Here is a 72,089-nt window from a genome sequence, read left to right as displayed (position 1 = left end):
GTAGTAGAATTTGGACTATTGTTGATGGCCCACTGAATACCATTAATCTTTTCATCCCATTTTCGGTCGTCTGGTTCGACCAAAGCTCGAAGCGAATTCAGAATGGTCCGATTAGAGCGCTCTACTTGACCGTTACCTCTAGGAGCACCAACAGCGACTTTTATGTGTTGGATGCCCATTTCAGAGCACACTGCGGCAAACGCGCGGCTTATCCTTCCCAGTGAGCCAAAAACTGCCACCACGTCCCTCAGCATGCAAATAACCGGCACTGATTTCGTTGATTTGACCGGTTTCACCAAGATGAACTTCGTAAATCCACATATCAGTACTAATAAGTGCACATTGCCTTTGGAGGAGCGCGGAAAAGGCCCCAGATGATCCAAATGGATGGTTTGGAATGGTACAGGATGCTTAGGGCTTGGATGTAATAAGCCCTCCGGACGTCCTCCTTTCTCTTTCGCAAACGCACATCTAGGACAGGATTTGATGTAGCTCTGCGTATACTTGCGCATCCGGGGAAACCAAAACTTCTGCACAAGCAGATGTAGAACTTTCTCCTCTCCGAAGTGGCCAAAATTGTCATGATAATGTTTAAGCAACCTCCAACGAATATTGGCTGGCACCACCCAACATTTTCTGCCATCGACTTTTCGGTACAGCCGATGGTTCTCCAACAAGTAGTTCTCCTGGATCTGCCTCTGTTCATCGTTCTCCGGAACACCCTCCATATGTGCGATGATATTGACTAGCTTTGGATCTCGACGCTGCATGGACACCAGCGCGTCACCATTGCTGATTTCGAGGATCAGTATGCTCTCACCCACCGATTGAACTTCTCCTGGGGGTTCCACCGGATTTCGGCTCAGTGAATCGACATAGGCCATGGCTGCACCCGGCCGGTATTCGATATCAAAATCGTATTCCAATAGCTTGAGAAAATATCGGGCAATACGATGATTGATATCCTCCTTTTTATGCGCATCTCTCACCGCACTGCAATCCGTCTTGATGACAAACCTCCTTCCCAGCAAATAATACCGAAAACGTTCCACCCCAGCTACGACGGCCAACATTTCCAGCTCGTAGCTATGGTAGCGACATTCGTTGTCGTTTGTTTTTCTGCTAAAATAGCTCAACAGTTTCAGTCCTCCGTCCACCTTCATCAACAATACTGCAGCCAGCCCGATTGACGACGCATCGGTATGCAATTCCAGGTGCACTTTGGATCGAATAACGCTAAAAGTGGTCTGCTGCACAGTATAGATTGGATCGTTTCAAACGCTTGTTGCTGCTCAAGCTTCCACTCGAATACTGCGTCCTTCTTCACAAGCTTGAAAATTGGCGCTGCAATTATGCTGTAGTCCTTTACAAACCTCCGAAAGAATCCTGAAAGACCGATGAACTGCTGGACTTGTCCAACCGAGGTGGGGGTTGGGAATCTTCGAACGGCATCCGTCTTCAGATGACCCGGTTTGACCCCCTCTTGATTGACCTCGAAGCCCAGAAAGAGTACAGTTTCTTCGAAAAATTGACTCTTCTTCAGGTTGATCGTTAATCCAAACTTCTTCAGCACTTCCAATAGTCTTCGAAATTTCTCCAGCACCTCCGCTTACGACGATCCGGCGATAATCCGGTCGTCCATGTAACCAACAACACCATCGTCCTTCACTAAGCTTAACACCTTGTTTATCGTTCGTTGAAATACGGCACACCCGTTAACAAGACCAAAAGGCATCCGGAGAAAACGAAAATGTCCATCTTTTGTGGAAAACGCTGTATAATCTTGGGAATCTGAGATGAAGATCTTCCCGCCTGCCAGCTTGTTGAGACAGCTTTCTATGTCCGGCATGGGGAACCGATCTTTTACGGTTTTAGCATTCAGTTGTCTATAATCCACCGCCATCCGGAATTGATTGTCCTTCTTCGGCACCAACACCACTGGACTGTTGTATGGTGACTCAGTCTCTTCAATGATTCCAGCCTCAACGAGATCAGCCACGATTTCACTCAATGCAGCCTCCCGAGTATATTCCAGCTTTCTCGGTTTTACGTACACTGGTTCCGTGTCTTTAAGCACTATCTTCATTTCGGCATCATTCGCTACCCCTAGCTCTTTCATCGTCTTAGAAAAACACTGGCGATAATTGTTCATCACTTCCAGGAATTGGCTTTGGGCAGTCAACGAGCCACCACACTTAATATCATTTGCCACAATGACACCCTTTTCTTCTGATACATCGATTTTGAATACCGTCATTGGTTTTTCATTTACGAAATCTTCGACGCTTCCGTTGGTCCTTTCTTCGGATTCCAACTTAAATTTCACTTCAGATCCTCGCTTTATCATCACCAAATTATCCTGATCGATGATATCTTCACCAATAATTATTGGCATCTCTTGTACGTAATCCGGTACCACATGAAATTTCGCAGACAGTTTCACCTGATCCATTGTAATGTTAGCTACACACAACGATCTTACAGCCACCTGCTTCAAACCGAATCCTTGCAGTACTTTTCCACAAGGCTGCAATTCGCCACATCGCGAAGCATAGTGCTGTTGTATGGTAGACACTTTCGCCCCTGTATCTACCAACGCCGTTAAGTTCAGATCACCGATCACCACTGGCTTCACGAAGGCGCTTTTCCGCTGTATCATCTTTATCGAACTGTTATCCGCTCTTTGCCCGACTAACGGATATTTTTGGTTAGCTAGTGGGCAATCACGCTTCCAGTGGCCCTCTTGATGGCAACGAAAACACTTTTTCATCTTTCCTCGTGTATCTGTTATACCAGAAGTACCAGCCACATCTGAAACAGCAGGCTTCGATGTACCAACTCTTTGCGATTCTACGTTTGCATTGCCTAAACCTTGCATTTGTTCAATCCACTTCAGCTGCGTCAATAGATCTTGTACTGTATTGGTGTTAGTTACACTGACCTTAGATCGAGATAAAAATGCTGTCAGACCATTTATTATGTACGTTACGATGGTCTGCTCATCGAAACCCCCACGTTTTCCCATCGCGTTCATACAGTACACGAACTCTTCTATGGTTTCAGTCGGTAGCCGACGTCGGCTTTGCATGAGATTGTGGTAGTGGATGGAACTCTTGGACGACGGGAAACCTCCTTTGATCGCCGTAGTAAACGTACTCCAATCCGCCACTTCTTCTCTTACCCCTTCAAACCACAGTCGCGCCGCACCCTGTAGTTGAAGCCGAGCACAATACAGCTTCGCATCATCAGTCCAATTGTACGACCGAGCGACACTATTGATCGATTTGACCCATTCTTCTGCGGTTAAACTGGTTGGGTCTTTCGGATCAAATTTGCTCACAAGGCTCTCCATCTCCCTTGGCTCTGGCATTTTAGATCGTGTCTGTAGCTGGGTGAGCGCCTCTTGAAGCTGCCGTTGTGTTTGCAACAGTTCGATCTGCTGCCGCAGTCGCTCATTTTCCTGTTGCAATTTCTCGGTGTCACTCATTTTTTCGACCCTACTTTTGCTCCGTTGGGTAACGTTCGATATACTGTCCTTATCTTCCGAATCACTCATTACACAGAGGTAATTGACCAAACTAAAAGGTTTAGTAGTGAATATACACGGTCAGATGAGTGGTCTATTGTTCCCTCAACAAGAACAAATAATCTCTTCTCGAACTGATCCGAACTTTTCAGTGTACGCGCTCTTCCAAGCCACCATCCGGTCACTATCGATCTCTGGCCACGCGGTCACTTGCCGTACCTTCTCGTTTTCAATTTTACCCGGTAACGTATTCCCGAAACTCGGTGAATTCCACGTAAAATCCGTTATACCATGAAAACTGCGGTTCCCCGTCCGCGATATCCTGTCTACAGAGATGTAACCTCGATAGGATAGATTTAGCGTAACGAATAAATAAAAGACGTGTATTCTCTTGAATCGCTCTTTATCCACTAACTACTATCATATATAAGCTTGAGTATCTATAAAAGGGATCAAAATGAAAATGAACCAGGAATTCAAATAGGGTTCTTTAATTATTCTTTACAAACGTTTCTTATGTAATCTGCAAATTAGCTCAGTGAGTAGAAATTATTGAGGCGAAATCTAAATATCAGTTGTGCGATATAATTAGCCTGGGCATCACATGACAATGTCTGCAACCTTTCCCTTTTGTGACTTTTTGTGACTAATAATGTTAAAGGGTAAAACTTCTTTTCAGGATGCTGCCTGAGATCTATGTCGATGTAAATTCCATCATACATCAGCACGCAATCGAACTTTGTCAGCATTGTCGTGTACAGCTTCCAGATCGTGGTTCGGCCGACTTGTTTTGTTCTCTTCAAACTTCTCTTACGTGAGCTCCTCTTGTTTGGACGCCATTTTGATAACTTAAGAGCAAATGTCAAAATTAAAATAGAGGCATAATCCCTCACGCACACATCTACAGACTCAGGGGTGTTCAGGTTTCTTAAATGCACGATGAAAAGAAAAGGGTCATTATCCTATGCGCCAGCTGTTTTCCCACTTTTTTGGCAACCAAATTCCGTTTTCGCTTGCTCCACTCTTCTTCAGTTTGCCCTTCACTATCAACCATGATTCCACAATCCGCCTTCATTCTAGCATATTGGCTTGGTTGCACTTCTTTTTAACGATCTCGATCTCGGGTTAACGCACTGGATGATGGTTCCAGAAGAGTAACTTTTCAGCCAAACGAAGAAGTATTCCGGAAAAAAAGATAATAAAATTCTTATCTTGAAATTTTGCACGAAAACGTCCTTGTAGTAAAACTCCTGCCACTTTTGACGCATCTTTTGACGACAACTTCGGGTTCCATTTGAAAAAAGCTACCACTTAACGAGAACGAGTTGAAAGATTTGGGATAATTGAACGACTAGGTTCACAAGCGAATCGTGCGGAATTGTCATTTTTATTTATTTATTTTTAATTTATTTATTCATTTCGTCAAACAAATGTAGACTACACACTTATACACTAATGTTACAATGTTTTCTTAGGTTAAATATTATTTTTGCGGTACATGTTTCTTTTTAGCTGTTTTTTATTCATTGTTGTGTCAATTATTTCGCAGTGCTGATTGTATATACGCATCATGCGATTGATAGGGGCGTTATTTGCATAATTTGTTCTGGATGTTTTGGTTAGAAACAAATTTCGCGTTCTTAGTTGACGCCCAGGTACATAGAAATTTAGTTTTTCTAGTAATTCAGCTGACTGTACTCGTTGCGAAATTAGGTCATTAACAAAAGAAAGCATTGCAAATTCACGGCGTTCTTTTAGTGTTTGGATGTTTATGAGCATGCAACGTGCTTCATATGAAGGAAGTGGAAATGAGGTCCAGTTGAGTTTACGAAGTGCAAATAGAAGAAACTGTTTCTGGACTGACTCAATGCGTTCTTCATGTACGACCATATACGGGTTCCAAACGATGTTACAGTATTCCAGAATAGGCCTTACATATGTAATATATAAAAGCTTTATTGTGTATGGGTCCTGGAAGTTATGTGAGAAGCGTTTGACAAAACTTAACACACTATTCGCCTTATTTATTACAGAGTTGTAGTGTTCTATGAATGTGAGTTTACAGTCCAGGACGACGCCTAGATCTCTAACTATTTCACATTTTTCTACATTTTGATTTCCAAGACATATTACAATATTTGGTACATGTTTTTTTCTGCTAAATGTTATAGAGTTGCACTTTTTCACATTCAGTGTTAGTAGATTTTTATCACACCAAGTATGGAATACATGTATTTCGTTTCGAAATGCTTCGATGTCGTTTTCATTTCCAATTTCCGCGAAAAGCTTCATGTCGTCGGCATACACAAGTACATTGATATGCTTGAGAACGAAGGAGATGTCATTAACGTACAGAATGAAAAGAAGAGGACCAAGATGAGAGCTTTGTGGGACTCCCGATGTGACTTTTACTGGATTTGAAAGAGAATTTTGAAAATGAACAATTTGTTCACGGTTTGTTAGATAAGAATTGAGCCAGTTTAGGAGTCTTTGTTTCATTCCTATTTTCTGCAATTTGAAGAGTAGTAATGGAATGTCGATGCGGTCAAATGCTTTACTGAAGTCAGTGTAAAGAGTTTCTACGTGTTTGCCATTTTCCATTGCATTCAAAATAAAAGTCACAAAAGCCAACAGATTAGTTGCAGTTGAACGGCCTTTGAAGAAGCCATGTTGCATACACGTAATTCTATTCTTTACTTGTTGGAAGACTTTTTCGTTGACTATTGCTTCGAATAGTTTAGGAATGCAAGAGATAATGGCAATTCCACGATAATTACGTACGTCAGATTTAGCGCCTGATTTAAAGATAGGTACCAAAAAAGATTGTTTCCATTTTTCTGGGAATATTCCAGTTTGTAGTGACATATTGAAAATGCAATGTAAGGGAAGGGTGAGTTCCTCAGCCAGGTTCTTTAGGAATATAGGTGCTATTCCGTCAGGTCCTGGTCCTTTTGTTCCGTCTAATTTTTTTAGTGCATGGCATATTTCCTGTTGTGAAAGATAGTTCACCGATATGTCATTTGGATAATCCGGTAAAAATGAAAAGTAGTTCCGATCGCGATTTTCTTCGGAAAATGTGGTATATACTTCCTGAAAGAAATTTGCAACGAGATTACAAATTTCGTTCGAAGAATTCCTCACATCCTCATCGAGATGCATCTGCGATGGGAAGTTATTGCTTTTGAGCTTAGACTTTACGTAATTAAAGAATTTCTTCGGGCATGATTTGACTTCAGTTTCGACCTTTCTATTGTACTCTTCGTGTGCACTTTTAATTGCAAAATTTAATTTTTGGGAAATATTTTGATATTCAAGCAAATTTTGATGACTTTTGTCTATTTTGTATTTTTTATGTGCTTTTTGTTTTTTATTCTTTAGATTTCTTATTTGAACGTTAAACCAAATAGGATATTTGCTGGTTGAATATCTTCGTCTTCTTTTCTTCGGCACAAATTATGATATTATGTTATTCAGAATTTCGTGAAGAATATGTACAGTTAAGTTGACATCTCGTTCGCTGTTTAATAAAGTTTGCCATTCTATGGCTTGTAGGCTACATTTGATTGCTTCAAAGTTCGTCTTGTTATATTCCGGTACTTCTTCATACTCCCAGTCGATGGGCAATTGTCTATTATGTATAAAGATTGAGTATTCAATTGCTGTGTGAAATTTTTCATTTTTCCAAAGAGGAGTCATGGACTCATTCACACAAAAGTCGTCGGTGATGTTAGTGAATAATAGGTCTAGATAATATTTTTGGAAATTTTTTACATGATTTATTTGGTTAAGACCGAGATGTGCAATTTCGTCAAATATATATTGTAGGGTTTCATTTTCCCCGACGACTGGGAGTAGAATGCATTCATTATCATTATCGGGAATGAAGTCTACTTTATTTTGATTGAAGTCGCCATAGATATGCAATTTCACTTCTGGTTCTAGTGTTTCTGCAATTCGATTTGCCGTCTGAAAAAATAATTCATACGACTTTTTATTTGCATGTTCGGGTGGGAAATACACAGAAGCAAATATGTGTTCTTCGCCAGCTATAGATAATTTTGCCCATACATGCTCAAATTCTTTATGTTTTTCGGTTATAAGTTCCTCAGAAGTGAAATTTGCATTAATGGCAATGAGGACCCCTCCTCCAGACTTCTTCTGAGATAACGATAAGTTGCGGTCGTGCCGGAATACGTTAAAATTATTTCCAAAAACTTCTTCGCTTCTTACGCTTTCGTCCCAGCTAGTGTCATTGCGTCATTGCGAGTGTGCAGGATCGATTCACGAAGCACTAGCTCCGAGGACACCTTGATTTCAACAAATGAACGTGTGCTGACAATTACCTATTGTGATTGTATACACTCTTAACATAATTCAGTGAAATTCTGAAAATAGAAATTTTTCATTTGTAAAATATCAATTTCATCCTTTGGTAATTATGATATAAAACACATGGAGGCCTGTGACCTGTGAAGTGATCACAAAAACGGTGAATTGGGAAACGTAAAGTTGTAATGATGAATGATGAAAACAACTAAAAATAAGTCTGAACGAACGATTCTCTGAAAAAAATAGAACAAAGGAATCAGCTTCTGGGAATGGTCCATCTTAACCAGTCCCAGGGACCAGGAAGGCAATTATTCCGCGCATTAATTATTTATCGTCACCCTTATTCCCAAATATACCCACGCCAAAACATCAATAATCTGGTCAACTTAATGAAAGAAATTCTCTGGGGGCCATTATATCGTTATACGGTACCATAATAATTTATTCATCCAAATTAAAGACGATGGCAGTCATCGAGAACAGGGATGAATGGCGAATCGAGAGTAGACAGAAAATGAAAATTCCTTCCTTATTTTGCTTCGTTTTCGCTTTCAGTCGTCTGAGATTGAATCTCCACCAGATTCAAATGGAAAAAAAGCACTCCATAGCATCTTTGCACACAAAATGAAAAAGTCAATGACCGACAAAATAATTGCTTACACATGAATGGAACGCAGTTTTGCTTTTCTCCCCCAAAATTGAGATGCATACCAACACGAGTCATCACAGAGCGAGAAGAAAGAGATGCATTCCAAGAATCACGCGCAATCAAAGCGGCAATCGATCTGTGCATGTGGAAATGCATTTACATTGACTTCGGCAGGTTAATTGATACGGAATATAAAACTGTTTCCCACCCACTCAAGAGTCACAGTTAGCGGACAGTTCTAGCACGGATGACATCGGTCAGAATATTGACTCCGTATTGCTTCGATGTGGGGAAGGATGGGTTATCGTTTTTCAATGAATATATTTGTAAGTTTACTTTGAAGCTGATCCGGAAGAAAATAACATTAACCCCATCTACTACTATCCAGACGATTGTTCCCGCGTTGCTGTTGGTCTCCAGCTGTGCCGCCCAGTATTTGGGACACGCAGTGTCCTACCAATACCACTCCCACGGTGGCACTCGTGGCTTTTCCTATAGCTTCGCCCATCCATTCCCGCAGCATCAGGAATCCAGCGACCATCAGCACCAGGAAAGCACCCCAGAACCAATCCCGGAGGTCGAACACAATCCTCACCATGCCGCATTATCGGAACTCAAGAAATTCTTCCTAGTCAACGGGATAGACAGTATCCCGTACTACGAACCTGCTCCAGTTCAAAATACACAAGTGGAATCGACAACGTGGCATCCCGGATCCCAGCAGATCGATCCACCGGTGGAAAAGCTAGCACCGTTGCAGCACACGGATGACCGGTACGCCAGCTCCAACAATGCACCCGAGCCGGATCACCGAGACCAACAATACACAACCTCTCTGAGCGAGCACTCGATCCCGGTAAGCGAGCAGCAGCAGGACACAGGCTGGTACAACACCGAAGCTCCAACGTACGCTCCCCAAAGCGAGGATCCCACGACTACCCAATCCCCGGGACCACCAGATGACCAGGACCGCGCTGTTGTCGGGTACGATGGAACGCGTCGTTACGTTCCCGTGTACGAATCATCCCTAGGCTGGCGTCGTCCCCAGTATGTACCGGAGCCCCCGAATCAGCTTCTCCCGCCGCCGAAGCCCCATCGTAGCAGCAGCAGCAGCAGTAAATCCGGCAAAGGATCCCGGCATCATTCCCGCGGTAAACGACGACACAAGTCACGCAAGAGTCGGAAAAACAAGCATCGTGGCTCGAACGGGGCCGCGCTTGTATATGAAGCTGTACAAGGGCGCGAACTGGAAGATGACGAAGACTACGGCGAGGAGGATTATACTGACGAATCGGATGAAAAACGTTGAGTCGGATGTATGGTGTTGTCTTTTGTTCTCTAGGATAGATGCCGTTGTTATTTGTTGTTGATTGTTTTTGAATGCTTCTATGAAGTTTGTTGTTTCTGCTATCTGAGGTCTAACCTCAAAACCGACCTGTTTTAGTGAAAATAAATGCTTTATTGCAATATATTATTGGGAGAACATTTTATTCAAAATATGGCCATTTCATTTCTCTTCTTTTTCCCGCCATTCGAACTAGCGATTCCCTGTCAATTCTAGATCGTGTGATCATGTGCTGAAATGAAGCGTATTCCAGTGGCAGAAAGGCATATCGCGGGACGCAGACTGCAACGATCGACGGACACAACGACTAAGCGTCTGCTGGACTGTTTCCATCGGTCGGAACTGGGGGACATTGGGAAGGTTGGCAGTTGTTGGTACAACGTTTATCTTCAGCCAGTCCATCTCCTCCAGTGATCTTTTCACTTAAAAGACCACATTCTCCTTCGCGTGATACTTCGTGGTGAAGACGTTATCGCTTACCTCCTTGGTACAGGAAATACAATAATAAGCATAAAAAAGCCCATCTTGGATGTTTGGAAACTTTTTTCAATTTCAGGTCAATTTTACTCTTGCAATTAATTAACAAGTTTTGCCATTTTTGTTAGATTTTGTTTACTCCACTACATAACTTCTTTAATGTGTGCAAATTAGCATTGACAAAAATAAAAAAAAATTAAAATAGTATTAAAATCACTCAAACCCTTTGGGTAACTCCTCTTTTCTTCATTTTATGACAGTTAGAGCTGTGCGGTATTGTTAGCAATCGATATTGAGCCGATATAAACAAAGTGTTGTTTACATTGTATTAAGAAAGCATTAGATAACGATTTTCTCAATTTTGCTTGAATAAAAAAAAACAATCTATTCAAGTAAAAATAGCAACTTCATGATTCTTTATGAAAAAAACAATATTTTTCATTGCATTTTCATCATATTTAGCTGGATTCAATTCATTAAACTTAAACCAAACATTTTATTTCAATGACACGCGAACTAAAAATAGAAAACAAGTATAAAAGCCCGAGTTCGTGAAATAAAAAATCACACAATAAAAGCAAAAAAATTAAAAACATCATAGTGTGGCCTCCTGATATGAAAACAGTACGGAAGAATGCAGAAGGGGAATTATTCGCTTGAAGCGTAGAAGAGACAGACTGATCAGGAACGAGCTTCGGCATTAGCGTATTGTGTTTTGTTTACAATAAAAACACAGTAGACTTCCAAGATGGCTGAAGAGTGCTTTTATCAAGTTGGCCCACCTTAGGATATACTTCTAGACACCTTGGTCGAGAACGACCCACAGGTTCTCAATCGGGTTGAAATCAGGACTTCGTGGTGGCCATTCAAGGGGTTTTATTTTGCGTTAACGGAAATAGGCTTTGGTCTTCTTAGCAGCATGCTTCGGGTCGTTATCCTGTTGGGTAACGAATCTCTTTCGTAGGCCAATTTTTTGAAGCGATTTCTACAGATTGTCCTTAAGGATGTCAACGTAGATATTTGCTGTTATGATTCCGTGAATTCACACCAGATTTCCATTATCAGCCCAGGAAAAGCATCCTCATACCATTACATTGCCTCCTCCGTGCCTGACTGTAGCCTGCAAATGGTGTTCCTGCAATCCTTCTGCCACACACTTTCGCGCCGCTTCTCGTTGAAAAGCTCAAATTTTGATTCGTCAGTCCAAAGTATTTTTTTCCAAAAGTCTTTGGGTTCATTAACATGTTTCCGGGCAAATTCCAACCGTTTCAGGTCATTTTTAATGGACTTTTGACGTAAGACTACGTCTTACATTAAGGGTGCCAAATCAGAAACAGGTCACGTTTTTATGAAATAAAGTTAACGTTAATAACTATTTTTGCTGCGAACAGATTTTAACGATTTGCATACCAATCGAATCGGAAATTTTTGTAAGATTTATTTAATATGCTATACATTACAATCCCATAGTCTGTATATGGTTTAAATTGATGAAAATCGGAAGCATTCCCATTTGCCTATACATTTGTTCTGTCCATTTGTGTGCCTTCCCGAATAGAACTGTCAATAACGGGCAACTTAGCAGCCGCTAGAATAGAAACAACGAAGGGGTATAGCGAAAAGAGAATATTTGTGAAGTAAACTCCACCCTTGCATAGTAAGTAAGCTGTCGATAGCGTATAAGTATTGCATCTCCTCTGAGGAAAATTCTCAAAATCTTTCTGTGCCCGAAACAACAAAGGTTCCCCTCGAGCTGTGAACGCTAGCGAATATTTCACTTCGATACTTTTAATTGCCATTTGTATTTTCTCTCGTGCTCATCGGCTCTGTTCTGATGCAACAAACTCCTAGCTTTGTTGACGGTTTTGACTGAGAAACGATTTTTCATAAACGTTCACTCTCGCGATGTTTCATTTTTATCGCTGCAACTGTGTGCATCTGTAAGACGCGTGTTTGATGCTTGTTGAATGGCGATGCACGGATCATGCCTCTCGTTAAATACTCAGTGTAATGCGTGCATTGATATAAAGAAACAGATTGCGACATATGACCAATTAGTGTATTGTTCTTGCAAAAGCAAGAAAAAATCATTGCTTCTCTAAATGATTCTACAAAACCACGCAAGCTATTAAACCTTTTCAGGCTCCTCGGAACTTTTTATTAAAGAGTTATTTCAGAAATTTCGATGTATTCGCAAATAATATCCGAAATGATAGACCAACAAATTTAAAAAACAGGAAGTGGGTTATATCTATGGTATAACCGCAAGGGTGACGTAGGACTATCGTTGATTTAGAGATCATTTGTATGAAGTTGAATCTGAATTCATTCTGAATGAATGAATATTTGGAGAACTTCGAAAACGAGAGCGTTACGTTGGAGGCACAAGGTTTTATGCATCCAATATTGGATACGGAAATATCCTACTGATGGGGAAGAATAATCTTCAGAAGCTATCCTGTTGATTGCGATTGATTGAAAAATCACAAAACCTAATGTATTTGGTCACAGTGTTACATGGATAGAAAACATTAAAATAAACTCTTTCATATGAATGTAATTTTAAATTCCCAGAGGAACTGGCAGATTATTTTCAGTAACGATTAGATATTTCCACATTTTCCTCGATACTGGAAGCCCACCAGTGGTTAATGCTAACTCGATAACCATCTGTTAATAGCACTTGATTGAAACATATTTGGTCACAGTGTTACATGGATAGAAAACATTCAAATAAACTCTTTCACATGAATGTATTTTTAAATTCCTAGAGGAACTGGCAGATTATTTTCCGGATCTTTCTCGATCCAAACGGAAAGAATTCCGTGCGTGTATGTGTGTGTGTGTGTGTGGCGGCTGCTTCGAGATCTTCCCGGGGAACCGTTTGTAGCATCACTCTCCTCCTGATGGATTCCCTTCTGGCCTAAGGTGCACAAACAGGCTCTTGGTGACACCGTTCATCCGCGCTTTCATGATAAATGAAGAGCTTCACCACAACAGCGAAAACATGCTCCAATCGCTGTTCAATTAGAACTGAGTGGATTTCCAGGCGGCGCTCGCTTGTATACCGATTGGTGATTTCAATAGCCTATTTTGAAAGCAAATTTAAGACTATTGAAACAAGTTTTTGGATCAGAAAGTAACAAGTATAGAACGCGTAGACATTTTATCTTTGAAGTGTTTATCATACCATTTCGTTCAGTTGTTTAGGAGCTATTAACACTCAAAATCTCGGTCTTCGGCGTAATGCTTTCGTTTTCGAAACTTTGTTTTTACACCCCGGTATAGAAATGAAAGACGTAGTCCTACGTCAAAAAGATTGCGTAATCCTACGTCCTAAGCTGTCGTGTCTCGGATACAATCCCACGATTTTTTTTTTGTGAATCTGCTCTTGAGTCCAGGCTCAGCTAGGGATACTATCTGTCCTGATTTAGCAAGACATGTCCTGAGATCCTTTGGAGTGTCCTGATTTATTTTTCATGTTCTACAAAATCAGGACAAATTTTCATAAGAAATTCAATTTTGTTGACGAATCATATTTTTTTTCACTGTATTTTGTTCTTAAGTAAAACCTTTTTATTGGTGACTAACATTTTACGAGTGTTTAAGGAGTGAAAGTTGCATTTTCCACGAGATCTTCCATCGCTTTTATTACAGAGTTTTCGTTCCACTGGCCACGGCTTTGTTTTTGTGTTTTGTTGTCTCAAGTAATATTTTTAAAAATATCTTAACGGAAGTACCATTTTACCGAATTGCGCCGGAATTACAATCGTTTCCCAGATTTCGTTGAAGCAGAAGTTTGAAATCAACAATGAACCGTTACAGGTAAATATAATTTGGAAAAACATATCCAATAGAGGCGAAAAAAGTCACAGAAGGGTTGTGTCCGAGACACGACCGCATAGTTGACGTAAAATTCCGTTAGGCTATCTGTTGATTTCGGATATCTTTTACGAATTATATCGTTAAAGTCTTTGATAATGATTTGGTTTTAATGTCTCTGTTAGGGAACACATTTCGGTAGGAACAAAAGTTCCCCCCCCCCCTGCTTTCATGTATTTGCAATACCGATTTCCTCAGGCAGTTTGGTTTTGATGTCTCTGTTAGGGAACACATTTCGGTGGGAACAAAAGCTCCCTCTACTTTCATGTATTTGCAATGCCTATTCCCCCCGGCAGCTTGGTTTTGATGTCTCTGTTAGAGAACAGATTTCGGTGGGAAAAAAAGCTCCCCCTACTTTCATGTATTTGCAATGCCGATTTCCCCCAGGCAGCTTGGTTTTGATATCTCTGTTAGGGACTCGCCGCATATGTCGTCAATTTCGACCAATCAGAAGTGGGTATTCCCGTTAGGATAGGGGTTGAGTTTTTTCAATTGTTCGATAGTTAGTTTCATGAAATATATTATTTTCCTTAATATAAGAAATCTTATGGAGTGCCGAAATCGATTGACGCAAAAATTTCATCAATCCATCATGAAATGACTGAGCAATAAGCGTTTGAAATTGGACAATTTTCACGATGTGCTCGAATTTCGATTTTCAATTTGTACCCCAATATGTTCCCGAAAGACGTAATCCTACGTCAAAAAAAGTAAAGTTTAAACTCTCTTAAAGCCAAAAAGAAGAAGAAGAACACCAAGAACAGCAAACAGAAAGAAAATTCTATTTGCATCCACTTACAAATCCATGCTGAACTATATGGTGAAAAAATCAAATACAGATGCTCAGGATATTTGGGTTGCAGAAGGAGCTTCCGTGGCCGAGTGGTTCGCGTCAAACCTAACACGCCGGTGGTTCGGGTTCAATTCCCGTTCTAGTCGGGGAAATTTTTCGTCAAAGAAATTTCCTCTACTTGCACTGTTCTCACGCGGCTTATTACGAACTTCTCTACAGTCTTCCGCTGTGAAATCTGCTACGAATGATCCTGAACAACAATATTCCGGATCTGCATGCTGATTTTCTTTCCGCTTATTTTGATTTTGTTGAGCATTCTTTGTGTAGACAACAACAATCGACTTTTATGTGACAACGTAAACAAAACATTATTTATATCGCGTCCACTGAATCACTGAAAGGTTGTAAATAATATCCTTAGCTCAATTTTATTTTTGTGATTAAATTGGAATGTTTATTTAACTTCCAAACAACAATCTTTCATTCAGATAAATGTTGGAGGACATCTCATGCACATCTCAATAATTATTATAAAGTAAAGCTAATTTTTATAAGCTTGAAATAAAATACATTAAACTTTTCTTCACAAAATGGAAAATCCAAGAAATTCAAAAACCAATGACACGTAAACACACTGAACACGGAACAGACAACACCGGTCTGCTTTGATTGAATTTCACGAAACGGGAGACGACATTAATTTGAAGGTGAAAGAAATTATTCGCTCGGAGCCATTTACACGCACACATACACACACACACCCACACCCACAACAAAGCTTCCGGCAGGCGTCGTACGGCCGCCGCAAAATAATATCACCGAGTCCCATTATCCCATAGAAATTTGAACACAATACCTTTATGTTTGTCCCTCCATTTGCTTCGACATTATTCGGGCTACCTACTTACCTTCGGGTGTGCCTCTTAATTAACCCTAGCGTATAACAAGAAACCATCGAGTAATCCGCCCCTGAGGGGGAGCGAGGAGTGTTGGTAGAAGGGGCGAGAGTGCAAGCGAAGATCCTCATTATGTGGGACTTTGTTGCTTTTCCGACCTCAATTCTCCACTGCCACCCCTCTCCATCGTCGTCGTCGTCGCCGTCCCGCACGCACTCCGAGGGGAAGGAAAAAGGAAGTTCAAGGTCAAGTGAACAAAAAAGTTTGATTAAGATAATCACGTTCCTGGAAGCATGGATGCTTACACTTACCCACTCTGGCAGTTCCGTCGGTCGTCGGGTATTGTTTGCAGCTTTGGTCGAAGGCTCATCGCTGCTGACGTTAGCACCGGTTTCTGTTTTCGGTTTCGCGGGATAAATGTAGCAGCCTACTGTGCTGCGGCCTCAGTGCCTTTGGCGAAGTAATTACATATTTTCGGCAAAATCAACGGATAATGGCGAATGCGCTTGAGGCGAAGGCGAATTAGACCGAATTCGCCGAATGGCTCCACTCCGATCGGTGGGTGATAAGACCTTTCCCGGAGGTACAACATTAAGTGTCATATTTCGAGGAAATTATTCATCCCCCACAGAATCCTAGCTTTTCGCGGCCACGATTCTACTGGCTTTTAAATAATTAATGAAAAATTCGCCATTGTGACAGGTGCAAAAATGTCCGCCCGTGATTAATGGGTTGATTGCTTTTGTAATAGTTGTGGCAAACATGGAGGGCGCGCGCGTATGCAAATCTCTAGCCGTGAATGGCACTTAGCTTAAATTTATTCGTCAATCAATTCGCTACTAGGCGCAAATGACCATGATTTATGAATCCCTTGCCGCTGTAAGTCATAATTGGGGCAATTAGAGAACACTTGTGTTTTTATTTTCTCTGCTGGAACCGGACAAATGCCGAAGCCCGAATGAACCACGAGAACTTGGGGACTTGGGTATTTGAATAATCAATTACATGTAGATACAATTTACATAACCTCAAAATTATACTGCTACATTTCGCCGGCTGTTACCTGTCCTTCCACCACACCGTTCTTCCAATTTGCTTGCCAGTTTAATATTCAAACGTAGGCATTTAGAAGGACTCGTAAAATTATCACCCACGGATTGTAATTCCCCCATGTTCAAATGATACCCCCAATTAGCATAATTTAACGATTTATCCGATTCCGTATGTGTATGCACATACAGACAGACAAGAAAATTCTAGTCAATGCAGTCAAGGCATGAGTTGATACGTATGTTAGAACATTAATCAACTTGTGACACGTATTGTGCGAGCTGTGTTCGGTCTAGCATCAAAGACGCAGTTATCCGGAAAACGCGGACAGTCCATTTTTTGCTACCATACGCGAGTGGCAATAGCGTCCGCCAGCACAGCAGAATCTGTACCTCAGAGAGGCTGATTCTTCATCAATCTGATCGCTTTCGAATATTAATTGAATCCCAGTTCGAATCCCAATCAGTCTTGAAGGGCGTTTCGAAGAAACGAAGAAGTCTCTATTATTTATTGAATTACAATTTAGATTAGAGTGTATTCGAACATCTATCGAATAAGTATATTGTAAAGAAACTTCAGATAACTTCAGATATTCGTGTATTCAGCATTCGGCGGGATAAACATACTGCTGTCAAAGTAGTTGTTGAAATAAAGTTCTTTTTCTTTCCGACTTCGACTCCCAAACAAGTCACACGTCTTTTTATTATACTCCTAAGAGTTTGATTAAGTTTTTTTTTTCCTTTATTGATTTAATTAGGCTCAAGTGGATAAAGAGCCACCATTAAGCAATACATTTTAAAACTATTTGAATATATTATAACTACATAATTATTAACTTAAGTCTAATTAGCTAAAACTACAGTGCAATATATAAAAAAAATATAATTTATTCCTTCGTTGCCTCGTCGGTATTATCCTTGTCTTGAACAGTGCCTGTGGTAGGTCGTAACAACTACATCGCCAGTTGATGTAGCAACGGTATCCTTTGGTAGTGAGTGCCTCCTTGTTATGTTAATAGCTCCTGTAATGATCTTATCTCAACGGGTACTAAGTTCTGCTTGTGTAATAGGAAAGGAAGGGAGAATGGACAGTGGGAGTAGGAGATGTGACCTGAATACTAACATTAGCGCTTCTTAGGAAGACATATATGGGGAACATAAAATTAGGGTCGCGAGTAGCTAAGATATTGCGAACTGTCATGCGTGAGTGTACTCCTTGAGCCTCTAAATCGTTTAATTCTTTCATTGCAAAATTCATGACATGACCAAACAACGTGCTCGATGTCATGATATCCTTGACCACAATTGCATAAATTGTTAGTAACAAGACCTATGCGGAAGAGATGCGCATTTAGCGCGGAATGATTGGACATCAATCTGGACGTAGTTCAAATAAAATTTCTGTCAAGATCTAACCCTTTAAACCAGGCCTTCGTTGAAACTTTGGGGATAATAGAGTATAGCCATCTCCCAAGGTCATCTCTGTTCCATTGGTTTTTCCAACTGGTGAGTGACTGCTGTCGGGAAATGGAGAAGAATTCCCGATACGCTATTTGTCTTTCAAAAACTGTGCCCTGCATACTACCCATCTTTGCGAGTGTATCCGCTTTCTCATTAAAGGGTGTGTCACATCAAATTGCATCACGGAAAAAACGCTGTAGAAATTCGCCCAGTGTACCGATCCTTTTGAAAATTTTAGACAGTAAAATAAAAACTATTAAACAACTTTTGGCATTTTCTTTTTATTCATACTTCGAGCCCAAGCCCGTATGCTCGCACCTTCCTCTTTACCCCGTCCATAAGGTTCTGTACAACGTCAGGTTGTAGTTTTTTTTAACAGAAATCCATTTTCTCTTGAAGTCCGCCTCCGATTTGACAACTTTTGGGTTCTTCCGGAGGGCCTGCTTCATAATCTCCAATATTTCTCTATTGGGCGAAGCTCCGGCGCGTTGGGCGGGTTCATTTTCTTTGGCACGAAGGTGACCCCGTTGGCTTCGTACCACTCCAACACGTCCTTTGAATAGTGGCACGAAGCGAGATCCGGCCAGAAGATGGTCGGGCCCTCGTGCTGCTTCAATAGTGGTAGTAAGCGCTTCTGTAGGCACTCCTTAAGGTAAACCAGCCCGTTTACCGTGCCGGTCATCACGAAGGGGGCGCTCCGCTTTCCGCAAGAGCAGATCGCTTGCCACACCATGTACTTTTTGGCAAACTTGGATAGTTTCTGCTTGCGAATCTCCTCCGGAACGCTTAATTTGTCCTCTGCGGAGAAGAACAACAGGCCCGGCAGCTGACGAAAGTCCGCTTTGACGTAGGTTTCGTCGTCCATTACCAGGCAATGCGGCTGCGTCAGCATTTCGGTGTACAGCTTCCGGGCTCGTGTCTTCCCCACCATGTTTTGCCTTTCGTCGCGGTTAAGAGTCTTCTGAACCTTGTATGTACGCAGGCCCTCTCGCTGCTTGGTCCGCTGGACGAATGAACTTGACAAATTCAGCTTATTGGCGACATCCCGGACCGAACTTCTCGGATCACGTCTAAACTGCTTAACTACGCGCTTGTGATCTTTTTCACTGACGGAGCATCCATTTTTGCCGTTCTTCACCTTCCGGTCGATGATTAGGTTCTCGAAGTATCGTTTTAGTACTCTGCTGGCCGTGGATTGGACGATTCCCAGCATCTTACCGATGTCCCGATGTGACAACTCCGGATTCTCGAAATGAGTGCGCAGGATTAATTCACGACGCTCTTTTTCGTTCGACGACATTTTTCCAAATTTACGAAAAATTGAAAGTGAAGCATGGCCAACGTGATCTACACACTCTTATATGATTATAAGCGAAAGCTGAAGATATAATTCCTAAAAATTAAATTTCTACAGCGTTTTTCCCGTGATGCAATTTGATGTGACACACCCTTTATGCGTTGTTATCAAGTGCGCGTTGTTAAGACCATTAGGACTCTGGGAACAGCATTTTCATAACTGTGAATAGGAAGACCTCTTAAATAGGTGAACGTTTTTGATAATTTTCCATAATCAACGGACTGCTCTGGAAGCTGTAGATTTTCTACGGTGCGGACATCCGTAGCTGTATATATTTTATTGCTTTTCAACCCGGATATTGATATATTTACACGTTGCGATCTCTCAATGAATTTGGTCACTCCTGACGTCCATTGCATGCACAATGGTGAACTTTCGCCTCTCGTACCGAGTTGTTCTGCAATTGCCTGGTCTACCATCGTTATTGAAGAGCCGTTATCAAGAAAGGCGAACGTATCTATGGAACCCATTTTACCATGAAGTGTAACTGGTAGTATACGGAAAAGAATGAGCTCGGATGGTTGTCGATGTAACGAAACAATTCCACTTTCCATAGATGGAGGAGCTGAATTATCGGGTTTCCCAGGATGCAATAATCGGGAATGACGAGAAGGGCACCCTCCGATTCCGCAAACCCCTACTTTGCATGGCCAACGTTTATGAGAAATTAAACATCGTCTACATAGACGAAGCTTTTCGACTCTCTTCCAACGATCTTGTAAACTCATTGTTTTAAATTCAATGCAATCGCGTACCAAATGACCTCTTACATCGCATATTGGACATCGTTCAGAGTGCGTTTTTATTCTGTAATCGTCGTTGTGAAATTGGTTTGTATTTTCTTCTTGTGTGTGGAGATTTACATATCCTTTTTCTTTGCCAGTCGCTATCGTCACATTACTCACGGCTGCTACTATTGTTGTCATATAATCACCAAATGTGCCCAAATCCGCACCAGGATTCCGCTGTTGGTGAAGAGCCCAGTCAAGTTTTATATTGGGAGGAAGCTTATCAACTAATTCCTGAAGAAGAGTAGGATTATTCAGATGTGCCTCCATTCCAACCGCACGCAAATGACCGCATAAATTTTGAACTGTTAGACCATAATTTATCAGCGTATCCAGTTTATCTGGTCTAGGTGCAGCTGTTGCACGTACTTTATTCAGGAGACTATGCACTATTTTCTCAGGATTTCCATACAACATTTGTAACGTGGTTATCGCTTTAGGGACTGATGACGGATGTAATAGCAAACTGCTAACAGCTTCTTTGGCTCGTCCTCTCAGGCACTCCTGGAGACGAGGTAAATTCTGTTCGTTACTATAGCCACACATGTTCGTTGAATGTATGTAGCTACTGTAGAAAATAGACCAATCGCTGCAGTTGCCATCAAATGTAGGTAAACTTCGAGGAACAACTTGACGTGCTGCAAGTTGTTGCGGAGAAGGAATTTGGAATTCACCAGTAATGGGTAATGTACCCGATGAAATACAGTTCCCTGAATTTAATATCGCTGTAGAATTACCGCCGTTAGGGAGAACCGGAGGTACGTATGGTGGGAAACGAGAGTCTACAGTACGTCCTCCATAGGGTGTCTGATTCAATCCCGAATATTGTGCTTTATTTTCGTAAACATTCTGAAGTGTCGACATAGGCAAAGCATTGAATACTTGCATTTGTTTATTTACTAATGAAGTGTCAACTAAATCAGGAGCGTTTAAGACAGTAGAATGCATCTGCCTTGTCAACTGTTCATTTGACACATGTTGGTTACTCTGTCGAGGATGTAAATATTGTTTTTGTGAATTCTCTGGAAACTGCTTTCTTTCGCGTAACTCTTCGTGGTACTGCATCTGCTGCTTACTGCCAACCGGTTGAATCGATTCTTCGGAACGATCGAAATTTCGCACCGCCGTAGTTGTAGTTTGAGTCGGCTGGATAGACGAAATTGGAAATGCGTTTGAAGGCGTCGTGATGGTTGGAGAAATGAGATCAATCAGATGGACCCTATCGTTATCTAAAGGCGTTGACTGTTCATTGTGGTCTCCGATGAGGTTTCGTTGTTCATTGACGTTGTTTGATGGGGTGTTTTTCACACCGACATCGTTAATTTGCAAAATACTGACATCTCCTTTGGGATCAGAAGACTGTTGATCTTTAATCCATAACTGCGTTCTTCTGGATCCTGGATGATTCTGAGTGCGGGTAGTACTACGTGCCTCACTATCCGCGGTCAAATGCTGTCGCATAATTTCGTATTTTCGATTGATGAAGTCTTGTTCGAGAAGAAGCTTTTCATTCCTAGCCTTCTCCTGTTGTTCCTTCTCTTCCTTTTGCTGATCGTTCAGTAATCGTTTTACGAGGGCTTTTTCTTCTTCTAGAAGCTCAAGCTCCATGCTTGCTTCTACAGCACCTGAAAAGGTATTTCTGCTGGATCTAGAACCGTTCCCATTTCGTGATTTACGTGGTATACAGTTCGAACAAAGGAAGGTTTTATTTGCGATACTGTGATCAACTCTGGCACAACGGAAATGGTACCAATACTCGCATTGATCACACATAACCATCCATTCGTCTGCCCAATCAGGTTCATTACATTCCTTACACTGATTTTCGGGCCCTTCGTGGGTTGCATTCTGCTCAACTGGTGCTAACATTTCGCTATTTGCTGCGTCACCGACAAAGTTACTGTTTCCACCAGTCAAAGTGAGGTTGACTCCTGGCTTAGATCGGCTTCTTCTCACATGCAACATAATTAATCGTTGATATATGTACTCGAATCACACTCGCTATATAGTGCGTTAATCCCGAAAAAGGGTCCGAGAAAAGTTATGGGCCAAAATGTATACATGTCGGAAAAAAGTGAATTGAGCTCCTCTAGTGGATCCCTTTGACAATCTAACATACATGTTGTTGGAGAGAAATGAATAAATTTAACGAAAATGGAAATGGAACTTTTTCACACTCGAAAAAAAATAAAGGAACAGAGTGCGAAGTCGAATTTTTTAGGCGATTTTTGAAATACTATAAAAACGAAAAATATCAACGCATAAAAATGGGATATACATCACTTAAAAGCATGATTTACATGGATTTATACGGCATATCTTACAGAGAAATTTGTATCTCGATGTATGTAGATGTAGTGGATAAAAATAACGATAAGAAACGAGAAATCGATTTCTTTCTGTTTTTTCAAAGATAGCAAATCCAATTAACGTTATCAACTATCTTTCATTTGATTTCTATAAGATAGGACCATTCAGTTCAGAAATATTACTGTTTGAACGAAAAATTTCGAATTCGTGGTCACTCAATTTCAATTTTTGAATTCCCGTATTTGTCCCGACTTTTTTTCGCATGATTTCACGAATTTCTCGACTCTCAAAAATGAAAATTTAATAATTTTTTTTTTATTAATTGAAAAATGATTCCTGGAACCCGAATTGCGAGAATATTTTTACAAATTGGACGGTGTGAATCGGAGCAACAGATTTTGGGTTGAATGTAGAGTTCAGAAGATATGGATGGGTTTGTTTCTGGAATATACCTGAAGCACTTTAAAACTTGTCAGATTCACTCCACATCTACTTACTCAGAATTCAAAAAGATTCATTTATTAGAATAACTAACCAGAACATCATTGATCACATTCAAACATGTTTCGAGCATGTTCCTGATACCCTCTATGATCAGTTCCTGAGTTGAACAAAAATCCATAATGCGACTTTTCTATGCAATCGAAATTCTACAATCAATTTAATTGCACGCGAGCCCAAATAAATTAATAACTTAATAAAACTTATTGAATAACTTGGTATTCCCCAAATAATTTTTTGGTGCACAACCTTAACACCTGCTTCACCATAGCGTCGGTTCAATGCATTGATGACAGAAAACAAACAATATTAACTGCTTAGAAGAAGGCTGGATATTTGCCTCAGCAGAGAATCATTACTAATACGAGGGTCACTATTTATATTTCGGGAATAGTAACAAAAACAAATAGTTAAGCTGCGAATATATTTTTATTGTTTTTCAAAGTACTCGCCACGATGATCGATACACATACAGGATGCAATAATCGGGAATGACGAGAAGGGCACCCACCGATTCCGCAAACCCCTACTTTGCATGGCCAACGTTTATGAGAAATTAAACATCGTCTACATAGACGAAGCTTTTCGACTCTCTTCCAACGATCTTGTAAACTCATTGTTTTAAATTCAATGCAATCGCGTACCAAATGACCTCTTACATCGCATATTGGACATCGTTCAGAGTGCGTTTTTATTCTGTAATCGTCGTTGTGAAATTGGTTTGTATTTTCTTCTTGTGTGTGGAGATTTACATATCCTTTTTCTTTGCCAGTCGCTATCGTCACATTACTCACGGCTGCTACTATTGTTGTCATATAATCACCAAATGTGCCCAAATCCGCACCAGGATTCCGCTGTTGGTGAAGAGTCCAGTCAAGTTTTATATTGGGAGGAAGCTTATCAACTAATTCCTGAAGAAGAGTAGGATTATTCAGATGTGCCTCCATTCCAACCGCACGCAAATGACCGCATAAATTTTGAACTGTTAGACCATAATTTATCAGCGTATCCAGTTTATCTGGTCTAGGTGCAGCTGTTGCACGTACTTTATTCAGGAGACTATGCACTATTTTCTCAGGATTTCCATACAACATTTGTAACGTGGTTATCGCTTTAGGGACTGATGACGGATGTAATAGCAAACTGCTAACAGCTTCTTTGGCTCGTCCTCTCAGGCACTCCTGGAGACGAGGTAAATTCTGTTCGTTACTATAGCCACACATGTTCGTTGAATGTATGTAGCTACTGTAGAAAATAGACCAATCGCTGCAGTTGCCATCAAATGTAGGTAAACTTCGAGGAACAACTTGACGTGCTGCAAGTTGTTGCGGAGAAGGAATTTGGAATTCACCAGTAATGGGTAATGTACCCGATGAAATACAGTTCCCTGAATTTAATATCGCTGTAGAATTACCGCCGTTAGGGAGAACCGGAGGTACGTATGGTGGGAAACGAGAGTCTACAGTACGTCCTCCATAGGGTGTCTGATTCAATCCCGAATATTGTGCTTTATTTTCGTAAACATTCTGAAGTGTCGACATAGGCAAAGCATTGAATACTTGCATTTGTTTATTTACTAATGAAGTGTCAACTAAATCAGGAGCGTTTAAGACAGTAGAATGCATCTGCCTTGTCAACTGTTCATTTGACACATGTTGGTTACTCTGTCGAGGATGTAAATATTGTTTTTGTGAATTCTCTGGAAACTGCTTTCTTTCGCGTAACTCTTCGTGGTACTGCATCTGCTGCTTACTGCCAACCGGTTGAATCGATTCTTCGGAACGATCGAAATTTCGCACCGCCGTAGTTGTAGTTTGAGTCGGCTGGATAGACGAAATTGGAAATGCGTTTGAAGGCGTCGTGATGGTTGGAGAAATGAGATCAATCAGATGGACCCTATCGTTATCTAAAGGCGTTGACTGTTCATTGTGGTCTCCGATGAGGTTTCGTTGTTCATTGACGTTGTTTGATGGGGTGTTTTTCACACCGACATCGTTAATTTGCAAAATACTGACATCTCCTTTGGGATCAGAAGACTGTTGATCTTTAATCCATAACTGCGTTCTTCTGGATCCTGGATGATTCTGAGTGCGGGTAGTACTACGTGCCTCACTATCCGCGGTCAAATGCTGTCGCATAATTTCGTATTTTCGATTGATGAAGTCTTGTTCGAGAAGAAGCTTTTCATTCCTAGCCTTCTCCTGTTGTTCCTTCTCTTCCTTTTGCTGATCGTTCAGTAATCGTTTTACGAGGGCTTTTTCTTCTTCTAGAAGCTCAAGCTCCATGCTTGCTTCTACAGCACCTGAAAAGGTATTTCTGCTGGATCTAGAACCGTTCCCATTTCGTGATTTACGTGGTATACAGTTCGAACAAAGGAAGGTTTTATTTGCGATACTGTGATCAACTCTGGCACAACGGAAATGGTACCAATACTCGCATTGATCACACATAACCATCCATTCGTCTGCCCAATCAGGTTCATTACATTCCTTACACTGATTTTCGGGCCCTTCGTGGGTTGCATTCTGCTCAACTGGTGCTAACATTTCGCTATTTGCTGCGTCACCGACAAAGTTACTGTTTCCACCAGTCAAAGTGAGGTTGACTCCTGGCTTAGATCGGCTTCTTCTCACATGCAACATAATTAATCGTTGATATATGTACTCGAATCACACTCGCTATATAGTGCGTTAATCCCGAAAAAGGGTCCGAGAAAAGTTATGGGCCAAAATGTATACATGTCGGAAAAAAGTGAATTGAGCTCCTCTAGTGGATCCCTTTGACAATCTAACATACATGTTGTTGGAGAGAAATGAATAAATTTAACGAAAATGGAAATGGAACTTTTTCACACTCGAAAAAAAATAAAGGAACAGAGTGCGAAGTCGAATTTTTTAGGCGATTTTTGAAATACTATAAAAACGAAAAATATCAACGCATAAAAATGGGATATACATCACTTAAAAGCATGATTTACATGGATTTATACGGCATATCTTACAGAGAAATTTGTATCTCGATGTATGTAGATGTAGTGGATAAAAATAACGATAAGAAACGAGAAATCGATTTCTTTCTGTTTTTTCAAAGATAGCAAATCCAATTAACGTTATCAACTATCTTTCATTTGATTTCTATAAGATAGGACCATTCAGTTCAGAAATATTACTGTTTGAACGAAAAATTTCGAATTCGTGGTCACTCAATTTCAATTTTTGAATTCCCGTATTTGTCCCGACTTTTTTTCGCATGATTTCACGAATTTCTCGACTCTCAAAAATGAAAATTTAATAATTTTTTTTTATTAATTGAAAAATGATTCCTGGAACCCGAATTGCGAGAATATTTTTACAAATTGGACGGTGTGAATCGGAGCAACAGATTTTGGGTTGAATGTAGAGTTCAGAAGATATGGATGGGTTTGTTTCTGGAATATACCTGAAGCACTTTAAAACTTGTCAGATTCACTCCACATCTACTTACTCAGAATTCAAAAAGATTCATTTATTAGAATAACTAACCAGAACATCATTGATCACATTCAAACATGTTTCGAGCATGTTCCTGATACCCTCTATGATCAGTTCCTGAGTTGAACAAAAATCCATAATGCGACTTTTCTATGCAATCGAAATTCTACAATCAATTTAATTGCACGCGAGCCCAAATAAATTAATAACTTAATAAAACTTATTGAATAACTTGGTATTCCCCAAATAATTTTTTGGTGCACAACCTTAACACCTGCTTCACCATAGCGTCGGTTCAATGCATTGATGACAGAAAACAAACAATATTAACTGCTTAGAAGAAGGCTGGATATTTGCCTCAGCAGAGAATCATTACTAATACGAGGGTCACTATTTATATTTCGGGAATAGTAACAAAAACAAATAGTTAAGCTGCGAATATATTTTTATTGTTTTTCAAAGTACTCGCCACGATGATCGATACACTTTTGCATGCGCTTAAACCAATTTTCAAAGCATTTATTCCAATCGACACGAGCCTTTTTTTTTTTTTTGAGCGATTGTCAAATTATGTGGGATCCAACGTGAACATAATTTTCGCACAACTAAGTGTTCATGTAAAATCGCATATATGCTGGTGGAACTAATGCTTAGGGATGCCTCAATCTCACAATAGGTTACATGACGATCTTGCTTAATCATTTCGTGCACAGCATCGATGTTTTCTGGCACTACAGTCGATTTTGGACGACCTTCACGAAACTCGTCGGACAGCGAACTACGACCACAATTGAATTCACTATACCAGCGATACACCAGCGATACACAGTGATGGAGCTTCATCGCCAAAAGTCAAATTAAGTTGATTGACGCACTCTTGTTGTGATAATCCACGTCGAAAGTCGTAAAAAATCATCGCACGAAAATGTTCACGATTCAGTTCCATTTTTTTTGCCGAGACCAAACTTTCAACTAAATATAAAATAAACAAATAGCGTCCGTATGACAAAATGTTCTGAGTACGTATATCGTCAAAAATGTCAAACTTTACGATGGAACCGTCAGATGGACTCACATGACATCAGTGTTGCCAATTCCCGAAATATAAATAGTGACCCTCGTACTCTAGCGTGAACATTTCCCTCCCGCTATTTTCCATCCTTGTTTATATTTATCATTATGACTGCATAATTTACAAAACAAAACAATCAGCAATCATAGCATAAAAAATAGGCGATTGTTGCATTGTTACAGGGCCAATGCACACGAGAGCAGATACAAACGGGGTTTCAACGTAGCTAAGATGCACTATTTTTACGTACGCATTATGAAGCCCACGCGTACGCATAAAAATCGACGGGTTGTATCAACTAAATATACACACCCTTATCTCCTTTCTGCGCTCTGCTCAACAGAAGCCCTTTCCGTTAATACATTAGCTTAGCTATCATCCTTTATGGAGAGTTTTCCTACTGTCATGCGGAACCAAATCACTGACAAAATTCCAGAACATTTATTTTCTTGGTTAGCTGTAGATAGCCTAGCTTGATGATTCCCCACACAATTTTGTAGCTCAGAACCTTGATGCAATGACGTCAGTTTGATGCAAGGATAGCAATGCCAGAGACAACAGCGAGAGAGTAAATTGGTCGCGCCCACAGCTCAATCCGAAACGAACACATGTGATGACGCAAAACAAGGAAGAACAAGCGATTTTCATTGCTTTGAATACAGAACGATACTGAAAGTTTGCCTTCCTTCCTCGCTTGAGACTTTAAACTTCTCTAGTTCATTCGTCTCTTATCTTCAAAAAGGCCCTTAGAAAACTTCACTTTATCCATCATATTACTCCTCCACCCCCATTGCCTTGAGAAAGGCATTTGATCCCTCGCCGTCCAGCTCGCCCAGTAACAATGTTGTTCAGTCGATTTCCTCACGAAGAATGAAAGTTTGCCTCAGCGAGATCCACTGTTTATACTCTAGACAAATATTCCCCATCGTTCTTCTTCTTTTACTTTGTTCACAGAGACTTTACATCTTACGATTTCCACTTCGTTGCTCGTCGATAAGTTGCTCGTTATTGACAGCTCTGTTCGGGAAAGCACACAAATGGACAGAACAATAGTATGAGGAAATGGGAACGCTTCCTATTTTCATCAAATCCGCTGAACTTTCATCCGCTAACTTCACACAAGTCAAACCGTGCGGTCGCAGGCGTATGTCATACAGATTTCTTTCCGGTCCTTAATGTGTTAAAAACAAAGATTGGGATGGAACGTTTCAGCCTGATAATTCATTGAAGAATAACAACAGAGACTCTCGGCTTTCGGATAACTACACTAGAAATTCATCGAAGACAAAAGTACAGGTATGATTTTGTGCAGCGCGTTTACACGCTGACTTGTAATCATCATTTATTTTCAATGTTATTCAACGTCTCAATGCTTCCTTCTCTTAGGAAACGGCTGAATGTTTTGTTTTGTTTCTTTTTTCTCTAAAAATAGAAACTGGAGTTTGGTATGAGTGGTAATGCTTTTCATTTTGGTTGAATGTATCGTAGTAGAGCGCAAATATCAACGTTTTCTTAAAATGTTTTCTGTGTGTAATGTTTTGATTTTGTGTTACTTGTTTTTTTTTTCAATAAAAACCTTGTCTGTTTGATATGAATGTTTAAAAGTCAACTTTAAAACGATAAAAAAACCTATCAAAAAAACAAATTAAAAAAAATTAAAATCACTTATAAATTTAATCCTGCGACATTCCCGTAATGAAACAAAACTTCATGCAAATCAAATGAAAAAACAAACGGAACAAAAGCGATTGGAGATGACCAAGTATTAAAATATTAAATGAGGAGGCGATCTGGCGTAGTGGTAACATCCATGCCTCTCACGCTAAAGGTCACGAGTTCAATTCTCACTCCCGACATTCTTCCAAAAATGGAAGTAAAAGTGACGAACCAGCCAAATGAGTTGAAAGTCACTATAATACAGTAAAAAAATAAAAAAAAAATAAAATGTTAAATCGATACCACGGAATCAAAGATAAAGCCAATTTTCTGCCCGCAAAAATGCTTGGCTACCGTCGTCTGAGAACAAATAATTTACTGATTTTGGTTTGTGATCGCGTATCATTTCTGGATCGAATAAGTAGTAATTTTCGTAGCTAATGTAGTAATAAGGATAGCGATAATTATAATAACTGCGATAGTGGGAGTAAGCATCATATTCGATTAAAGAGATTAGCAAATTCAATAATGCAATTATGCTTTGTTGTTGTTGTTCTTATTTAGTATGTTTCTTTACCTGATGATTCTAATAATTAATTAAAAACGGAACTTAATATCTAACGTCTCGTAGTCGAAAGCCGTCGATGTGTAAGACGTTTGTAGACTAGAACAAATCGATCTTTTGTTGGATACTAATTGTTTTAAAAGCACTTGTAAGCTTTTCTTATTTATATTTTTTTGACATTGTGTGTTTGCATAATCCAATCAAAAAGAGATCTACGGCTCTCCTCACATTTCCTCTCGCGAAGTCTTTTTTTCTCACCTTCGGGTATAGCTTTATTTTATCATATTACAATCCTGAATTCAATCGGCTTCAGAAATGGGGGAAATGTACTCTTCTTCAATGTCTGTTTTCCATGTTAATTGTTAAAAACTACTAATGAAATATACACTTGAAGTGTTTCGCTACGATCTAAATAACGAACATGGTTGGATTTTGTGTGTTGTGTGTTTGGAGTAAATTACCAAAGCTAAATGCTGTCTATCCTGCAGTGGCGGTTACTCAGAATTTTATGAACTATCAGAAAGTTAGGAAGCCCTTTCTTCTGAGCAAAAAAAAATCTTGAAATCAAAATATTAAACTATATAAATAAAATCATTGTCTGGAGGTTTCCATCGCAATTCTGCAATCTGCAAAGGTGTGGAAAAATTCAAAATTCTACCTACTCAAAAAATTTGCGCAATGATTCGCCGATCATTGTATCCGAAACCTAAAAAAATGTGACACCGTGATGATTTGAACGAATTGCACTAAAATGTCGTTGAAATCTGTAACGAGAGAAAAAGCAACAAGAGTTGTTATACCAGTGATGTATTAAAGTGCTACTCTCTTTGTGAGCAATTTCAAATGAAATCGACAAATGACAAAACATAAGTATTTTTTATTCGAATGAAAGTTTGTATTCCGTTTGGGTTGGAGGAAACATAAGTTTTCCACAGCAATTGGGAATATTTTGACTCAAGTGTACCTTTCCAATAGGGCATATCGATTTTTGTAAGAGAAATAATTGATAATTCATATCTCAAAAACTATGAGTCGTGCCAAAAGAGTGTCTTAGAAAGAGTTATAGAGTATGATGTTTAAACGTGAGAAAATCGGTATCGGCTATGAGATGCTGAAACAGCTGTCCCTGCTTGGACAGTCCGTCCTTGTAAGCAGCATTCCCCTAAGGTTGGAGACATAGCCTAGTAATACCTAGGGTCGGCCATAGCTGCAACGATGTCGAGGCTGCCGAATGGCGAACAGACGTCAGATCACCTTTCTGTCCGAAAATAGGAAATTGAACTATCGACAGTTCGCCTTTCGGCCGGATACAGGCACCTACATCTACTTCGCGACCCTTAGAGACTTGATAGTCGGAGCCAACGGAAATCTTCAGCATATGAAGATGACATGCCCATGACTGGACCACGACGCAATCTGTGCGCACGCAATTTGAAATTGACAGGTATCGTATACATCGGTATCGGTATACAGATAACATCTTTAAATCGCAGATTTTGTATCTGGAACTTTTGTGATGTGACAAAGGGCCTGATTCTCGAATACACTATGAATACACTTCACGGTGGAAACGGAATGAAACGTATTCGCGATGACAACGGTACGGTGTCGACATCTGGATACGAGATTAGTTTCCCACTAAATTAATCATTATAATATCAAATTATCTTCAGATGAAAGTTTTGTATGAGATTATTATATCACATGAAGAAAACAAAGTTTTCCACTCACATTGAATACCAGTTTGATACGAAGAAGTTAATTTTCATTTATGGTTTTTTATTTGAAAAGTGCTCATTCTGCCTGAAAACTCATCATTATCTTCAACAACTTCACTAACCCGTAAAACGTAGTTCAATGGCGTGCCGTTTATTTCGTTTCCACCGCGAAGTGTATTCGAGAATCAGGCCCAAAGAGAATGGATTTTCATGTGAAATGAACACACTTTTAAAATAATAAACTACAAGTGGGTTAAATATGTGAGGAGTAACATCGGTTTAGCAATCAATAAATAACAAGCAAATAACTCATAGACATTTCATTTTTAGAATAAAGCGATTGTCATACCACTTCGTTTAGCCGAGAAATAATTATTAACACTTAAAGGAGGAATCGATTCTTCCTCGGAAGTACCCAGCGCAAATAATACCCCCTCTCCAACCCCCGACAATTGGAATCATTGCAAAATGGACCAGAAGGGGGAATTTAAGTGGAAGTTAGCATTAAGAGCTCGACCAGGGTTGCCACATACACAGAGTATTATGTATTTTACAGATTTTACGTAAAATTTGAGATAGATAATCTGTATACACAGAGTTACAGATTTTCAGTAAAGATACGGAATTTACAGAATATTGAAAAAAAGTCTCCTATTTTCCGTTTCTTTTTTTCCATATTTTTATCGATATGTGACAATTCGTTTGTTACACTGTCCTCGAAAGACTTTTCTAGTACAAACATTTTGCGATGCAGAACTTGTCGATATCATCACTCCACTCAAAGTTATTGATATTTCTTCCCAAAAAATAAGTTCTCTTCATTTATTTATTTATTTATTGATTTATTTATTTATTTATTTATTTATTGTAATTGTTGTAGAGTAAGGTGAAACCTTTTAATTTACCACAACCAGGTCCTATTTCATTTCCATTAAAATTCATAATCAAAGAGCTACATTATCTATTAACTAATCTTAACTTAACAACTAAAAAAAAAAAAGAAAATCAAAAGTTTTGCTGATTTCCCCTGCTGAACCAAGCCACACAATCTCGCCGAAATACACTGAAAATATTTTTATTTTTAATGTCATTTGGAAGTAGATTCCAAAGAGCAATGCCCCGCACAAATAAAGTATTGCCGTAATGTGATGTACTGTACTGTGGAATTACGAAATTTCTCATCCGAGAACTTCTAAACGGTTGTAGGTTATCTTATTAATATTTAGGAGATGGGAAATGGATTACTTTAAATATAGTCAAACATACACGTAGCTTAATAAATTCATTAAATGGGCACCCGAGTAATTGCTTTTGAAGGTGACTAACATGAGAATATCTATTAAGGTTGAATACATAACGAACGCAGCTGTTTAAAGCAATACGTAGTTTATTCAAAGCTCTAGCTGATGCATTCAAGAGGAACTCTGCGCCATACAGGAAATGAGGTAGAATTAAAGATTTAAATAACTTAACTTTTACTTCGGCTTTAACCATACTGGATGTTAGTCGCAGATGCCGAAGAACATTGTATACCTTCGAACACATAGTAAATAGTTGACAGTCCCAATCAAGATTGGAAGTTAAAATGAAACCAAGGTTGGTATGATAAGTATCAACGTATTCAACAACGTTTTGACCAAGGATAACATCGGGTAACAAGGTACGATTTCTAGTCCTTGAAATAAACATCACCTTAGTTTTATCTACGTTTATAGGCAACAGGTTTTGGAGAGACCAACTATAAACTCCCTTCAAGTCATTATTCAAAAGGTTTGCCATCTCTTCAATAGGAATATTGATAGAAGCTATATATATTTGTACATCATCAGCGAACATGTGAATTTTGCAGAATTTCAGTATTGAAGGTAAATCGTTAATGTATAAAGAAAACAGTAACGGGCCCAGGATGGAACCCTGTGGAACTCCTGATACTATATTGATAGGTTGAGAATTAATTCCATCTACTGAAACAACTTGAGATCGGTTAGACAAATATGATTGTATAAGGCGAAACGAACAGTTAGAGAAAAAAAATTGTTCTGACAATTTTCGTAACAATTTACAGTGTGATACACGATCAAATGCTTTTGAGAAGTCTATCAATAAAAGAAGTGCCACCCCCTTTTTATCAATTATCTTACTGACATCATCATGTACTTTAAGTAAAGCAGTAGTTGTACTGTGTCCAGGCCGAAAGCCTGATTGAAATTCATTGAGTAGCTGGTACGTGTGTATGAAGTTTTGAATTTGATTTTTGAGAATTTTTTCAAAAGCTTTCGACAATCCACATAAAATGCTAATTGGTCGCAAATTAGACAAATCTGAATTACGCTGTTTCTTTTTGATTGGTAACACCTTAGCAGCTTTCCATGCTCGTGGAAACTTAGAGGCAACTAGTGGCAAAATAAGTTTAACGAAACGAAGAGCAATTCCATCCATACCAATCGAATTAGATTTAATAGAGCTTATGGCAGATACAACATCGTGTTCTGCTATATCACAAAATTTGAATCCATTTTCATTAGCAGAAGTTACATGAATGCGATCATCATCTGTAATGAAGTTTGATCCAAAGTAATCATTGATTTCATCACTTGAGTATCCCAACTGTTCATTATTAGAAGCCGATTTTACAACATTCAAATGTTTTAGTTTTTCCCAAAGCTCTTTACTTGAGTTCGAGGCGTTTATTTGAGAAGACAAGTAATTCGCCTTAGCAATTTTGTTCAATTGAGTTACTTTATTACGCAAACGTTTATATTGATTGTAATTTGAAGGATTTCTGGTAGAAATCCATAATCCATAAGCAACATTTCGTTCAATCATGGCAATTTGAATCTCATTATTAAACCAAGGATTTTTCTTTGGTTTGAACACTTTGAAAGGTACATATGAATCATACAGTTCAATAATCCGTTGATTGAGAAAATCGAGTGCTACATTGGGGTCGGAAACAGAATATAATAAAGTCCAATCGATGGATTCAGAAGCATGACATAGTCCATTCCAGTCAATATTATTATAATCTCTATAATACTGTAACTGGTTCGCAGTACCACTACGAGAGATATTTATCGACGAAAAAATAATGTCATGTTTCGAGAACCCAGGTGCAGATACCTGGTTAAAATTTAAGATGAAATCAGTATTATTGGTTAACATCAGGTCAATCAGTGAGGATCCCCCAGGGTAAAAGTGTGTTGGTTCATAACTGACACAATTTAAACCTAAAGCATTCAAAGTGTTATCTAACCCAACCGAATGAGTTGTAGAGTTTCGTAAGTCAGTATTGAAATCTCCAACCACGAGAATATCTGTATAATACAGTGATAAATCATTTAGCTGATTATATAGAATTTCGGAACAATCATTACGTGGAGGATTGTAGACAACGCCTAGTAAAAATTTAGATGTGTTATGCTGAACTTAAAGGAACAAAAATTCGGTTCTATCAACGATTTCAAAGCCATTAAGAAAATTAGAATGTGATAACACTTTTACATTTAGACATTTCCTATAATAAACACAGATTCCACCGCCTTGACTATATAAACGATCATTCCTAATCAAATTAAAACCTTCAATAGCAATCACGTTATCAGACACGCTATCGGAAAGCCAGGTTTCGGAAATACAAATTATGTCCAATTTACTGTCTTGTATAATAAACTTTAACTCATTAAATTTACTTAAATTGCGTGCGCACAAACTTTGGACGTTAATGTGGCAAATATTCAGACTATCAGAACGTAAAGCACAATTCATAACCTCTTTAGGTATACAAGCAATACTACCATTTGCGGGAGCATTGACGTCATCGACCGACATCAGGAAGCAGAGTATACAGCGAACAACAACGAAACAGCATGACCCAGTCCCACAAGAGAAATTATCAGCAAAGAAATCAAATATTGAGTGAAGATTCATATGTAAACTATCAAATAAACTATAGTAACGCATTCCTAACGAATCACTGGTTTCATTATAACTTGTGATTCTACTTGATCTAGTGAGACATTACATTCATTCATGGACTAGTAGCATTAAATAAATTCATTACTATAAATAACTCAACAATGATCAATCAACTGTCTCCGCTGTCCGGTGGTCCAACTGGATAATGGAAGAACAGAAAGAATAACTCTTACGCCTAAATGGCTACCGTGTGAATGTACCATATGTAATGGTATAGAAGGAATACTGGCGAATGGCAACTGTGTAATGTGCTAATTATAGATATGATAACCATGTGACATGTACACGATTAAAATTCGGCTCTGTTACAGCTAAAATGCTAATGAGCCTTAAACAAATAAATGGGATAAAAAAAAATCATTACAATTGCGGTTCCACTAGCAGTAGTCATAACGACAGCAGCAAAGACGAAGACGCGAAACAGCAACAGCAGCAAAATAACAACAGCAGCAGCAGCAGGTAAGAACGGGATTTAGACGTCGAGCAGCATTACTTTTAGGAAGGAATAAATCATGGAAAAATATAAGGAATGGAATCACGGAAAGAATCGGGAGGAGCAAACAAAAACTTTTCGGAAAGGTTTGAAAATTTACTTTCAGGAGCGGACTAATCAAAGGATATCGCAGGAAATGATACACGGAAATATGTGGAAGGAAGTATGATGCAACAAGGAAAGGTTTATTTCTCCGCTAATTGATCTACAGAGTTTATTCGCTGTACAGCAGCATCCGCAGTAGACTTCACGTGAATCACTCCATCTCGTGTGTAAACGGAAAACAGCTTACCAGCTTTCTTGAGTTTAACAGCCAGTGTCTTGATACGGCGGGCCTCCTCGGTCAAATTTTCGTTGAGATAAATCCTCTTGTTGACATCAAAACCCAGATGCGACAGAGAAAGGTTGCGTGAAGATACATACCGGTTATAAAAATCATCTCGAGCGAATTTGAAACCAAATTGCAGAACGATGTGAGGTGTGTCGCCAACAGCTATCGGAGTTCTAGCAAGACGTTTCGCATAAATTTGTGGAACGTTTTCTTCACAATATCCAAGAGTATATGCAATTTTCACGAAGTAATCCAGTAGATTCTCTGTCGGTTGGAAGGGAACACCAGATAGTAACAAATCGTTTCGCCTCTCCACTACAAAGATATGTTCCTTATTGACCAGCACATCATCTCTTATCGTAGAGACACAGTCATTCAACCGCCTAACTTCGGAAGAACACTCTGTTTTGATTTGTTGTACTTCCTCTCGCAATATTCCGATCTCCGCCTGTAGCTCACGCTTACTGCTCTCGATGTTGACTTCTATCTTCGTATTAGTATCATCAAACATTTGGCGCATTCGACTTAGAAGTTCGTCTAACGTGTCCACATGATCATTAGCTTTATCGAGATCATCTCGTTTCAAGCGTTTCAAAGCGTTTCCATCGGCAGACACGGAGGTAGACATCAGTATTGTAGGTTTATTTTTACCCATTGGTTGCAATGTCTGTGTGAGTGGTACCTTAGTATTTCCAGATCGAGTGAACATTAGGTGAACGTTTGTCACAAATTGTTTGCCATTCTTTCTGGGGCAAACATAAAAAAAAACGTTTGTAGACGAGTTTGAAAGAGCTCACTTTACAGAGCTTTCACTCTTCTACATTTTTTTTCTCTACAATATCAAAACTATGTTATTTTTTGTGTTTGCGTAAATTAAAATTGAAATCATGAGTTTTTGGGTGAAACCCCATCAAGAACTTCGAGCAGGATTAAGATATTGACAAGTTATGCATCACAAAATGTTCCTCTCGGTAAGCCCTAAAAGTCGTACGAAGACACTTTTGGTGTAGAATTTTAAATATAAAAATTAAACAAAATAAACCCGTTGTCATGGTCCCCCTATTTTAGATAATATAAAAATGAGCGCTCTATCATATGAAACTTTGTCGAAGACAGTTTTTGGCTAGAGAATAACTATCGAGCTCTAAATGCTAATTCTCACTAAAATGCCCAACCTGAACCATTGCATATTGGTCGATAGCGGCATTCGTGAGCATTTGATAATAGAACTGCTGCTTTTACCAAAAAATGCGGCTCCGGTCAGTCCGACGGCAAAAAACAAATGGGATTGGAAAAGAAGAACATAGTGCTTGGCGAGCTAGCGAGACCATTCTCATGTCACTTCGCAATCACAACTAAATAGATTTCTTTCTCTTCTTCTTTTTCTTCTTGTTAAACTATAGAGACTTTAAACGTTTGCAGTTCACTCGCCTCTAGCCGATTTGTGATTCCATTATAAAAGCAATTTTTAAGCTACTGAAACAAGTTTTCGGGTCCATAATTGAGAAGCATATAACGCGTAGATATTGTATCTCACGAATGAAGTGACCGTTCAGCCGGTAAAGAGGTATTAACACTCAAGATCTTGTTACGGCTTGTTCCGTCGTAACGCTCGCCTTTTTAAAATTCTTAAATTACGCCCCAGTATAGAAACAAAAGACATAGTCCTTATATTATTAAATTGGGAATATAAATATGAAATATGTATTCTACGTAATTCAGAATCAAATTTTCAACAAGTGGTGGAAAAATATTATACCGTGAAGTACCCATATACCGCTCAGCTAAGGTAATATTCAACGTCTGTGTACTCTAAAAATTACTGCTTACGCGTATATAATGTTCTTAATTGTGCTACTTGCTTGGTTTTTGTTCCACTACTGATAAACATACGGATGAGAGCATTGCTGTATTCAAACCACCTGGAAATGATGGAAAATATTTTGCACCTTTTGGTCCTAATTCCAACCAGCAAAAACGTCATTTTCCTAATTCCGTTAATTGGTGTTCCTAATTCCAATAATCAAATTGTTATAATAATGAATCGTTTTAAATACTAAATTCGATAATGATTTATGTTTTAAGCAAGAAAATCAATAATCAATATTCGAATGAATTACAGTAGTAATATGTCGTTTATGTACACAGTTTGTGATGAAGATGCTTTACTGGATTTTCCAGTAAAACCTAAATAATTAATAGCACCAGGATCTAACGTATACAACCCACATCGTCGGAAACCGTTTATCAATGTCGATTGTAGGTTCGTCATTCTATCCACAGCTTTTGAGTGTTCTGAAAAAACTGGCGTCCAGCAGCTAAATGATTTGAGTAGAATTTTGTGAAAGATGAACCAGGATTATGTTTTTCTCCGTGCATAGCAGCATCGTCTCACAAGAGACATGTGACTTATGTCAATTTTGAAAGAGAGTAATAGGGAGCTTTATTTTCTGCTGGACAAGCCAAGGGTAAAAAACATCCCTGAGAAACAGGAACAATCCGGGACATCCAGCCCGATCCCGCGGCCCAGCTTTCGGTCAAGCTCTGCCAGATTTCTTTTGGCTTCCTGGATTTGTACGGGTATAGAATCAACGTTGCCGCTAACTGTATGGCTGTTACCACAAAAAAGGCAGTGTGAGATTCTCGATCGGCGTTAACTACCTTTGTCTGGACTTTTTTTTTTGCCGGAACTAGCTATAACCAGTTTCGTTTTAGGAATTGTACGTACTGATGTTTCATCCAAATTGAACATCTGTTCCGAAAATTTCAACATATTGGCCAGCGCTTCTTCTTCCAAGTACTCATGGAATTCGTGGAACAGGCTCCTGATTTGTTGCTTGGAAATAGCTGCATGATGCTTTAACAATACGCTTGGCAACCGTTTCCATATTCCTGGATGCCGTTTAATGAACCCATTGATCCAATTACGAGCCGGTATCCCGTTTTTAAATGGATTGGAACGAGCTGATTTTCTCACTTGATGTGCTACGCTTATCAGTAATCTCGTTGTGTCCACGGGGAATCCAGCTTTTGCTTTGGTTAACAGCCATTCAACTGTTCGTCCTTCTGTGGCATCGAGGACGGTTGCTTTTCCAGGACATGGTCTGGAATACTTTCCCAAGACTTTTTCGCGCTGTGTTGAATGGGGAGTTCCGTGCTTTCTCGCCATTTTCACAGCGTCTGATATTTTCGACCTATCCTATTGCATGCGTTTCTGATCGGTGTTTGTTTTACTCATCGCAATATAGCAAATGAAATCTGTTGGGTGGAATAAAAAACAAGTAGAAATATGGGTGTCCTTGTTCCACTCATGTTTATCTTAGTGATAACCGATCGAATTTGCAATGAACAGATGTGAAAAAAACTATTAAATCAATGCATCGTACCTGTATCGTTCAGTTTTTATTACTTTCTGGAGATTTTCAATCGGTTACACTTTGTAAATTGATAACAACTGTGGACAATGCTCTTAGCCACTTTGCTAAGGAAAACAACAAAAATGGCAGATGACAGGTCGACGAACGATATTAGCTGAAATTTCGTTAAACTTAACTAATAGTACTTTGTTGTCAATTTTTCAAATAATTATAGTTTTGCAAGTATGCACAAAAATAATTTATCAGAAGAAACAAGATAGCTAGTGTGAAAAACAGTATTTTATGTCAAGTGGGTGGGAATTATGCTCTGACTGATATAAGGGAGCTTCACGGTACAAAATTGTAGCTAAGCATGATTTTATATTAAAATAATGAGTTTTAGTGGGAATGGTACGATATTATTATTTGTGCGAAGAGTTTGTGTGATTCAAGACCCGGTGTCATAATAAAATCGCACAAAAAGAGTCGCACAACCACAGAAAATAATGCGAACAAAAATTGAACTAAAATGTTGTCAACCTCAAACAGCGGCAACACGACATGCAAGGTTGCCTCTAACAGCTTGAGTCAACCTTGTCCACTTTGTAGCCCCGTGTGCGGATTACCATTTGATTTCACATGCATTCAACTTTCGTCAAGTCGAGGCTAAGTTTAGTTGACCTCTGTGCGAACGGCCTTACCTGTAGTACTCGGCATATGCCATTTTTTGTAAAAAGTTGGGGTGGTCCAGAACCGACCTCTAAAAGGTGGTCCGAAACCTACCCCCAGTTTTAACCTCGAAATTATTTAACTGACTTCACCTCGACGACTCGCACAAGCCTGCCTCATCGAGCGGCGCTCACTACTGGGGGAACCCATTTGATTTTGCTATCAGAAACTTTTGATTAACTTTATGTATGCATCTGCGTGTGCGTGTGCATGTGCGCGTATCTGGGCGTACATGTTTGCATGTTTTCACTCTCATGTGACACGATGACTTTTTGTAAATAGATTGTTTCGGAAGTTTGTTTTCGGCTTTCAAAAGTAGTTAATAGTGATATGTATGGTGGTGTACGAATTCGAGTTTGAGTCACTGTATGAGTCTGTCGCATCGAAAATTCAAACATTACTACGTACCTTTTAAATTAAGTCAGTAACTCGGCCCTCGTGAATCAACAGCCAATGCTAACTCCTCTTCCTCCGTATATCAGTCTGAGATTTCCAACCCTAGAAATCCTTCATCACTTCATCGAGCGCCGGTTTTCAGCGCTGCAGTCCTTGCGAAAGCATTCCTCACCCCATCCAGCCGACCCTTCAACGCCTCCGATGTATTGCTCTTCATCGTGTGATTGGTCCGCGGTTTGGGCAACACAATGCCACTCTTCCGTCGCATGGGAATCATCGAGCCCGGAGCGGTCGGCGTGGTGATACCGTTGGCGATCTGCTCGTTCGAAGAATTCGAACTGATGGGAGTACTCAACCGGCCGCCGCTGGTGTTTGGTTTCTTGTAATCCACCAACGAGGTGCGGGCCGACGTCAACCGATACCGGCTTGAGAGGGGTGTACCGCCGTCGCCCGTGGGCGTTCCTGCCATCGGTGTGCTTGGGGTGGTCTTACTCGCATCCATACTGATACTTTTCTGCAGCGAGAGTCGCGACTTCGCGACCGACGTCAACCGGGACGAGGAAGCCGAGCTTGGAATCATGGAACCAGGCTTGCGGGCGCTCTTCGCCGGTGTGGAAGGCGCAGAGGTTACCACTGGCACCTCCGGATTTGTTGGCTCATCCTTGGTGAAGGTTCCCTGCCGGATGATGGGAGATGGTTCCGTCGGGGGGTTTCCCTGGAAAAGCAAATTTAATTAAAGAATAAACTCCTTCATTGGACAAAGAAATTGCAACCCACTTTCAACTTGGAAGCTCCAATCGCACCACACGATTGCTGTCGCTCCCGTATCTTGGGGGTGTCAGCACCGACGCTACTCCGAACCGAACCATGTCCGTTCATCTCCACCGAAGCTCTCTTGGCATCAATACTAGCTCGCGCTCTGAAAGGCTGCGGTCGGCCTTTGGCTTCCAGCTGAGATATTTGACTTTTCACTTTCGGCGTTGTCAATGGTGCCGCTGCCGCAATCGGTTCCTTCTTCGCTAGATTCGGGATCGGGGTTCGCGAGATGACAGCCGGAGCGGACACAACTGTTTTGCGATAAGGCGAAACGTAAGCGGGTTTCTTCGCACCCCGGACCGCTTTGATGACCTGTGCAGACTGGGGAGCCGGAGCCGGATTGATCTTGCAGGTCACTTTGGCCGGGGATGGCATTTTGCTTGGACTAGACTGTGGGGAGGTTTTGTTCTGCGAAGCAGGAGGCGTGGAAATGGTTGGAAGTTTCTGTTCGAGAGATTTCCGCCGCTGTGCTTCCTGAATCGTGTACGTGACCGGATCATCGTCTCCTTCATCATCGCCGCCGCCGCCACCGTTTCCTACGAACTCTGGTGAGAGAGCTGGCTCGAGCGACAGCGGGGCAGGAGATTGGAGCGTGAACGGAGAGAATGCTGCCGGTCTAGTGATTATTGTGCTGACTGGAGTTCGAAGGCATTCATCCCCGTTGGGTATATTGTTGGCCACTGGAAGAATGCTGGTGTCGATAACCTGGGTCTCGAATCGTGACTTGTTCTCCTGTCGGCGTTCCTTCGAGGATTTCTTTGGCGAAGGGGTAGACGGGACACTTGGCGTGGGAGTCTGCGAATGATATTGTAAAATAAGCAACGAACAAAAACCAACCAAGCAATAGTTCCGTCACTCACCTTGAATTCATCGCTGGAATTCGGTACCTTGTGGTTAGCATCTTTTGCCATCGTAGCCTCGATACTTTGGTTCAAGTCAATCAGTTCAGCGTTTGGAATGGTGTAGGTCTTGTATCGATCCTTCATCGCCTGTCGTCTCTCGGCACGCTTGGGACTCATCGGAGTACTGTTCCCCCCGGGAGTCACATAACCCATGTTAAGCGCCGGAGAAAATTTGATCAAGTTCTCTACGCTACTGTTCAACGTTAAACTCGAATGCCCGGAGGAAATATACTGATCGGAAGCGGCTGAAATCGTCCCCGCATGGCCACTGTCCACATCGACCACTTCCGACGTGATGCTCGCCACGCTAATCATCGAATCCATCAGCTCATCCATAATCGAGGGCGGCCCAATGCTATCCAGATTATTCAACGAATTCATACTATCGTTAAAGGTGTGACCCAGGGCCCTCTTCGCCACCAACCCGCTGGGAAGCTGAATTTTGCAATACTCGTTCCGGAAGGTCATCTCCGTGTCCGAACAGTCCGAAATAAGGATGCTGTCCGCTCCGAAGGGGGCATTGATTTGGCTCAAATCCACATCGGCACTCTCGACGATCGCCATATTCTGCAAGTTATTCGCCACTTTGGTGGCCTCGAAAGCAATCGTTGTGGTGCTGGTCAACGTGGAAACGGTACTGAACGAAAGCCCACCGGAAGGGTGTGGGGGTGACCGTTGGATACCACCGACCAAGTGGTGATGCTTCACCTCTCCTCCCAGCTGGAAGTTGATCGCGTCCGTCGGCCACGGCTCCTCGTTGTTGTTATTGTTGTGCTGATAATAGGTTGGTGATTTGGAAGTAAATTTCTGCTCCTCCTTCGGAGAAGATTGCTCTCCCAAAATACCCAGAGATTTTGAATCGATCTGTTTGCAGAACGCGGCGCACAAATAAAGAGAAAAGTTTGATTGGGTTAATATGGCGATTTGATCAAATGCTGTCTATCACTACGCAAAGGTTCTATTATTACGGACTACAGTGAATCCACCGAACATTGTGCGCAGTATTCACTGAAGTTCATGGTTGATGTGTTCTAATTTGAGTTCGTCTCAATGTTCGGGATGTCAGTGATGATCAAATCAAAAATAAAGCTGTCTTCTTATTTCAACTTATAATATTTGTAATTCCAGTCCACTTGCAGCGGGAAACGTCAGCTGGAAATTCGAATATAGTCGAGTCTATTAGTACTTCCAACCGCTTACAATATCAAAAATGTACAACGAAACCATTTACAATCCCATAACATTTTTACAACTTTCAGGCATATAAACTTGATTCATGGGTGCAGCTCTCTTACTTCACGGGGTTTCGCTCTACCAAGGGCAACCACTTCTTCTTCTTCTTCTTCTTCTTATTCTATGCTGCTGTAATCTTGCAAAGTGGCGTAAGCGCCAAAATTTGGATTTTACTTTTTAGTTAAAGGTTGCCAAAGAAAACCAAATATGTACTTCCGGAAATCTGCGATGTTTTACAGAAATATGAGAAAATGACCCCATAACAGCTTGGAAACAGAGTGCCATTAATTCCATTTCCTCTACGAGGTGACGTAATTTGATTGAGGAGGCGATCTGGCATAGTGGTAACATCACGCTCTCATGAGTTCAATTCTCATTCCCGACATTCTTCGAAAAATGGAAATCAAGTGACGAAAATAACAGACATTCTTCTAAAAATTTGATTTCCATTTTTGGAAGAATGTTATTTTCGTCACTTGATACAGAAAAAAAAATGACAGCAAATCTCACCTAACAACATCTTCCGTAATGGACGTTTAGCATAATGAAAGTCACATGCCTTCTCTCTTGTAAGAAACCACTTTTCCGAAAAGCTCGCCATGCCAAATATTTTAATCATAAACAGTTTGTGCGCATGCAGTTGAAAATTGTGTTTTCGGAAAAAAAAAGTTTGATACCGAATGTCTTCAAGTTGCATGAAACGTCGAGATCTACTGTCATCTCGATATTTTTTGTCAAAAATGGACACTTTGAGATACTTCGTGCAAAATGTTGATTTACACGATAAAATACCCAATGCAAAACATTAGCTCAATCGGACTTCATTTACTAGTGTCGCAGACGTTAAAACGTGATTTTTTTCGAAAATCGAAAAATCACCCAAAAGGAGAGACAGAAAATCGGGTCTTTAAAAAAAATGATGCTTATAAAGGCACGAAACGTCGAGATTTACTGTTGGGCCCTATTATAGAAATCGAGGCGATAAGAATTTTGCTCGTTAACTCTATTTACTATTATAGAAACCGAGCAATTCGATAGCGAGTGATATAGCGAATTCGTTTTTAAAACTGAGTCAGTGCCAAACTGACTCTGTAATAAAAAAACGTTTTCAGTTTCACGAATGCGGTGGTTTGTTGGTGTGCGTTATATAGTCTGATTTGTTTATATTTACGACGGCAAATGTACAGTGTCGACGTCTGGTGGTGATATTAGTGCTTGGGAGGTAAATTGTTCTCCATCAGATCAGAAGGGCCAAGTGCAGTGTAAACATATAAAAGTTTACTTAATATTGTTTGATTACCCAACACATGTAGTTCTGACACTCACTTAACCATTTGTCGATGCATTTCCTGTTTGTTCCTCAAATAATTATTATTATAATATAAAACCATCATTAGACACAGTTTTCGTTCAATATTCTGCGATATCGGAAAAAAAACTTTCATTTAATCACATAAAATAAATATTCGATACGTTAAAGTAAATTTTCATTCATAATTTTGATTTTGAAATTTATTCCACCTGAATATCCATCATTATTTTCACCTCCCAATGAAAGCACACGTAGCTTAATGCCGTCTACTCTACTCTTCAAAATCAGAATCCGAATTGGATTACGATTCCAATAATACAAAAGCAAAAGCAGCAGGTTTTCCATTTTCATAGTCTTTATTTTTAGATTTTCCAAAACAATATTCGGAACTTGACAGTTCAGTATAGTTGTATTGGTGAACCCGAGTGCCAACCCGTGAAACATCTCAGTCAAATGCGGCACTGAGTGCGAAACTGAGTGAATAAAAAAACGTTTTGACAGCAGTTAGTGCGGCACTGGGGTTGAAACTGAACAAAAACGAATTCGCTAATAGCTTTCTGTACAACTGTCATAATTTTTCTAGCAGTTTGTTTTGCTTTGATTGTTGCTTTTGTTGTGTTTCGTTGATTCGTTCGTTTGTTTTGATCAGTATTTGTTTCCCGGTGCTGCCAAAACAGTCCCTACAAGATAAGTGTTCAATCCAGAATCATTTATATCCATCATGTCAAAATTTACAATACAGAAAGTATGTGTTTCTTCTATGATACAAACAATAAATTACCCCTATTAGACCTACCGAGGCACCACTCAGTGTTACATTAGAGGCGATTGTGACCTGTAATTGGACATTCGCGATGACAGTGAAACAGTGTCGACCCTCAATCTGGGGCCGTAATTTGGGTCCCAAACTCGATGTTTACAAAAATGTCCAATTATTCGTGTCGAATTACAGGCCTGTCCAATTATATAGATGTCAATATATATTAGACTAATGTAAAATTAAATATATATTAAAAATTAATTGTCACGGTTTTTTCAAATAAAACAGATTTTCTCAACTCTGAACGTTTATACGGAATGTCATTTATACTTCAAATACTCTGTCACCAATTCCCAACAATGTTACTACGCAAATCGACGTAATATATCACTGTTGTTGCAGTGAATGAAAATCGGATTGAACCTTGTTCACACATGCTAGTCCTAAGCTCTAACTGAATTAAATGAATGAATTGAAAGGATTACATACAAAAACAACGATATTAACACTTTTGGAAATACAGATATTTAAAATTTTCATAGCGGATGTCTCAAAAAAAGATTTGGCATCCTTTCTATAGTGCTTTGTGAAACATGTCAAACCCGTTTCAAAATATTTCAACGCCACCGCTGACATTCGAGCAACAGTAACGAATCGAGCTGTTTTCCTCGATTACTATAATTCTAGATCAACATGTCAAAAGGGCCTATCTTCTTTGATCGATTCTCTTCATCTACATTCTCTTCCATTAATAACTCAGCATTAACAGCATTCCCTGATGTGTTCGACGATACTAGTGTGAAAGAGAACCTCGTTTATCAAACTACATGGCAAAACTGGAGCAAAATTTGTCTGAAAGGCCGTGATTATCGAAAGAGAAAGTCGACGAAGAGCATCGATCAAAGAAGATATACCCTTTTGACATGTTGGTCTAGAATTCCAGATTTTACTCGGTGTGATAGTGATAGTGATTGTATCGAATCCTCGATTCGATTTCTATAATAGGGCCCATTATCTCGAAAAAAAATTCCTTTCAAAAGATTACTTTTTGGATATCGGTCGTTTTCCGTCTGAAAAGTCGATTTTTAACCAAAAAAAATCTCTGGAGCGACGGTACCAATCAAGACCTGTTGGATTACTTGGAGAAGGATCTCCGTACCCTTTTTGGAGTTCTCAATGCGCTTCAGCAACGGAATTTTTGTTTTTCAAATCATAAAATCAACACTTCATGAAAATGATGATTAGTTGTCACAAAATCAGACTTTTTCACACAACCGAAAGTGAAGGGTCATCCATTAGCGACATGACAGTTTTGTGTCTTCGTGTGAACCCGAACCGAAACATTTTAATGATCTGTCAATGCCAAAACGTTAGCCAAAATCAACATGGTAAAGTACACGAACAAACCACGCTTAATAATTATTAAAAAATACTACCGAAATTCGGAGTCAGTGGTTGCAACTCTAACTTGATCGTCTCAGCTGACAGGCTGTCTAGAATTTAGTGACCAATATTGAGTCTACATTTTCGCTATTGAATGTTCACAAGGTCAAATTGACTCAAGACCTAAAGCTAATTGACCATGAAGCGCCGAAACTTCTCTGATTGGGCCCTCGCGAATCCTGAAAGTAATGATGATTCTCATCACAAAATCATCTTCAGTGATGAGGCTCATTTCTTGGTGAATGGCTTTGTCAACAAGTAAAACATGCGTTAGGCATCGTGCACAAATTACGTAACTCTAAAAATCCGGATTTTGGACTTTCTTTTTGAAGTTCTTACATTATTATAAGAAAATTATAGGAGGTTGTGTCCAAGATACGACCGCATTGTTGATGTAGAACCAAGCTGTTATTTTATATAAGTCGCTTGTTTATACATTCGGATATTATTCTATAATGCTTTGGCGTACCTTAACGTCTGCTTCGCCATAACGTCAGTTTAATGCATTGATGAATTCTCATTGGCACCAACGAAGCCCTTATGATGACGGAAAATAAACAATGTTAACTGCTTGGAAAAAGACTGAATTATGCCACACAGCTTATACTCTGCTGTAACACCCATCGATGCGAATTCGCTGTTGAGTTTGTCAAGAGCGACCGCCTCCACCACCAGCGGGGGGAGCTTGATTTTGGTTGCTGCCTGGGTAACGGCGTTTACATTTTCGACCGACCGACCGACCTACGATTTCCCCTCCGTTGGTCGTCGATAAGTTGCTCGTTATTGACAGGTCTGTTCGGGAAAGCACACAAATGGACAGAACAAATGTATGGGAAAATGGAAACGCCTCAAGTTTTCATGAATTTTAACCATTTACAAACCAGGGGATTCTAATGTATAGCATATTAAACAAATCTTACGGAATTTCCGATTCGTTTAGTATGAGAATCGCCAAAATCCGTTCGCGACAAAAATAGTTATTAACGTTAACTTTATTTCATAAAAACGTGACCTGTTTTTTCTGATTTGGCACCCTTAATGAAAGACGTAGTTCTACGTCAAAAAAAATTGGTTAGTTCTTCTGTGGAGAAAAAACGACTGCTCGGCCCTTCGCTGCATCAGATTATGTACAGTCGATTTGTCGACATTCTCAGCTGCTACACGCCAGTTTGCCTTGAATTGCTGCTCGCTCCCGACAACTTTTTGTCTTCCGTAACTTCCGCTCAAGTGCTCCCGTGGCCGAATTCGATTCCCGTCCTGGTCGGGGGATTTGGCCACGCGTATTCTAGAGCTTGCCACTCCAGAGTAAATTCAAGACGTGTTATTCGGCATAGATTCGTTGCTACGTTGAGAAGGCAAAAGTTCCATGGCCCAGTATTGTTCGATCGGGGTGTTGGACGGGTTCGTATCCTTAGGCACGAATTAAACGTTGTTGGCCGCATACCACTCCAGGGCCTTTTTACCGTAGTGGCATGAGGCCAAATCCGGCCAAAACAGCACGGCACGCATGTGCTGCTGCAGGAACGGCAGGAGTCTTTTTGGGAGGCACTCTTTGACGTTAACTTCCTGGTTGATGGTGCCGGTTGTTGCTGCTCTACTCTCCACACGAGCATATCGCCTGCCAAACCAGATATTTCTTTGCGAATTTCGACAATTTAATGTTTTTAAATATCTCTGTCACCTTGCCCCTTCCCGTCGCCGTGTAGAATTCTTGTCCCGGAAGCTGGTTAAAATCGGTTTTGACGTATGTCTCTCCATCCATAACGATACAGTCGAATTTGGTCAACTTCGTCGTGTACAACTTCCGTGTCCTCGTTTTGGCCGATTTGTTTTGCTTTTCGTCGCGGTTTGGGGTCTTTACCTTTTTGTACGTTGACAGTCCAGCTCTTCTCTTGGCGCGTTGCACCATGGTGTGGGACACTCCGACTTTATCTGCCACATCCCAGATCGATAAGTTTGGATTCCTCGTGTATGTCCTCTTCACCGCTTTGGTTGTCTGTTCGACCGTCGGGATGCGGTTTCCTCCACTTCCAGGTTTCCGAGTTGTGGTCAACCTCTCCCCAAACACTCCAATCACTTTAGACACCGTCGTTTGAGGCAAATTGAGCTTTTTCGCTAACTGATTATGCGACAAAAGCGGAAATTCTTGGTGCGCGTGCAGAAATTGAAACGCCGTTCCGCTTGCGTGGAGGCCATTTTGACAACTAAAGAGCGTGCGCCGAAAACAAAGTAAGCACATCATTCTACACACCTGTGCCAACAAAAATGAAGGTTTCCATTTTTTTTCCAAATAATCGATTATGGGATTAATGCTACGTTGAAGTTAAGCACTTTTTGGTCGTTACACCCTTTATGATGAGATCTCTTTCACAACGTTTCGGCAATGAACCCGATACCTGGCTGCGGTCATCTATCCCCGGACGACACCAATTCGTCATGCTCCACCTGGTTCAAACACCTCACTCGCTGGGCTTCTGTTCTTATTGTCCCCACCGGATTCAATGTGGAAATTTAAACGGATTGAACGGAAGAAACAGAGACTACTTCGGAATCGAAAAACATTTTTGTTCATTCAAACATTGTTCTAGTTTTTGAAAAAATCATTCAAACAAATCCACATATATTTTCGTCAAACTATAACAAAAAAAAACTCACACGCGATCCTTCCGCTTGAAGGACCACCTGAAAGGCCAGCAACTCACCTCCTCGCTGATGGTTGCCGAGTCGTCATCATCGTCATCGTACGAGTGCCCGATCCGGGGCGCCTGCACGCTCAGGCTCGGAAACGACACGTCGTTCGCACTGGTCACGTCATCGTCCCAGGTGTTGTGCTCCTCCCGGGTTCCCCCGCTGGAGGAAACCGTGCGCAGATACTCCGCCGTCGAGACCAGCTCCTGGGTGAGCCGCTCGACCGACCGCAGCATCAGATCCGGATTCCTGTGCTTATCCGCCATGAACTCGTTGGAAATTTGCATCTCACTACTGCTGTTGTTGTTGTAGCTACAGCCAGCAGAGGACGATGTCATCATCAGCCCCGCCGGAAACTCGTTCGACCGCTCGAGAAGATCCTCAGATCCACTCTGAACCAGCGGGGTGATGCTGGAAGAAGCTTGCAGGATCGGACACGGCGCCCGAGCCGCCCGAGGCGGCCGGTGGCCGCTTCCGATGGTGGTGGTGGTAGTGGTGATGATGTTGTTGCTGATATGTTGCGCTGCGGTGTGGTGGTTGTGGTTGTTGATGGTGTGGGTAATGTTGGTTGGGGTGGTGCTGCTGCGAGTGATGCCTGTGGCGATGGTTTGCAAGATTTGCTGCTGTTGTTGCTGCTGTTCCGACGTGATGATGGAGGAGAAGCTGCTGCTTCCGTCGGCTGTGCCTACTGCTGCTACTACGCCTGCTGATATTACGTTGGTGGCACCGACATCCTTCGTTACCACAGGCGTAGTGTCCACGTTTTTTGGACTCGATTGACTTTGCGCTACGTTGATCGCCATTCGCTGGAAATCCATTCCGGCTCTCAGCTCGAACTCTTGACCGCTTGGCTTCTCGGTTAGTTTTCTCATCCCCCTGGCGATGCACTGCTCCAGTAGTGCGTCAGCTCGCGGATCGTCCACGGATTCTATCGAGCTCAACGAATCATTACCATCGGTTGCGGACGCTGAGACCACTCGATTGCCTCGCCGAGGCAACGACTCAGTCCTTTTGTTCTTCTCGGCAAGTCGTCTCATTCCATTTTGAATGCACTGTTCGAGCAACAAATCTGCCTGTGGATCGACCGCCGAGTCAATGGAACTTATGGAATCGTTGGCGCCAACTGCCGTGGCGCTCATTCGATGGCTGGATGGGAGTGGGTACTGCTCCCGGTGGAATGCAGCCGGTGGATTGCGATTGAGCTGGCTGTCGCGTGACTTCATTTGACCGTTTGAACCTGTATGCTTCGCCAGGTGACGGTTGATGACGGTAGGCATTGGAGTGTTGGACGCCTGAGGAAGGTTCCTGGATTTTTCGGTCATCTTTTTCATTCCCCTAGCAATGCATTGATCTAATAGGAAATCCGCTTGGGGATCATTCGAGTCCGAAGAATCGAAAGAATGGTTTGCATCGATTGCTGCTATGGAAGCTTTTTGATTGATCGCCTGTTGCGGGAACTTTTCCCGCTCGATAGCTGACTGATTAGCATAGATATCTTCTTGCTTGCCAAATGTGGGTGGGTTAAAGTTCATACCCGCTCGCAGCTCAAATCCTTGCTCCGCGGGTTTTTCGGTCAATTTCTTCATACCCCTCGCGATACACTCCTCCAGCATCAAATCGGCCTGGGGATCGTCGATGGAACCGATGGAACTTAGCGAATCGTTGTTAGCATCCGCAGTTCTGGCTTTAGCAACTTCCGCCGCTAACTGATTGAAATCCATACCGGCTCGTAACTCAAACGCCTGCTCGCTTGGTTTCTCGGTGACTTTCTTCATTCCCTTTGCGATGCACTGCTCCAGCAACAAATCAGCTGCAGGATCGTCCACCGAATCGATTGAACTCAGCGAGTTGTTTCCATCGACAGCAGCGGAGGTCATTCGATTGTTCTGCTGGATTGCCGATTGATTTGCGTAGATATCCTCCTCTGGTTTGGTGTCCCTGGACTGCTGCACTTCACCGTTTTGTGCCTGGTTCTGATTTGTCCCCTTCATACCCCTAGCTATGCACTGGTCAAGCAACAAATCCGCTTGAGGATCATCTTCGGACCCAATCGAACTCGACGAATCGTTTCCATCAGTAGCTTTTTTGATTTGTGGCACAGACTTTTCGCTCACCTTTTTCATTCCCCGCTCAATGCACTGATCGAGCAGCAGTTCAGCCTGCGGATCCTCCACCGATTCGATGGAATCCAGTGAATCATTAGCGTCAAACGCAGCGCCGCCGCGCTGGAATACCGATTGATTAGCATAAATTTCTTCCTGCTTCTCCCGTGGAGGTTGCGGTTCGTTAGTAGCGGTTAGTAGCTTCTTCATGCCTCTTGCAATGCATTGATCCAACATCAGGTCTGCCTGGGGATCATCAACGGAATCTATCGAACTTAGCGAATCGTTACTGACGCCAACAGTTGCCCTCTGTTTGCTCGATTTCTCCAACTGTAAAGCAGATTGGTTTGCATAGATCACCTCTTGCTCAGCGCCAGCCGCCAGTTTGGGGGGATCCGGTTCTCTCGGATTTTCGGTTAACTTTTTCATTCCTCGTGCAATGCACTGATCTAGCATCAAATCAGCCCCTTCAACGGAGTCTATCGAATCCATCGTATCGTTGGCATTGCCAACTGTTTGGTTTGCTGTTTGCATCTCAAATCCTTGTTCGCTGGGTTTTTTTTTCATTCCTCTCGCAATACATTGCTCTAGCAACAGATCAGCCTGGGGATCATCAACGGAATCGATTGAATCCGGCGAGTCGTTCGCATCGGGAGCGGCCACTGCTTCGTTGATTGTAAGCTTCTTCATTCCGCGTGCGATGCATTGGTCCAGCAGGGAGCTACTCTGGTGGGGATCATTCGAACCGGGTAAATCGATCGAATCCAGAGAATCATTTGCATCGTTCGGATTTGCCACACCATTGGCTTCCAGTTCCAGATGTTCCCCTGCGGCGAGGGGCGACACCTTATTAACCTTCCTTGCCGCTGCCTCCGATGTCACAGTCAGTTCCGACAGTACCGAAACCGTCGAAAATGCACACGGACTATCCTCCACGTAAAACTTCCTAAACTCATCATTCGCGTACAATGGTTCCACCAGGTGCGCAGCACCATTCCTCATCATATGGATGGGATTCTCCTTCCCATCCACCACCAAGGGAAGCCCCTTCGCTTTCCTAACGGCACCCATCGCATCGTTCACAGCATCGATATTCTTCGGCTTGGGCATCCCACTTCTGATACATTGTTCCAGCAAATCGTCGTTCTGATCCGATAGGATCGAGCTCTCGTCCGATCCGCGCCCATTCCTCGAATCAATCGATAAAACACTAAATCCACATTCGCTCGCTACCTCAGAAAGAACAGCCGGCGTATCCTCGGTGCAAAATCTTTGCAGCGAATCTTCCTGGCCCTGGGGTTGAAGCGGTACCGCTCTTGGCTCCATTCCGTTTGTTTTCGCAGCTCCCAGCAGCAGCAGTTCTGCCTCAGCTTCCGAGATTTCCGGAATGGGCAACACAGGGGGACCCCTTGGTGGCCGCTCCCCTACCACCTGCCTCGATTCCTCATCCTCTCTGTCCTCCAAACTAAGATTACTCAAACTGGTGGCACACGAGAATCCCACCGGGGTGTTCTCCACATTGAACTTCCGAACCGAGTCCTCGAAAGCACTCTTCGACTGCACTGGAGGAGCCGACGGCGGCGGCGGTGGCGCCACTAGCGTGATATTCTTCTTCACGGCGACCACCGGCCTACTAGCTTGGGCCATCATGCTGGACCGTCTCGGCGACTGGGGCATACTCTGGGTCGGCGAGTCCGGCAGTTCCGAGGGCGAGATTATCCCGGAAGCGAGTCGACTGAATTCGCTCACCACGGAACTCTTATCGTCCACACAACAGTTCGGTTCGGCACTCGAGAGTGAACCCATCGAACTGGTCCGTGAGAACATCAGAGGGGTCTCCTCGGCGGTATTCAAAAAGGACACCTGTTTGGTGTTGGCTCCCGGTGTGGGCGGGGCGGTCTGATTGGAGGATTCCGCTGCTTCCGGCGGTTTGCCGGGAATGCTCGGTTCCTGGAAATGGAAAATGGAAAGAAACAACAATCAGCTGGGGGATGTTTGCTTTCGATATATCGGTGCAGTAATTTCAATTTGCTTCAACTTGATTTTTTTCTCTTTTGTAATCTGTTTAAATTTTGTGCAGTCGGTGAAAAGTCGTTGCAAATTGCTGTGTAGTATACATAAATTCATATTCTAAGATTTACACGCAACCGATAATACTTGCTATGAACTCTAAACATAAATCAAATTTAATGTTTCATCCGTTATTGTTGTGTTTTTTCTTCCATTTTCCACAGCTGGACCCGAGTATTGTTGGCAGAATTTTATGAAATCGTAGAACAACCTTCAGACATTGCGCTGCATATCTTCTTGGCACCGAGTTGATTGTCTTGGCTTCCGGAAAGAAAATCAACATTTCATCACATCGCCATGATTTTTGGAACCCAGCCATTTCGAAATCTTGGACCATTGTATGCCGGTCTACGAACGATTTGTACACGAGCTCGGTAATCAATGAGGTAATAGTGCTATCCACAAAGAAGGGATGCCCATCAAGCACTGGTTGCTATACCTGACATCCACTCTGTGCTCACACGGAGCAACTGCACCCATCATGCATTTGCTTGGACACCTCACACGCAGGCTGACAAGACGATGCTCCCTCTTGCTTCCAACACTTGGTGGGCCCTCTACAGAGAGGTTGTTTCACCACGTATTCCAGCACAACGATACAGTCGAACCGAATGGTTCATTTTTTTCACATAAGGCTTACAATTCTCTTCACACTTCGGAGCTTCTCACACGAAGGTATAAAGAGGCCATACGTGACACGTATCGGAACAGCGGTTGGAATACTACAACTTTCACATTCCAGTAACTATCATACGGAGAGTATGGCCTACCTAATGTATAACACCATCTTCTTCACACTTCAGTACCTCTGACACGGGGGGTTAAAACCCATTGAAGACAGTGTCTCTTATCCGGACGGTATGGCTCATATAAGGCTTACCTGATCTCTTCACGCTCCAGTACCACTAGGGTTCTACTCTGCTCGATCAAATGCTTACTGTAACTGATAGAAGCAGTGAGGCCTCGTGTTATCGGCCCACCATTCAAGCTCAGTCCTTAATAGCGCAGAACATGGCATTGCCAACGTCTTCTCCCATAGCTATTTTAGCACACATTTTAGCTCGTTAGGCTTGTACCGCTAGCCGGAATACCTTGCTCGATCGTTAAATTCAAAAACCACCCTCTGATGAAGCATGCTCCGGTTTAAATTGCCAACCAGGGCCTTACAATTTCGCTTCAATTAACACATACTCACTCACTAATGGACCTATCGCCCTTCAATTTGCTGCACTCATGCAGGTTGAAAATAATTCCACTCTCTCTTAACGCTCAATAAAGCTCTTCACTTTACTTCTGAACAGTCTTATTTCGTTTCACGTTCATTTGTTTCATGCTTCACAATGAAGCGAAGTTATCAAAACATCAAATGAAAATGAAAGGATCTCACTTCGAACGAAAGTGTCTCATATTCGAATGAAAATTTCGAAATTTCGAGATAGAACCGTATTCACGGAAAGTAATGAAAATGACGATGTGAAATAATGTGCAGTATGCCAGCAGGCATAATCAGTTGCCGGCGCTAGTTTGAAGACTAATGTGCCCTCATATGCCTCTTTTGTTTCCACGGACCCGGAAAATCCAGTTTGGAGAAGTAAAATCGAATGAATCTTTCAAATGACAGCAACGATCTCCTGAAACAGAAGCTGACCCATAGCCCATTCGAATGATAATGAATTCGAGAAGTTCCAATCTTCAAGTGAAAGCGTTTGCTTTCAAATTCGAACGAAACGACAGCAGAAAAGAACGAAATTGAAAAAACAATGTCCCAGTGTATGTAGAGAATACTCACAATCGAAAATGATTCTGACTGAAGAGGAAGGAAGAAGTGAAAAAATCATTTTCATCTTTTAGTTTCGAAATTGTCAACCCCAGGTTTTTTTGAAAATCCGAAAAATCACCGGAAATCGGGATTTTTTTTTATGCCAAATGCCAAATTGTTTTTTGAAAGCCCCGATTTTCGGTGATTTTTCGTTTTCCAAAAAACTCAAATTTTAACGTCTACGAAACTAATAAATGAAGTTCGAATGAGCTAATATTTAGCATAGAGTCTATTATCGTGCAAATCAACATTTCGCAGCAAATTCCGGATGAACAATCGAGAAAACTATTTTTATTGGCATCCAAAACCATACGTTTCGTCTCGTATTCTGAAAAAAATATCTAAGTCCCAGAGTGTCAATTTTTGACTTTTGAAATTCGAGATGACCATTTTCATTGGCCCCCTAATATACGAGATCTGTTAAAAAAATATCGCGAATTTACGCGGGTTACGTATATCCGATTCTATACTTTTTTGTGGCATTATGTGGGTACTCATGTCTCTCACTTATGCTGACAAGTACGGCTATTTTGAATGTTCAGTTTATTTTTGACAACTGCTATTCTTTATTATTTATTTTGGCTTAACGTCCTAACAACATGGCCTGATTCACAATTTTTCTCCAACTAACTCGGTTCGTGGCTATCTCTCAAACACCGCGAGCACCCCGTGTTATGCTCCACTTGGTCTAATCACCTTGCTCGTCGTCTCGTACCAGCCGGATTCCCGATGAACACCACTTTTGCAGGATAGTTGTCCGACATTCTTGCAACATGTCCTGCCCAGCGTATCCTTCCAGCTTCCAGCTTTGATCCGAGTGCTCGAGAGTATTGTCCAAGTTTCGTGCCCGTAGGAGACAACAGGTCTTATTAGCGTTTTATACAGGGAACATTTCGCACGACTGCTAAGTCTGTTTGACCTTGTGGAGACCATTGTAGGTACGACTCCCATCGATAATGCGTCTCCGGATCTCGCGGCTGGTATCATTGTCAGACGTAATCATTGAGCCAAGGTAGACAAATTGGTCCACTACCTCGGACTCATTGTCGTCGATTACACTACTACTTAATCGGGTCCTGTCGTGCTCGGATCCGGAAGCCAGCATGTATTAGGTTTTAGACGCATTGATTTTCAGTCCAATTTTCTCTGCTTCGTGCCTAAGTCTGGTGTAATGTTCAAATACCGTCTCAAATATTCTGCCGACAATGTCTACGTCATCAGTGAAGCAGATGAATTGACTGGAACTATTGAAAATCGTATCACGCAAGTTAAACACCGCTCGTCTCATAACACCCTCTAGCGCAATGTTGAACAGTAGGCAAGAGAGACCATCACCTTGTCGAAGCCCTTTGCGGGACACGAATGAATCAGATAATCCATCCATCGTAGCCTTAACCAGTCTTGTCAGCTTCACGATGAAGCCGTTTTCGTCCATGATTCTCCATAGCTCTTTCCGTGTTATTGAATCGTATGCGGCTTTAAAGTCGATGAATAATGGTGCGTGAGGACTCTGTACTCACGGCATTTCTGGAGGATCTGCCGCAAGGTGAAGATTGGGTCAGTAGTAGACCGACCTTCGATGAAGCCGGCCAGATAAACTCCCACGAATCTGTTTGTCAGTGGCGATAGACGACGGAACATGATTTGGGAAACCACTTTGTAGGCGGCATTCAGGACGGTTACTTGAAGATAGGGCAAATAATCCTATCTCCTGCGGTAGTTGTTCTGTTCCCCAAATTCTGACAATCAACCGATGCAAATAACTAACCAACTTTTCCGGGCCCATTTTGATAAGTTCCGCTCCGATGCCATCTTTGTCAGTGGATTTGTTGTTCTTAAGCTGCTTGATAGCATTCCTAACTTCACCTATCGTTGGGGGTGGTACATCTTCATTATTTACTGCACCAACGTAATCGCTTCAATCGTCATCGTCACATCACGTTCGTTCGTCAGTATACTCCCATCTATATTCCGACACATTACGCCTTTTCGAGATGCATTGAGTTTCTGGTAGAACTTTCGCGTCTCATTAGGACGGTGCAGCTGTTCGAGTTCTTCACACTCCTCCTCTTCCTGGCGGCGCTTCTTTTCCCGGAAGCTGTCTCCGCTTCTGTCTATATCGTTCCACGTTCTGACGGGTAGCTTTACGCAGCATTAGCTCCCGCGCAGCGTTCTTTTTGTGTAACACTTGCTGACACTCATCATTGAACCACTCGTACCATCGTCTTCGCTCCACTTGTCCTACAATGTTCTTCGCTACGCTGCTTATGGCTGTTTTAATCAAGCTCTTAGTACCCCTTCGCTCAACGCTCGTCGACACATCTCCCAAGCTGGAATCAAAACTCTCGTGTTAACTCCGAACAAGGAGCAGGAATTTGCCCATCACCTGCTTGATCTTGAAAAGCCTCTGGCTTTTGAAGCGGCCAGAAAAAAAACAACGTGAAACACCCTTTCAACACAATAGCATAAATACGGGCTGAGATTTCTAGACCAAAATCTCAACCATTCGTTCCGCAAAACTAGCCCTGCATCAGCAGCGAGAGCTGTGGGGTTCAATAAGCCATCAATGAACAGTTTTTTCTTGCAGTTGAAATACATGAACATGTTTGCTTGTTTTATATTTCAAAATCTGAGTAACAAACTAAGCTAGTATAAAAATCAATTAACGCTAAGGGTTTTCCCTGTAAGTCTTCGAATATTCGTCTACGACGACACTGCGCACAATACTCGGTAACTCGGACGAAGTATTCAATCCGACACCTAAGAATGAGTGTTAGTCAAAACCCCAACCCACACATGCACAACACTTACCCTTCCGCCGCTCAAATCCAACCCATTCATCGAGGCACCCCGGCTGTAGTCGGGCGTTCCCTCGACACAGTAGTTGAAGGGTTTATCGGGTGTATTGCAGCCAGTGTCGCCACCTCCACCGCCAACCAGCACCTGTAGATTCTTGCTAGCAATCGGTATCGGTTCCGACTTGGGCACCACTATCTTCGAGTATGATCCAACTGCCATTGCCTCGGAAGCACCACCTCCACCGCCACTGCCAACGCCACCGGTCGTCATTTGAACCCTCAAATCACTCATCGACGTTGCACTCGAAATGATCTGTGGCGTTCCCTCCGTGTAGTAGCACTTTACCGAATCCTCCTCCATCAGAATTCCATTGGTTAGGTTCGTCCGCCGATAGTTCTCACCCTTCTCCTCTTCCGACTCTGATTGATTCTCCGCGTAGCGGATGGAATAATCCGTGATCTGATCGATATCCGTCTCCTGGTAATCCTGGTAGGGCTCCTCCTCCTTCAGACTATAATTAACCGGCTTTTCAGTCTCCTCCTCCTGCACGTCATCATCTTCCTCGACCAGCCGAATGTGAACCGCACTTTGGCTCACCTCTTCCTCATCATCTTCGTCCGGTGGCGATCCTCGGCTGGTGCAAACCTCCTTCTCCTCGCGTAATCCCTTCGGGAGGAATTTTTCCCCCAGCTCCTGCTCGAGCGCCTTCTTCTTGCGAACATTCAAGCTGGGCAGTTCCTTCGCGTCCATGGAACCTCCCGATTTCACCATGGAAGGACTCAAAACGGAGCTACCGCTCGAGAGTCCCATCATCACGATGGGTTGATTGTGGAGATTCTTCAGCGCCATTTTGCTCCCGTTCGATATCATCTTGTGCTTGCTGTAAATGAGCGATCGCAGCATCGGAATGGCACCGTTTTCCCGTAGGAACATCTGATCCACAAAATTATCGCAGGATAGGTTACCCAGCGTGCCGCAGGCGTTGCTAACCACGGTGAGACTGGTACTTTTCAGCTGCTCCAACAGGATCTTCAAACAGTGCTTCTTTCGTAGGATTTTCCGGTAGTCCTCCCGGAGGGCAACGTGCGAGGAAATGTTGCGCAGAATCCCCCCGGCGTTCTCAATCACGCTCATCGTTTTGCTGGGTGCTTCGTAGGTCAGCATATCGATTAGAAACTCGAGCGCACCCTCAACCTCGCAAAATTCCGCCTTATTAGGCGGGAAGTGATTCGAGAGGTTCCACAGCGCGGAAAGTATGGCTTTGAGGGTGTTCTCTATCGTGCATACCATGGCGGCACGGGTGAGCATTTTGACGGTTCCGATTTCGCTCAAAGTTTGCTTTATGACACTGTCAGCCCGCCAGGAGAGATTGCGCAGAACGGAGGCAGTAACTTGCACGAGTTCATCGCTACTGGACTGAATTTGAGCCACCAGAGCACGCATGAAACTTTTGTTTGAGCATAGCAGCGACTTGTTATTGCCATCGCCAAAGGTTAGATTAGTGAGGATCATCCCGGCATAGCGTCGCATGGTGACGCACTTGGGTTCGCTCGGACAAGCTCCGTGCACCGCGTGATCCAATTCAATGAGTGTCGAAATGGTTTGCAGCGCACCCAGCTGACACATGGCGTGCCGATGTTCCTCATCGAAGCTTATCTTCATCAGGGTGGTTATCGATTGGATCGGATATTTCTCCAGATCCTCAACGGCCTCGCGAATCTCCGGAGAACTTTCCTCCGAATAGTCTCTCAACATATCGGAGTATTCCACCAGCTGTTCGATCAATTTCAGAACTTTAACTTCCCTTCGACCGGCTTTATCGTCCGGATGGCAACAAATCACATTGTTGAGAGCCTGCCGAGCATTTTTCCTCGCTATTTCATTCGAATCGTTGTGAATTATCTGCACCAACAGTGGAATGCACCCGGATCGGCGCAACGCACTGCATGTGTCCCGGTTCTTCGATAGTTCCATAAACTTGGCAGACATTTCAAGCGAATTAGTAGATCCCAGCATCGAAAGCAGCGAGTAAACGCACTCCATCTTTGGACAAATTTCCGACATATCATTATACATGGAATGATTCTGTCTCCCCCCGTATCTAGCACTGCTCGATGGCCCACTCGAGGGCCATGTTCCCCGACCAAAGTCCTTTAAGCAAGCGGCTGCGGCAACGGCGGATGCACTCTCACTCTCAAGCACAACACTCTGCGAAATGGGAGCCGTCGCCTCTTTCCGTTTCTCCTCCTCCTCCTCATTCACCATCGTTATCGCTTCCGTGCTTTCGTTCGTTCTCCTGGGCTGCCCAACGAACACCACCTGATTCTCCAGCCCCGCCGGTGGTTTATTGTCGTAGTCCAAAAAATGGGGCTTCCGCACGGCACCCCCCGACGCATCCATCCCGGGGTCTTCTTCTTCCTCGCCCACCAGCAAATCCTCGTACTCTTCCAAATCCTCCAAGGATGAATCCGGCGGGGAAAGTGCACTTGCACTCGAGTACCTCAGATCAATATCCGCCGTTGTGGTTGCGGCTGCCGCTGTTGTTGCTGCTGTAGATTGCATGGTGATAACGCGGGTGATGATAATGCGATGTAAGGGTGATGACGTTGACACGATGAACTAGACTAGCTACGTTGGTATTGTTGGAGAAACATATCTGGAAGAAAAGAAGGTGCAGTAAAACAAATTTAATCAGTGTGAGGTGGAATGCAGGAATTTGCGTGACGAATTGCATCGGAAGCCGTCTGCAAATAGGAAACGTGTGTAATGTTTAAAAGGTGTTAAAGTGTTTCACAATAAAAATTGCAGCGAGGGTTAATACATGCTTGTAAGAAAAAGCTATAATTCTACTTCATTCACAAAGAACACCCTAGATGTACGAAAATTCGTACCCACCAGACAAAAATGACTAACATTATTTATCCTTTGACCTAAATTGTTTTCAATATTTATCTTCTGTATAAGTAGCAGCAGTACAACTTAACATTAGATTAACCTAATGATTTCTCAAGAACAGAATACAAACATAAATATTTAGAAAGTCGACTATCTACTTAAAGCTTCTTATTTGTGTCTGATTTACAACTTTTCGTTTTCGAAGGAAATTTGAATTGTAGATCGATGTACTTGACGCTGCTGATTTTGACGTAAAACTACGTCTTTCATTTCTGTACCGGGGTGTAAGTTCAAAGTTTCGAAAACGAGAAGTTTACGCTTGGAGTGCAAGGTTTTGAACGTTAATATCTTTTTGCCGGCTGAACGGAGTGATATGATAATCACTTCATTCGAAGCACAAAGTGTCCTTGTTTATTATTGACTCGAAAACTTTTTCCAAGCTATAGCTTAGAAATTGCTTTGAAAACAGGCTATTGAAATCACACAAACATGTATATAAACTGGCGCCCGCTCTGAAATCCATTTAGTTGTAATTGTGCAGTGACTGGAGTATGATCTGGCTCACTCTCACGTACTAGGATTGGGCGAACTTTATAGAAAGATCGATCTTGTCGAATCGATTTTCCAAACGGCGTAAGGATCGATCCACTGATTAAATCGGTACCAAAGAATCGATCTTTGCCGAATCGATCTTTGAAGAATTTGAAGTTTTTTTTCGATTTATCTGCTTATTCTATATGAATGCCGTCTTTTCTTTAAACAGGGAATACAAAGTTCATATTTCTATACAAACATCAAAAGCATTTTGGTTTGTTTCTCAGCATAAGCCACATCCACAGGGCATTCAGCTTGTGCCGTCAGGTAGTCGTTTTATTCAATAAATTAATTGAAAATGCATTTTTAGAAATTCAACAACTACCCAGAACGATACCGCCCAGTACTCAGCTGACAATGATCCCATAGAAGCTAATCGTGCCATACATACGTCATTTAGTCGAAGCCGATTCTTGATTTTGGTGCCAGTTCTAGAAAACAACCTTTCGCCTGTAATTGATGTCAACATCAGCTTCAGTGATCCTACGCGCAACTGGTTACAGTTCATCTCCTCAGCCGCTTCCGCTAGTTCTGTCTCTGTTAGCATTTGTACAGAAGTAAATCGTAGAAGAGGAGATCCAAATGTTGACATTATGTTTTCAAACAATGTTAGGTAGCCTTTGATGAGATAAAATTCGATGCATACTGAAAAACAAATCTTAAAAAGGATCGAAAAGATCGAAAGCAAACAAAATCGATTTTCTCGATTACAAAAGATCGATCCAAAAAATCGGAAATCGGAATTGAGAAGATCGATCTTCTAAGAATCGATCCGAGATCGCCCGATCCTATCTCGTACACTACGATCTTCTCTCCCAATTCTACTTCTTTTCTGTTACCTTACAACATCACAAAGAAAATAGCAATTATATTATCATATGCTCACGAATGGAAGGGGGGTATTACTTGCGCAGTGTATTCCCGAGGAGAAATCGATTCCTCCTTTGAACATTAATAATTCTTTTCCGGTTAAACGAAGTGGTATGACACTCACTTCATGCGAAAGATAAAATGTCTAATGGCGGGTTTACATTAGGGAGATCTATACCTATAGATGGATTTATTCACGTGAAAATAGGTGTAAACGGGTGAGAATAAATATGATACACTTATTCGAGGTATATATAACTTGAATAAATTCAGCATATGTAAACGCTTGTGAATTTCTCACTGGTGAGAAATCACTGAAGTTGGATGCAGTTCTACTTCAGGTGAATAAATTCACCGAAAATGAATATATTCATTATAGAAGTTCACGCTAGTGTAAACGGTTGATGCGATTTCTATAAATCTCATCATATTTCTTCACATGAATATATCACTAGTCTAAACCCACCCTAAGAGTTATATGCTTGTTACTAATTCACCAGAAAACCTTTTTTGATCGTTTGATTTTTTTTCCGTTCACATATTTTGGTAGTCCTAGGCATCATTTCAAACGTAAAAGGACGTTCATCAAATTTATTTGTAACGAAGAACATCTTCTTCTTCGAAGAACATAATCTATTACAAAAATTTCTATGCATCCTAAAATAATATTCGAAGTGGTGAACATGTAGATTGCATAATATAATTGCGTAGTTCTACGTCGAAAATATGCGGTCGTGTCCTAGATACAACCACGATAGATACAATACGGTAGCGCGACTTATGAGAAAGGCCTTTCAGCCATCTTGGATTTTGTATGTAAACAATATGCAATATTTTGCAATATCTTTTTTTTGCTCTTTGTGTGTGGAATTGTTTTGGTGGGAATAAGAACATTGAAACGTTGAAAGGTAAGTCTTTTACGGTTAAAGTTAGGTTTGTAATATACTCTATCTTATTATATTTTTCAGCTCAAGAGAATAAATCGACTTTCGGTGTCGGTAGGTGATGGAGATCAAGGCGCCTAGAAGTTTATCCAAAGGTGGGCCAATATACTAAAACCGCTCTGCAGCCATCTTGGAAGTCTACTGTGTTTTGTTTGTAAACAAAACACAATACGCTTGTGCCCAAGCTCACTCGTGATCAGTCTGTCTCTTTCACGCTTCAAGCAAATCATTCCCCTTCTGCTTTCTTCCGTACAATTTTTATATACCGCTCCCCTAACCAACTTAGTGACGAAACGGCCTCACCTAGTACCATAGACCCGTCTTGATGGAGATATTTTTGCCGCGTTTTGCAGTTAGAGACGTCGGTTAATTGTTCGATTGTAAGGTTTCTGGAATTTCAAGTTTTCCTATATCTATTCTTTGTTTCTGTGATCTTGGTTAACAAAACTTAATGCCTGTTTTTGATGGGGCACAAAAAGATGATATAAAAGGATTTCTAGCAACTACCTGCGACTAGTTTTATCGTCGATATATATTATCAAATATATTCCAAAATGATTCCCTGGTGGTGGAGGAGACTGGGAAGAAGAATTCAGGGTCTGCAGGAGTAAAATACGGACTTAAAGAAGGTGGTCTCGACTCCCGTTCTAAAATAGTAGTATTCAAATTCAGAGTGCCAACGAAAATATACCATACTAGTGGTCAATGATTCTATAAATGCACCTCTTTTGAACTAGTAGCTATAAGGACCAAGCAGAAATATTCAAACAAATCAGCTATTTCAACAACATTCAAAGTACAGGTTATTTTGAACAGAAAAAAAATGAGTGGGTTATATCTATGATATAACCGCAAGGTTCACGTGGAACTACCTTAGCTTAGCAATCATTCGTTTGTATTGATTAAATTCTTGATTGAATGAAACAGTTTCCAAATTCAATTGAGTTCAATATATTTGCTCTGTGAGTGAAAAAAATTAACAAATGCCGTGTAAAGTCAATTCATTTATTGTGATTGATTGTTCTTCGTTACAAGTAAATTTAATGACGGACCTTTTACGTTTGGTATGATGACTAGAACAAAATATATGTACGGAAGAATTATCAAACGTTTGATGAACCAGCCTAAGGCTGAAAATCTTTCCAATAAAGACAAAAAAAAATTATCAAACGATTATTTTATTTTACATTTCCCTCAGAAGTTTACATCCCAAAAGTGTACATACTTCTCGAATCTCGAATTTGCTTGAAACTGGGAAGTTCATTCGCTTCTAGTGGCTGCACGATTTTCCCAGATTCCTAAGTTTAGAAGATCATGTTAGGACAGACATATTCCACTCTGCACAGAGGCAAGCGAGGACAAAAGTACTCGCAGTTTGCATTTATTTGCAGAGCCGATTTCCCCAGAAACCTCGGTTTTGAAGTCTGTGTTAGGGAAACACATTTCAATCGGAACAAAAATACCCCCAATTTGTATGAATTCGCATTGCCGATTTCCCCACGCTTCATGGATTTAAAGTCTGTGTTAGGGAACCACATTCCAGTCGGAACAAAAATACCCCCGACTTGCATAAATTTGAAATACCGATTTCTCCAGGCACCTTGGTTTAGAAATCTCTATTAGGGAACACATTTCGGTGGGAACAAAAGCTCTCCCTACTTTCGTGTGTTCTTTTTCTTCTTTTCGGCTTTAAGAGGGTTTAAACTTTTCAGTTCACTCGCCTCTAGGCTCTTTCGTGTGTTTGCAATGCCGATTTCGCTGCTTGGTTTTAAAGTCTGTGTTAGGGAACATTTTTCGATGAGAACAAAAGTCCCCCTACTTTCATGTATTTGCAATGCCGATTTCCCCAAGACTGCTTGGTTTTGATGGCTGTGTTAGGGAAACCGTAAATCGGGCCAATCAAAACGATGCAGTTAGGGCGTTTAGATAACGCCTAATATTTTACAGTTATTCAATTGTTTATCTAATGAAAAACAACATTTTGTTAGTTGCGATAGATGCGTAGAAATATTCCCTATCAAGTGATGCAAACATCTCTCCTATCCAGTACGAAATGTTCGAGCTATAAGCATTCGAAATCTTTCATTTTTTCCTGCATGTTCTGTGTTTAGGTTTTCATTTTACCCTCCATATATTCCGGTTAGACGTAGTCCCACGTCAAAAAATTTATGTAGGTACAATAATTATATTGTGCATCATTCTCATGGTGTGCTTTTTTTTCAATCGTCCTCAAAAAATCATGAAATGGTAAATTTATCAATATACTAAAATACCATTTCATTCAAAAACAGTTATTCTGGACCATGTTTATTTCAAAATTATATTTAATGTAACTTTTAAAATTATGACACCATACTTTTTTATTATAAATATGTCTGTTCTTTTTGATTACAAGAAATAAATATTCGCTCGGTTAATCGAATACTGAAAAACAATTATTCGAATGAATCGAATATTTAAAAATGACCCCACGATTAATGAATAAACGAAACATTTAGACATCTCTATTTGCAGTCAAATCCCTTTCCACAGTCCTCTGTATATTTATACCGTTTCCCCTCGCGCACTTATTGACGACACGGTCACACCTTTAGTTCATCCATCTTGGATACAACCCCTTACATTTTTTGACGTAGAACTACGTCTTTCATTGAGGGTGCCAAATCAGAAAACAGGTCACGTTTTTATGAAATAAAGTTAACGTTAATAACTATTTTTGCCGCGAACGGATTTTGGCGATTTACATACCAAACGAATCGGAAATTCTCTAAGATTTGTTTGATATTCTATTCATCAAAATCCCCTGGTGTGTGAATGGTTAAAATTCATGAAAACTATAAGCGTTTTCATTTTTCCATACATTTGTTCTGTCCATTTGTGTGCTTTCCCGAACAGAGCTGTCAATAACGAGCAACGAAGGGGATATAGAGCCTCCGTGAACGAAGGAAAGGAAGTAGAACGAAGGGGAATATTTGCCTAAAGTATAAACTGTGGATCTCGCTGAGGCAAACTTTCAGTCTCGTTCTGTTTTCAAAGCAATGAACATCGCTTGTTCTTCCTTGTTTTGCGTCATCACATGCCTTCGTTTCGGGTTGAGCAACTTATCAGGCTTCAGGGAGAATCGGTCAGTAGCGCCCAGGAAAGTGCATGAAGGCTAATGTGCAGAATTTGGTGGAATTCAAGGTACGAACATTCTGCAGAAAACAGCGATCTGCGTAAATTCTTCACTCTACTGTCTGCCAATACTGTAAGCAATAATAAACGTGTTCAACCAAAAAATTCAACAAACTGCTCACTTTTTTTTTTGTTTTCGAGAGTTTGAGATTACCTTTCGATACACTTATTATCTGCTGATTAAGCAGATGTGATTTGTTACTAAACATAACAATTTTCTCAACATTATATTAAATGTACCCACATTGCGGAATTTCTGTAGCTCATTTTGAAAGACCAGATGCTATGAACAAAAAGATTACAGTGCGAGGAGTACAAAAAAATAATATCTTTTCGAAAGTTACGTCGACTATGTCAACACCGATTTTCTTCTGATGACACTGCTACATCAAAAATCTGCAAAAATCTATATTCCATATGGCATCTGGTTTCTGGCGTCTATATATTAGATTCTACATCCATATACCAAATCAGAAATACTAACGGAACTTCGCGATAATTCTGCAATCCATATTTTTGTTTTCTTGCAGAAGGCGTTTAGTACAATCCACCCCGACGACATTCCAAAACCAACTATCACAATGCTGTTTGGATTTTTTTTAATTTTCATTTATAACCTTTGGATTACGGAACTCAGCCCGAACCTAGGTTCAACATTTCTAGGAAACTTCTGCTTTTGATAACATATTTGCACAACACCACAGAATAAATCTTGTTCAAAGCAATGTCTGTCGGTGTGGAAACGGTTACGATGACATCGATCACGCAGTTTGGCAATGTACGGATAATTACGCAGCCAGAGAGTACCTTTTGAATGCCCTTGAGGTCCAAGGAAGACAACCCTATGTTCCTGTTAGAGACGTGTTGGGAACTCGCGACATCTGCTATATGCAGTTGATCTATATGTTTGTGAAACGGTCTAGTATAAGTATTTAATGCTTTTGTGTTTTTTTTTTTCGTTATTAGTTTGTTTGTCTTGTCCCCCCATCTCACCGTCGCCCACCCTCGACAGCTAGTCGAACACCAGATGCTATCCCTGGTCATTATGCACTATGCTACAGTGCGTGCGGCAACCCTCGGTTGAGACAACGATACCTCATATCCATATCCCCAACCTGACCCGTCCCACAAAAATGTTGCCCTTTTAACCTCGAGTAAACCGCGAGTATTCGGTCGAATCCTACTAAACATAGAAATTAGTTGAAACTTTGTATAAACAAACCTTGAATTAGCGGCTCCGCAAAGCTTATGCGATTGAGCCTTACAAATAAATGAACTGGATAAAAAAAAAAAAAATATTTGCACAACAGCAATCCCGATAACACCATAATTCCGTCAACCCTTCAAATTTATTCATTCCATCAGGGAAATGTACAAAAACAAACCATAAGATGGCAAAAAAATAAGGCTCAAGCAAAACAAATCGCTTCTGCGCTATTTGCTTGAAATAATCCGTGAAATTGGTCTTTGCCAGTAAAATAGCTAGCTATCTATCACCACTTCCTCACGCTTAATGGATACGGTAAAAAGCGTAAATACCAGTGTTGTGTTTGCAATGCAATTTGTCAATCGTGCATTCAGATTTGTAAGATATTCCAACTTTATTCTTGACAGGCGCATTTTTGCTGCATTATCAAAATATCACTCTTGTCAGAGACGTATTACATAGAAAACAAAAGTAAAATTTTCAAGAAAACATTAAAATTAGGATTTTAAATTTCAACTAGTGAACTGAGACTATCGTGAGAATCAATGGCAAATCGAAATATGAGGAAGTATTACTACACTTTCCGCTCCTTATGCGGGTGGGGCTACTCATATTATCCTAGTGAAACAATAGCTAATAGTGCATAACCCCAACTCTTTCTACAATATAAGTCCCAACTATCATATCATTACAATCAGAGCAAAACATGCAATACGATCTAACGAACAAGAAAAAAAACTGTAACTCAATTTCGGCCATCTTAGTGAGCCTTGTTCTTAATATTTTTCGGCACCGAAACGGGTGCGAGAGCTCTGCCACTTTTGTTCCATTGCTATGCAATTAGCGAATCGCCCCCCTCGAGAGTCCACACACTTTGTAGCGTCAAAATTTTGGCACTTACATGCATTTTCCCGGATTTACTCCAGTCCCGGGGCACCTGGCATAGTTGTCCGCACCGCTCTGTACTACTTGCTGATAATTGCGAAACCGAAATAGTTCACTTTTTGCCGATCGTCTCTCGTCCGACCATATTCAAAATGCACGGTTTGCTCAGTTTTGACAAGATCAATTTTTCGTCCTTCTCCTACTTGAGAGCTTTGTTGTGCTGCATATGTTTACTGCGCACACGCACGAAACCGAAACCGACCGACGAACTGACGGCTGTCGGGTGATTTGAAACTTTTTTGGTGTCAAGGTATAGAGCTGTTGCAGGTGGGTCCATTGCGCATGTTTTGAAATAAATGAAATAAGAATTGCATATACATATTATGAAAAATGGTATAGATGAGCCCTAAGCAAATGTGATCAGTTAAAATATTTCTGGGTATTGAATTTGTATAAAATTAAATATTTCATTGATATTACCATACATAGCTAAATAGCATATATCCCTTCAGCATGATATATATTTACATTTCTCTACGTATTCTTTCCGACAGAACACGGTCACTGACAATAACAATTTTTTAATTCTTTTAATTCTACAGAACTTGATATTTTCGTGAGCAATACTAAAAAATAATTTACCCTACGACGAAATGATGAACACTGAATTCAAAACTCCATTTTTTTACTATTAGCTTATTACTGTGCTTATGACCCGCTATGCTGACAAACAATATGGCAGCTTATCACCCCCTGGTATTCTCGAGCAGAGGCGTAATGTGCGGGCGGCAAACCCGGCATTTGCCGGGGGCGTTAACCCTTTGAAGCGCCAATATCCAGGAATTTCGAATAGCATTTTTTTCTACAATTATATTTCCCATTTATTATATTTCATCTTTCAATTGAGGAAAAAACACCCGTCATGAGTAGTTGCCTCTGTCTGTACAGTAATAAAACCAATAACCTATCAATAATTACAATAACAAATAATTACATCAATACCCTTTTGATTATTCGATAGAATTTGGTCGCATAAAGTAGGACATTTCTCAGCGTAGAAATAACGCACAAAAAAGGGAAGGATGTTATTTTGTAGGTTTATCAACTTTAAGTTAAAAAACATGAAAATTATTCGTCATCTGTTCGGATGAATTTTCGAACTTTTCGTGTGATACCCATCATTTTCTGCGCAGTACTGCTGGTAACTGTTTTTGCTATCTTCTTGGAAAAATGGAACATTCGAATTGTTTTTTGATGGTTCTGCCACGTTTCTTCAATTTTCCTTTGATATTGTCCAATATCTCTCGAAAATACGAACAATTTGGTGGATTGATAGTTTTTTCAATGAAGTCGATTCTGTTCTCCATATACCACAGGATGCCATCCCGGCTGTAATGGCAGCTTGTCAAGTCAGGCCAGAACTTCACTGGACCATTGTGTGATAGAATGAATGGCAAAAACCTATTCTGAAGACACTCTTCCTTGTAATTGTTGCCCCAGTGATAACAACCATTGTCTTCGTTCCACAACTACAGATTCCTTGCCAAATCATCAACTTACGGGCAAATTTATTTGCGTTAACAAATTTGAACCTACCCTACGCTTGACAAGGTAAAATTTTTTACCATTTGTCTAAAAATCCATTTTTTTGTACCCTATGATCAAAAAGTTCCAGGATTTTTAAAATAAAACAATTTAGAATTAAATTTCAGACAAATTTATTTCATCTTTTTCAAAATACGATTCATCTGAAGCAACACACATGTGTCAACGACCCAGTCCTCTATGCATCCCTGCTAGGCCAACGAAAGGATGGCTTTCAGTTCCCTCGTCGCATTCTCTTTGATCTAATCGATCGACTGAAATCTTTTTCCACAAAGTGGCAACTTCAACTAGGGAAACAAAAAAAGAGTCGCACGGGGCCATCAGGAGAATACGATGCTTACTCGGTGGTTTTTACTTGATGTTTGGTCAAATAACTCAGTGCGATGGCGCTTTATCATCATGCAAAATCCAAGAATTGTCGGCCCATATTTCTGCTCCGGCTACTCGGACGATTCTTGTTCTGTTTCAATCAAATTCATAGACCCATGTCTCGTCACCCGTAAGTATCCGTTTCACGAAGGAGGGATCACTCTGGGCTTGAGAAATCATCTCTTCAGCAACTGTCTGTTGGTGGTGTTTTTGCACGAAATTCAAGTCCTTCGGAACGAGCCTACGCATATGATGCGGATTAAATATATTTTACGACAATGTGCATCATAAGATCGATGTTTATTATACCGAATTGCGACTTAATTTGATAATGGTATTTAAAATCAAGTTTTTACATTTAATGCGATTTCAAATATACACGACACATACGTTGATTGATATTATATGCGATTATGATTTATTCGGATTTCTTGTAAGACTTGGCACGTGCAAAATTATACGATATAATGTTTGCTGG

At 41.0% G+C, this 72,089-nt stretch overlaps 2 protein-coding genes across 2 annotated transcripts; one reads left to right on the top strand and one right to left on the bottom strand.

The window, feature by feature from the left end:
- Positions 1–8,731: 8,731 nt before the first annotated feature.
- Positions 8,732–9,979, top strand: LOC129762363 (uncharacterized). Its single transcript, XM_055760582.1, has 2 exons — positions 8,732–8,830; positions 8,893–9,979. The coding sequence occupies exons 1-2, from the start codon at positions 8,789–8,791 to the stop codon at positions 9,811–9,813; spliced, it is 963 nt and encodes a 320-aa protein (XP_055616557.1). The 5' UTR covers positions 8,732–8,788; the 3' UTR covers positions 9,814–9,979.
- Positions 9,980–29,204: 19,225 nt separating this feature from the next.
- Positions 29,205–69,897, bottom strand: LOC129764380 (uncharacterized). The gene is made up of 7 exons (XM_055763392.1): positions 69,654–69,897; positions 59,081–61,724; positions 50,293–54,330; positions 42,801–43,706; positions 41,902–42,735; positions 41,137–41,839; positions 29,205–30,890 (listed from the first exon to the last, which is right to left on the bottom strand). Exons 2-6 carry the CDS (start codon positions 61,628–61,630, stop codon positions 41,246–41,248), a joined length of 8,922 nt encoding a protein of 2,973 aa, XP_055619367.1. The 5' UTR covers positions 61,631–61,724; positions 69,654–69,897; the 3' UTR covers positions 29,205–30,890; positions 41,137–41,245.
- Between the last annotated feature and the right edge of the window lie 2,192 nt (positions 69,898–72,089).

Source organism: Toxorhynchites rutilus, chromosome 1 (assembly GCF_029784135.1).
Source record: "Toxorhynchites rutilus septentrionalis strain SRP chromosome 1, ASM2978413v1, whole genome shotgun sequence".
NCBI lineage: Eukaryota > Metazoa > Arthropoda > Insecta > Diptera > Culicidae > Toxorhynchites > Toxorhynchites rutilus.
The sequence above is the reverse complement of the archived record's forward strand: the minus strand, read 5'-3'. Positions and strand labels throughout refer to the sequence as shown.

Bases quoted from the DNA above. Each gene is read 5' to 3' on its own strand.
- LOC129762363 (XM_055760582.1), top strand. From the start codon at position 8,789: ATGTGGGGAAGGATGGGTTATCGTTTTTCAATGAATATATTT. The intron at 8,831-8,892 runs GTAAGTTTACTT...ACTACTATCCAG, and splicing joins GTTTTTCAATGAATATATTT to ACGATTGTTCCCGCGTTGCT.
- LOC129764380 (XM_055763392.1), bottom strand. From the start codon at position 61,630: ATGCAATCTACAGCAGCAACAACAGCGGCAGCCGCAACCACAACGGCG. The intron at 54,331-59,080 runs GTAAGTGTTGTG...TTCCATTTCCAG, and splicing joins TGGATTTGAGCGGCGGAAGG to GAACCGAGCATTCCCGGCAA. The intron at 43,707-50,292 runs GTGAGTTGCTGG...TTCTGCAAACAG, and splicing joins CGGCAACCATCAGCGAGGAG to ATCGATTCAAAATCTCTGGG.